This window comes from Erinaceus europaeus, chromosome 12 (assembly GCF_950295315.1).
Source record: "Erinaceus europaeus chromosome 12, mEriEur2.1, whole genome shotgun sequence".
Lineage (NCBI taxonomy): Eukaryota > Metazoa > Chordata > Mammalia > Eulipotyphla > Erinaceidae > Erinaceus > Erinaceus europaeus.
This window is the reverse complement of record NC_080173.1, coordinates 52,273,420-52,344,271: the sequence shown is the minus strand read 5'-3', so window position 1 is coordinate 52,344,271 and position 70,852 is coordinate 52,273,420. Positions and strand designations below refer to the sequence as shown.

The 70,852-nt window shown below is 46.6% G+C and overlaps 2 protein-coding genes across 4 annotated transcripts; one reads left to right on the top strand and one right to left on the bottom strand.

Annotated features, from left to right (window-relative positions):
* Window positions 1–38,719: 38,719 nt before the first annotated feature.
* CDK5RAP3 (CDK5 regulatory subunit associated protein 3) lies at window positions 38,720–52,644 on the bottom strand. 3 transcript variants are annotated; one of them, XM_007530000.3, is made up of 14 exons: window positions 52,539–52,644; window positions 52,294–52,339; window positions 49,889–50,020; window positions 46,980–47,080; window positions 46,572–46,620; window positions 45,114–45,292; window positions 44,776–44,912; window positions 44,418–44,559; window positions 43,902–44,012; window positions 43,121–43,199; window positions 42,030–42,118; window positions 39,944–40,149; window positions 39,144–39,315; window positions 38,720–39,061 (listed from the first exon to the last, which is right to left on the bottom strand). In XM_007530000.3, the coding sequence occupies exons 1-14, from the start codon at window positions 52,542–52,544 to the stop codon at window positions 38,996–38,998; spliced, it is 1,515 nt and encodes a 504-aa protein (XP_007530062.2). In that variant the 5' UTR covers window positions 52,545–52,644; the 3' UTR covers window positions 38,720–38,995. The 3 variants fall into 3 exon arrangements, with proteins under 3 accessions (XP_007530062.2, XP_060059618.1, XP_016046740.2); XM_060203635.1 differs by lacking the exon at window positions 52,539–52,644 and adding an exon at window positions 52,453–52,528; XM_016191254.2 differs by lacking the exon at window positions 52,539–52,644 and having other exon boundaries at window positions 52,294–52,530.
* Window positions 52,645–63,753: 11,109 nt separating this feature from the next.
* On the top strand, window positions 63,754–69,083 carry PRR15L (proline rich 15 like). The gene is made up of 2 exons (XM_016191258.2): window positions 63,754–63,960; window positions 67,900–69,083. Exon 2 carries the CDS (start codon window positions 67,927–67,929, stop codon window positions 68,227–68,229), a length of 303 nt encoding a protein of 100 aa, XP_016046744.1. The 5' UTR covers window positions 63,754–63,960; window positions 67,900–67,926; the 3' UTR covers window positions 68,230–69,083.
* Window positions 69,084–70,852: the final 1,769 nt, after the last annotated feature.

Here is a 70,852-nt window from a genome sequence, read left to right as displayed (position 1 = left end):
TCATTGACTTAATATTTGTTTTGATTATTACAAGATTTTAATTATTATTATTATTTTTTTAACACCAGAGCACTGTTCAGCTCTGGCTTATGGTGGTATAAGGGATTGAACCTGGGACTTTGGAGCCTCAAGCATGAGAGTCTGTTTGCATAACCATTATGCTATCTCCCCCACCCTTGAATATTAGAAGATTTCTGTGTAGTCTCATCTGTGTGTGTATAAAACTCACCAAAAACTTATCACCAAAATTCCTGCCATTATAGCAAGTAGTATCCTCCCCCTCCGCCCTTGCCGTCTCAAGAGCCACCATAGTTTTTCAGTCTGATTCAGTTTAGTTGTGTTTTAAACCGGAACACTTCTCAGCTCTAATTTATGGTTGTGTATGAGATTGAGCCTGGGACTTTGGAGCCTCAAGCATGAGAGTCTCTTTGCATAACCATTATGCTATCTACACCTGCCCTAGTCCTTAATTCTTATTTCACTTAACATACAGACCTTCAAGAACAGGTTAATATTTTGGGTGACATACTCAATATCTAAGAATGCAATAGGATGGAAATATTGGTCCAAATGGAACACAGTTAAAGGTGATACATACATGCAGGACTGGTGACCCAGCATAACTATTATATGCAAAAAGACTCTCATGCCTGAGACTCCAAGGTCCCAGGTTCAATCCCAAGCCCCATCATAAACCAGAACTGAGCAGTGCTCTGTTGTCTCTTTCATTCTTTCTCTCCCCCCTCACTAAAATAAAATAAAATAAAGTGATACATGCTCAGGGGGACGGGCGGTAGCACAGTGGGCTAAGTGCACATGGTGCAAAGCTCTAGGACACAGCATAAGTGGTTCGAGCCCCCAGTTCCCCACCTGCAAGGAAGTCACTTCACAGGTGGTGAAGCAGGTCTGCAGGTATCTTTCTCTCCCCCCTCTGTCTTCCCCTCCTCTCTCCATTTCTCTCTGTCCTATCCAACAACGACTACAGCAATAATAACAACAACAATAAACAACAAGGGCAAAAAAAGGGAAAAAATAGCCTCCAAGAGCAGTGGATTCATAGTGCAGGCACCGAGCCCCAGAGATAACCTTGGAGGCAAAAAAAAAAAGCTTCACCAATGTTAGTTAAATTGAACTAAGTTATTAATTTTTTTTTCCTCCAGGGTTATTGCTGGGCTCGGTGCCTGCACCATGAATCCACCGCTCCTGGAGGCCATTTTTCCCCCTTTTTGTTGCCCTAGTTGTTGCAGCCTCGTTGCGGTTATTATTGCCATTGTTGACGTTGCTTTGTTGTTGGATAGGACAGAGAGAAATGGAGAGAGGAGGGGAAGACAGAGAGAGAGGGGAGAGAAAGATAGACACCTGCAGACCTGCTTCACCGCCCATGAAGCGACTCCCCTGCAGGTGGGGAGCCCGGGGCTGGAACCGGGATCCTTATGCCGGTTCCTGCGCTTTGCGCCACGTGCGCTTAACCCACTGCGCCACCGCCCGACTCCCAGTTGTTAATTTTTTAAGTTGTTAATTTTATTGTTAGATATGTTTTATATTTGTCACAACAGAATTAACTTAGTGAGGGATGAAGAAGACATGGCTCAAGAGTGGTATGTACCAAAGCCAGTAATTTAGTTGACTGCAGTCCCAAAATACTGTTATGCTATCAAAGCTAATATGAGCTGTGCTGCCATAAATATATATATATATATATATATATATATATATATATATATATATATATATATATAGGTTCTGAGCTGCATTAATAAAAATACAGTCTCCAGAGCAAGGGAAGTGATAGCTTTTCTCTATTTTGTGTCCACTGGACTTAAACTAATTCAGTTTAACCCTGAGTGATACTTTAAAAAGAGAGGTACTGCTAATGAAAAGGGGTACAGAGAAAAAGAACACGGAGAGTCTGAATAAGAACATTTGCAGAGTGGTCTGGGAGATGGTGCAGTGGATAAAGCACTTGACTCTCAAGCATGAGGTCCTGAGTTCAAGCCCCGGCGGTACATGTACCAGAGTGATGTCTGGTTCTTTCTCTCCTCCTATCTTTCTCGTCAATAAATAAATAAAATCTTTAAAAAAAAAAAAAAAAGAAGAAGAACATTTGCAGAATAGCTGAAGGAATTAGGAATGTTTCAAATTTCAAGATTTCCTATTGACTGCTGTCTAGGCATTTGATTGACATTTGAAATGGGGAGGAAGATTTACTTATTCTCACTACTCCATCTGGTGACAATTGGACATAAAAATGAAATTGCAGGCGGGATTTAATACTAGAAACAATTTTTAGGGGCTGGCCACTGGTGTGCCTTTTTGAGAGCCCATGTTACAGTGGAGAGGAAGGAGGGAAGACAGAGAGGGGGAGAGAAAGACAGACATCTGTGGACTTGCTTCACCGCCTGTGAAGTGACTCCCCTGCAGGTGGGGAGTCCAGGACTCGAACCAGGATCCTTATACTGGTCCTTGACCTTTGCGCCATGTGCACTTAACTTGCCGTGCTACCGTTCAACCCCTATTTATTTATTTATTATTGGATAAACAGAGAGAAATTGAGAGGGAAGGGGGAGATAGAGAGGCAGAGGGACACCTGCAGCACTGCTTCACCACTCGTGAAGCTTTTCCCCTGCAAGTGGGGAGTAGGGGCTTGAATCCAAGTCACTGTAATGCATGCACTTAATCAGGTGGGTCACCACCTATCTCCAGCACCCCCACTTGCCTCTTTCAAGAACTTCCCATACCTACCTGAAGAATTAGAAATCCTTTGAGAAATTTTTTTTTTTTTTAAATCAGAGATCTGCTCAGCTCTGGTTTATGGTGGTGCTGGGGATAAAACCTGGGACTTTGGAGTCTCAGGCTTGAGAATCTCTTTGGATAATCTTTGTTTTCCACCCCTGCCCCTTTGAGAGATTTGTAATGTTGTCAATTCTAGGGGATACACTAATCTTCCTACCTAGGATGACTCATCCACATTCCACATTTGCTTTCAGAGCACAATGACTGCATTTGAGGAAAGTCATTGGGACTCCAGAAATTTTGCTTAAGATGGTAGAAAATGGAGGTGGAGGGGTGTTAGTGACCTATGTGAGTTCTAAACTCCACATGAAAACCCGAGAATGGACTGCAAATCTTCAAACTGAAGAGAGGTGGAAAACAGAGATGAGAAATGGGCTCCTCTTCTTTGCGGCAGTCTCCCTCAATTCTTTCCTGTTTTAATCACAGGAAGAATGATTAGTCAGCCGAGGAAGCACGGGAGAAGCAAGCAGATGAGTTTTATCTGGTTGTGGTCTGCCTGAGCTGCAGGCATGTGACTACATGGCTGACCTGGGGTCTTCATCATGTTCCCACCTGTCCACAAGACGGATCAGGCTGCACTTCTCTCCCACCTCCCTGAAACTCATCCCCGAGAGGCTGGCAGGATAATTAGAGCCTACTTGCTTCTCCCATATGCACCTTCTCTCCTACTCCTAGGTGCCTAGAAATCTTATTCTTTCTCAGAGAGCTGAGAAATTTCTTTAACACACTGGCAGACTAGCTTCAAGAAGGTTCTCTCTGGCAGAAATATTGAAGTTGGATTCTCAGAAAGTACCTTGGATTTTTACCCAGTGTTAACTGGGAATAAATTGCTTTGCCTTTCAAGTCAGTAACACAGAACCATTCCCTCACATCTTTGGGCCCTACCTGGTGTCCACAGAGGTGTCCCCTCACCACACAAGGGCCATCTCTCTCACCGTTGGGGGAAACAGATCTGTGTTTGAATCCTGGTTCTGTTGGTTGCAATTTCTGTGATGTTGGGCAAATTGCAAAGTCCAATAGAGTCCAAAAATTCATTAATTCTTTTTGTTAAATGGGAAAAATAATATCCACTTCAAGGAATTTATATTCAGGGACCATTTATATCATATATCCTTGAGTTGGGTGTAGTATCTAACTCAGTGCCTGAAAGACTGTTTCCAGTAAGCTATCTGAATACTTCTCCGAGACAGCTAACCTGAGGGTAGCCAAAGCTCCTGGACATTTAATGTCTTAAATTTTGATATGAAAGAGGCTATCAATAAACTAACTTCTTCTTCTAGCATTTGCCAATAAACTGATAAGCAGCAGTCATATGCTGAGCTTAAGCCCACTATCTTTAGATTCAATTACCACACCTGTTTTAAGTAGTTTTAATCATTTACTCCTTTGTGTGTTCTGCTCCCCAGACCTATCCCTTTACATCTGTAATTCCTGATGTTTTGTAAACCTTGTTTATAAAAGGACACTGAGCTTGAAGGCAGGGCCTTTTTGCTGGCCCGCACTCACTCATATGGTGCTACGGGCCAGTGAAGCTCAACCTTCAGGCTTTTGAACACAGAAATCTAGTCTCTCAGAGTAAGCTTTTGGTTATCCTGAATCTCCGGTCCTGACAACATGACATTTATGTAAAGACTTAACAATATACATAAAACACTTAGGCAGTGACTGGAAATGCATAGCCTCAAAGTATGGCAGCTATTATGTGAAAGCTCAGGTTCTTTGGTGCTAAATGGAAGAGACAAGAGGAAATGGGAAAGGCTAAGGAAACAAACCAGAAAGGTGACTCCAAGAAGAGATGTTGGGAGGAATGGATTAGGTTCAATGCAAAGAGGGATGATAGAGGAGAAAGAAACCTGGGAGAAGAAAAGGAAAAGGAGAAGGTCGGTCTGGATGGAAGAAGAGAGGATCGGAGAGGGATGGATGGACAAATAGCAGATGGGAAAGGAGGCCAGAGTGACAAAGATCAGCGGAACACTCCAGCTGGTGTGAGATAGACAAGAATGCTGCAGAAGACAGAAGGCGCAGCATAGAATGAAATGGGGGAGCAGAGGCCGGACAAACAGACTCAGAACAAGAGGGGGAAAGCATAAGACGGACAGACAGATGGCAGGGACAAGAGGGTGCCCTGGGTTGCCTGCATTCTGCTGTGTTTACCAGCTAATTGAGTTAAATTGTTGTCAGAGATGTAATTAAAGGGTAGAGAGAGCTCTCTGGCAGGCCCGAAACAGATGGAGGGGGCTTTAATTGGTAATTAAATTCTTCCCTGGCAGCTGAGGAAGGAGGTTGTGCTTCAGCCTCAGAAGGCCACGGGTGGCCTTCCCCCCACTCCTGGCCCCTCTCACGAGCCCTTTGGGGAGGGGGCTGGGATCTGCACACCAGCAGCCTGGCAGGCAGGGAAGCCTGGTAACTACAGGAGCATGCCAAAGCAACACTTCTTCCTGGCCTGGTCGGGCCTGGCTCAGCTCCCTAAGGTTAACCCAGCCAGAAGCTTGTTCCTTGCAGACCTCTGCCCTCCTGCCCTTCCAGTGACCAGTGAGTTCCTACAGCTTCACTCAGGATCCCAGGGAAGAATGATGGGCTCTGATTCCACATGCTGCTCAGCTTGGGGAGGGTTAGTTGTTTTAGGCAGGGACCCGAGCTGCCCCATCTGTTGGCACAGCTCCCAGGGGCCTCTCAGCATCTGCCCCCTTGCAACTGCCCTCCCTTTCAGGAGCCGTTCTGCAGAGGCTCCTCTGCCTGGTGCTGTGCTTACCTGGTTGCTCATCCTTATTCCACCCCCACCCACACTCCCCCCACACACACACACACACTCTGTCTCCCCAGTAGCAAGTCAGGCTGGAAGAGGATCAGCAGCTTTGATGGGCAGGCTGGTTAAATGTTTAAGATGCAGGCATCTTGACTAATCAGCTCTCAACTCCAACACTCAGTTTGACCTGCATTTCTTTGGAGAGGGAGCCTTGGCAGGACAGCCCCCACCCCTTAACCCTGAACTCATGCGATCTCAGTATGTCCCACTTCAGCAAAAGAGGTGAGGAAAACGAGAGCAAAGAGGAAGGCTGGGTAAAACCCGAGGCAGACCTGGTGAAGTTATTGTAAACCTCAGGGCAGACTGTGAGCCAGTTAATACAGCCTGGCTCTCACAAAAGCTGGCTCCATGTTGGAGGCATAAATAAAGAACCTGGGGGGTGGGGGTGGGGTCAGTCCCTCATTAGAGCTCTGCTGAGCAGACAAAAGTTCTTTGTCTTGCTCCAGGCTCCATGGAGCCCAGACACTCATGGAGAATTTTAGAGGGGTTTATAGGAAGAAGCATCAAAATGCCAGACAGGTTCAGGAGGCACAATGCCCAACTGGATGGATTATTATTGGCTTGCTGAAGTCCATATGTGTGTGTGTGTGTTTTGATTGCCACCAGGGTTATCACTGGAGGTTGGTGCCTGCATGATGAATCCATGCTTCTGGAGCCATTTTGCCTTTGCCTTTTCTTGCTCTCTCTCTATTTATTAGACCAGACACAGAAAATTGAGAAGGAAGAAGACATAGAGGGAGAGAGAAAGAGAACAGTCATGCTTCACTGTTCATAAACCTCCTCTGTAGGTGGGGATCCGAGGCTTGAACTGGGGTCCTTGCACTTAGTAAAATGTAAACTCAACCAGATGTGCCACCACCTGGGCTCCCCCCGCCCCTGTATTTTAAAAAATCTTTCCAGGTAGGAGTCAGAAGATAGCTTGTGCTACCCAGGTTTGAGCCTTGGTACTGAATCAGAGTGCCATGGCGCTGGGGCAAGCTCCTCCAGGGCCCCAATAAGAAGAATCACCCTGGGGGATGCGGGGGATGCAGAAGGAGAGAGATGGAGATGATGGAGATGGCGGGGATGCGGGTGATGCAGAAGGAGAAGATGGAGATGATGCAGATGGTGGGGATGCGGGTGATGCAGAAGGAGAGAGATGGAGATGATGCAGATGGCGGGGATGCGGGGGATGCAGAAGGAGAGAGATGGAGATGATGCAGATGGCGGGGATGTGGGTGATGCAGAAGGAGAGAGATGGAGATGATGGAGATGGCGGTGATGCAGAAGGAGAAGATGGAGATGATGCAGATGGCGGGGATGCGGGTGATGCAGAAGGAGAGAGATGGAGATGATGCAGATGGCGGGGATGTGGGTGATGCAGAAGGAGACAGATGGAGATGATGGAGATGGCGGGGATGCGGGTGATGCAGAAGGAGAGAGATGGAGATGATGCAGATGACGGGGATGCAGAAGGAGAAGATGGAGATGATGCAGATGGCGGGGATGCGGGTGATGCAGAAGGAGACAGATGGAGATGATGCAGATGGCGGGGATGCGGGTGATGCAGAAGGAGAGAGATGGAGATGATGGAGATGGCGGGGATGCGGGTGATGCAGAAGGAGAGAGATGGAGATGATGGAGATGGCGGGGATGCGGGTGATGCAGAAGGAGAGAGATGGAGATGATGCAGATGGCGGGGATGTGGGTGATGCAGAAGGAGACAGATGGAGATGATGGAGATGGCGGGGATGCGGGTGATGCAGAAGGAGAGAGATGGAGATGATGCAGATGGCGGGGATGCGGGGGATGCAGAAGGAGAGAGATGGAGATGATGGAGATGGCGGGGATGCAGAAGGAGAAGATGGAGATGATGCAGATGGCGGGGATGCGGGTGATGCAGAAGGAGAGAGATGGAGATGATGCAGATGGCGGGGATGCGGGTGATGCAGAAGGAGAGAGATGGAGATGATGGAGATGGCGGTGATGCAGAAGGAGAAGATGGAGATGATGCAGATGGCGGGGATGCGGGTGATGCAGAAGGAGACAGATGGAGATGATGCAGATGGCGGGGATGCCGGTGATGCAGAAGGAGAGAGATGGAGATGATGGAGATGGCGGGGATGCCGGGGATGCAGAAGGAGAGAGATGGAGATGATGCAGATGGCGGGGATGTGGGTGATGCAGAAGGAGACAGATGGAGATGATGGAGATGGCGGGGATGCGGGTGATGCAGAAGGAGAGAGATGGAGATGATGCAGATGGCGGGGATGCGGGTGATGCAGAAGGAGAGAGATGGAGATGATGCAGATGGCGGGGATGTGGGTGATGCAGAAGGAGAGAGATGGAGATGATGCAGATGGCGGGGATGCGAGTGATGCAGAAGGAGACAGATGGAGATGATGCAGATGGCGGGGATGCGGGTGATGCAGAAGGAGAAGATGGAGATGATGGAGATGGCGGGGATGTGGGTGATGCAGAAGGAGAAGATGGAGATGATGGAGATGGCGGGGATGTGGGTGATGCAGAAGGAGAGATGGAGATGATGGAGATGGCGGGGATGCGGGTGATGCAGAAGGAGAAGATGGAGATGATGCAGATGGCGGGGATGCGGGTGATGCAGAAGGAGAAGATGGAGATGATGCAGATGGCGGGGATGTGGGTGATGCAGAAGGAGAAGATGGAGATGATGCAGATGGCGGGGATGCGGGTGATGCAGAAGGAGAGATGGAGATGATGGAGGTGGCGGGGATGCGGGTGATGCAGAAGGAGAAGATGGAGATGATGGAGATGGCGGGGATGCGGGTGATGCAGAAGGAGAAGATGGAGATGATGCAGATGGCGGGGATGTGGGTGATGCAGAAGGAGAAGATGGAGATGATGGAGATGGCGGGGATGTGGGTGATGCAGAAGGAGAAGAAAAAAAAAGCACATAAATAAAGACATTTAAATATTAAAATCTTCCTGGAGTTGGGCAGTTCTTCTTCTAGCATTTGCCCTTCTTCCGTAGCCAGTCAACAGCGTCAGGTTGAAAGCTGTTGTTGGTGGCTTTGAAAGTGACTGGGATCCATGTGGATTCAGTCGGCTAGGAAGGATCGTCAGTTTCCCCAATGAATGGGTACTCACGGGATGCACCACGAGAAGGTCGATCCAATGCATCCCAGTCGGGCAGTAATGCAGCAGGTTAAGCACACATGGCACAAAGCTCAAGGATCGATGTAAGGATCCCGGTTGGAGCCCCCGGCTCCCCACCTGCAGGGGAATCGCTTCACAAGTGGTGAAGCAAGTCTGCAGGTGTCTGTCTTTCTCTCCCCCTCTCTGTCTTCCCCTCCTCTCTATTTGTCTCTGTCCTATCCGACAACAATGACAACATCAATAATAATAATGACTACAACAATAAAACAACAAGGGCAACAAAAGGGAATAAATAAATATTTTTTAAAAATTAAAATCTTCCTAGACTATCCTGGTGATTTGCAGATTTAGAAACCAGAGGATGGGGCCAGGTGGTGGCGCACCTGGTTGAGTGCACATGCTACAGTGTGCAAGGATCCAGGATCAAGCCCCTGGCCCCCACCTGCAAGATGAAAGCTTTGCAAATGGTGAAGCAGTGCTGCAGGTGTCTCTCTCTCTCTCTCTCTCTTTTTTTATCTTTATTTATTTGATAGACAGCCAGAAATTGAGAGGAAGGGAGAGACAGAGAAGGAGACAGAGAGATACCTACAGCACTGCTTCCCGCTTATGAAGCTTTCCCCCTGCAGATGGGGACCAGGGGCTCGAACCCTGGTCCTTGCACACTGTTGAGTGCACACATGTGCACTCAACCAGGTCTGCTACCACCCGGCCCCTCTCTCTCTCTATCTCCTCCTTCCCTCTTTATTTCTGGTTGTCTCTATCCAATAAATAAAGATAATAATAATAATAATAAAAAGAAACCAGAGGATTAAATGCTAAGCCATTTTTAGCTACAAATAGTTTCTTAAAAATTTCTCCCATCTCCTTTGCTCTCTTCTGCAAGAACAAATCAGTTTAATGGTTATGGTTATTGGTGACCACACTCTCTCATTTCCCCCTGCAAAAGACAAGTTATTAGAAAAACATTATGTATGTCTATGTCTGTGTCCGTGTCCGTCTATGTATATGACTATGTCTATATGTCTATGTCTATGTCTATGACTATGTCTATGTCTATGTCTATGACTATGTCTATGACTATGTCTATGACTATGTCTATGTCTATGACTATGTCTATGACTATGTCTATGACTATGTCTATGTCTATGTCTATGACTATGTCTATGTCTATGACTGTGTCTATGACTGTGTCTATGACTATGTCTATGTCTGTGTCTATGTCTGTGTCTATGACTGTGTCTATGACTGTGTCTATGTCTATGACTATGTCTATGACTATGTCTATGACTATGTCTATGACTATGTTTATGACTATGTCTATGTCTACGACTATGTTTATGTCTACGACTATGTCTACGTCTATGTCTACACACACATATTTACTTGAGAGAGGGAACAAAAGCACCAATCTGGCATATGCTGTGCTAGGACTGAACCCAGGACCTTATGTATACAAGAAGTTCTTTACTCTGCTCCTGAGACACTTCTGCAGCTGTAAAAAAAAAAAAAAAAAAAAAAAAGACCATTTTTAGTGAATATAACTTTACCCCTATTTTAGTAGCCCCATCCATGAAATAGTACTGAAATACACTAATTTTCAAGGTTGGGGACTTCTGGAGCTGGGCTAAGCCCTGCATTTGAATTCAGGTTGATGTTTTTCTCATCACTGGCTGATAAAGTCCACAGGGCTCCCTCACCCCCTCACCCTACATCCTATGGCTCTAATGTTCTCTGTACCTGAATGGACTCAAGTGTCACATCACTTCCCTTTACCCCGGAGGTTAGCAGGATAACTGTAGGGAGGTGAGGGTAGAAGAGGAAATAGATGGTATGTCCTGCCCTAAAACAATTTTTTATTAGGTCTCAGGAATATAATATAATGGTTATGCAAAAGACTTTTGTGCCTGACCTAGAAGGTCCCAGATTCAGCCCCCAGCACCACCATAAGTTAGAGCTGAGAAGTGCTAGGAAAATAAAGTAAATAAATAAATACCGAGGTTGGGGTGTAGATAGCATAATGGTTATGCATAAAGACTCTCATGCCTGAGGCTCTGAAGTCCCAGGTTCAGTCCCCTGCACCACCATAAACCAGAGCTGTGCAGTGCTCTGGTGTTTCTTTTTTTTTTTTTTTTCTTTTTTATTTAAGAAAGGATTAATTAACAAAACTATAGGGTAGGAGGGGTACAACTCCACACAATTCCCACCGCCCGATCTCCATATCCCACCCCCTCCCCCGATAGCTTGCTCTGGTGTTTCTCTCAGCATCTCTCTCAAAAATAAAATAAATAAAATACTTAAAAAAAAAAAAAAAAAAGAACAGGGAGTCCGCGGTAGCGCAGTGGGTTGGGCGCAGGTGGCGCAAAGCACAAGGACCGGCTGAAGGATCCCGGTTCGAGCCCCCGGCTCCCCACCTGCAGGGGAATCGCTTCACAAGCAGTGAAGCAGGTCTGCAGGTTTCTATCTTTCTCTCCTCCTCTTTGTCTTCCCCTCCTCTCTCAATTTCTCTCTGTCCTATCCAACAACAACGACATCAATCATAACTACAACAATAAAACAATGAGGGCAACAAAAGGGAATAAATAATAAATAAAAAATATTAAAAAAAACCACAACAACAAAAAAAGAACTATCCCTTTAATAAATAAATAAATACCGAAATCTCCTTATTTTTTCCATTACCCACTCCTGTATAGCCTTTGTGGCCTGTTACCATAGACACAGTATTCAGAGCTGGAAGTAACCTCAGCCTTCTTCTGGTATGACAGTTCTCAAGTCCTAAATTTGGGTGAAACTTTTGGTTGTGGGGGACTCCTAATTCAACCAAAACAATTCTACCTTTCTCTGTTTTCTGTAACATATTAGAGTTCTGGTCATTGGTTGCCGGGAGCCAAGGCCTTAGCTAAGACTCTCATATAGCCAGTGAGAGGACATTCTGATCATTGTTACAGGAGGTTAAAAAGATAACTTTTAAATTTATGCTCTTTAAAATTCAAACAGAACCTCTTAGAATTAGATATCATTCACTGAAGATGTGTCTAGATCTTGACTGTGATAAGTAAAAAAAAAAAAAAGTTTTTAAAATACTTTCTCAACTAAGGCAAAACTGGCTTGGGTTAGTAAAAGATAACACAATGGTTATGTTAATTATTTACATGCCAGAGGCTTTTGCCCTGATAAATGAGGTTTAATTTAAGTAATATATGTAATTTTTTTTTCCAAATAAAACTTATCAAATAAATATGGGGCAGCCTAATGTCGAGCTGTATAGATGTTTTAGCTAACCATTTTACATTTTATTCAAGAAGTATGCCCTGGTTTCCCTGAGAAAGAACTTTATATATTAAAACATAAGAGAGACTAGGTAAAAAGTTAAGAGAGTTTTATGTCTGATATAGACAAAAATGCTCTGGTTAAAACTTTTATTTTAAAACTTGGTAAGAGATTTTTTTATCTTACTCATGAGTTAGTTACTTGTGCTTTTACAGTGACTTACTCCTTTGGATAAAGTTGTTACTGAGATAACTTCCCTATTTAGAAAGACTACAAAAATCGTTATCAAATATTTGGCTTTTGAGAGTACAGATTCTACACGTCAAACTTTAATCAGTTCTTTTAGAGAGTAAAAAATTATCTGGCTTGTTTTAAGACACTGTCTGAGGTTTATTCTTGATAAATTAAGTTAATACATGGTGCTTCTGGTCTGATAGATTTGTTTTGACAAAACCTGATTTAACAAAATTATTATTTTGAACATTTAAGCTATAAGGTTTTATTTTAACCTTTTAAGTTGCCATATTAGAGTTCTAAAGAGCAAAATCTATTAAGAGTTTTATATCTACACTTACTCATGATAGCTTTGTGATGAGTAAAGATCTTAGTAAACTAAGTTATAATAGTGTGCTTAAACTGTCTAATCAGTTTAAAATAATGCAAAAAAAATGGTAAACATTTTATCCTGTCAACACATTAGGTATTGACTTTCTATAACATATTGGTATATTTTAATAAAGCGCCTTCTAAAATCATAAAAAAAAAAACTCAAGCCAATTCTAATCATTAGATCATCAATTAACTTGGTACAAGTTCTCTCCCTAAGTAAATAATTATATAGATACATCTGCATATGACTGCTCATATGGTAAGATTTAAAACTAAACATTTTTCTTTTTTTATTTATGGGTGTGTGATGACTCCTAAGTCACTCATATCCTAAAATTTTTTTCTCTCATTTTTTTACAAGCCTCTTAAATTTTAACGCTTGACCTGCCATAGTGAGGGCACTTTACTGGCTCCTGCATTGTTTAATTAAGATCCTACTATTCAGACTTTTAAGATTAATCCCCATTGATAAAAGCCAATGCTCTCTGGCAGATTGATGTAATTCACCTGCCCATGTTTAGTAAACAAAAACATTTTTTTTCTCAGTTGATACTTTTTCTAAATTTATGTGGGCTACAGCTCAAACAAGAAAAAGCTCAAAAACCTTAGGAGTCATATGCTCTGTTTTGCTTCAATAGACATCCAATCCATGTATTTTTGTTTCCTTTAGAACATTAAAAGCTCAATAAATAAATAAAAAAAGAAGGGGAATGCACCCCCCAATATTCAGTTGGCTAAAGTGTCAATGAAGTAACTATACTAAACCTTAATATTTACAAAAATTCAAATTGTCCATTTATTGTATCTCATTGACAAAGCCAACCACTCTCCCAGCCATAGAGACATATTTCTTCTTTTTCTTTTTTCAACACTGGATGTCCATGTTTTTTTTCCTATTATTATGGTGGATGACATTATTGCTCTTGCAAAATCCACACAGTCCCTGTTGGCAAGTCCTTACCACAAAGGATGCCATGGCAGTATATAGTCCAGCTAACCACACCAGCCTATCCAAGTCTTCTCTTTCTACTGACCTACCACTGCTGACTTCATCCTTACATGTTTATTGACTGCTCACTTTTCTCAAAATATTCCTCATGTTCAAGGAACCTTACCTAATGTGTATGCACCTCCTCTGTTTGTGTTTTGGTACAACACTACCCTATATTTTCATGTCAATTCTTCTCTAACTGGTCCTTGCCTCCTAGTTTTGCTTGTTCCACAGCTGACCCTCTATGAAGAAGAAAAATTTCATCAGTTGGCGCTGACGACCACCAGAGGACCAGACGTGCTGTGTTTCTTCCCCTGGACATCACATCCACTGACTGCTTCCCTTAGACTTGCTGCTGGCACGCTAGGACACTTTGATGACCCTTATGGGACCCTTGATTAGTTTTTTGTTAATGATTACCTTGGGACCTTTTATTTTTAATAAGATTATTGGCTTTATAAAACAACAAATTGACTCCTTGGCATCAAAACCCTTACAAATATATTACCACAGACTTGATTTGGCCGACAGAGGCTTGGCTGAACCTGAGGGTGACAGACCTCTTTTAGGAGCTGCATAAAACTCAGATTTATGCACGCCAGCCTTGGCATGGCGTGGGCACCGGTAAGGGGTGCAGGGCTGAGCACTGCAGGGGGAGGACCCTATAGTCCGCCTCTGAGTCCCCCATGAAGCAAACCTGATTTGCATGGAGGTTGGTGTTGGTTATCAGAGCTCTTCGCCGTGAGTTTTCCTCACCTTAGAAATAGTGGCTCTCCCTCCCCTCCCCAAAAGACACCAAGAGCCGTATAAGATGCGGGAAGATCAGTTCTATATTTACCCCGCGGGAGAAATCAGGTCTATACTTCACCCCTCTGATTAATGCCCACTTATCTCTTGATAAGATTCCTAGCTTTTACCCTCATTTGCCCACCTCACTTAAATTGTAAAAAGGGAGGACATGCCGGGAGCCAAGGCCTTAGTTAAGACTCTCATATAGCCGGTGAGAGGACATTCCGATCATTGGAACTGAGATTACCATCTAGCTGTTTGGAAAGTCGCTCACCCACCTCCCTCCCCCACTACCTTAGCAGAACTTCCTCCTTGTTTATGCATAAATTGTGGCTGTAAAATAAAATTTTCAGAGCTTGATCAGACCTCCTGTCTTGCTCTCGTTCTTCGTGTCTCTTGTCCCCTCCATTCTCTTGCCCCCTACCCTAGGTTTCCGTTGATAACCCCGCAGGCTGGGGCAACTGGTGGTAGTAAAAGTTTAACAGCTGACTCAGAGGGTGGTGGTGGAAGAGTTCTGATTTGTAACATTAGTCAATTTTGTGGTGTGAATTCTCCCACCAAAGTTCATTTTAAGCTGCTAACTGGAAGTCATCCAACACAAAGTTGGGAAATGCACATAACAAGCTCTGGGAAGCTCTTGGGAGAGAGTGTAAGTCTATAATGTCAGCATTAGTTATTTTTTGTGGGATCTAGGGGCTTGTGTATGCATGATTGTCAGCTCCCAAGCCAACTTTTATTTTCATTCAGACAGAGTTAATCAGAGAGAGGGAGAGACACTACTACAATGGAGCTTCCCTTGGTGCCGTAATACCTCTAAGTGTTGCTGGAGCCTGAACCTGGGTCACATGAATGTAAAGGCACACAGCCTACTCAGTGACCTAGCTCTCTGCCCCTAGCTCTGTGTGCTTTTAAAATATTTATTTATTTATTTATTTATTTTTTTTTTTTTTTTTTCTCCTCCAGGGTTATTGCTGGGCTCGGTGCCTGCACCATGAATCCACCGCTCCTGGAGGCCATTTTTCCTCCTTTTTGTTGCCCTTGTTGTAGCTTCGTTGTGGTTATTATTATTACCCTTGTTGACACAATTCGTTGTTGGATAGGACAGAGAGAAATGGAGAGAGGAGGGGAAGACAGAGAAGGGGAGAGAAAGATAGACACCTGCAGACCTGCTTCACCGCCTGTGAAGCGACTCCCCTGCAGGTGGGGAGCCGGGGGCTCGAACCGGGATCCTTACGCCGGTCCCTGCGCTTTGCGCCACATGCGCTTAACCCACTGCGCCACCGCCCGACCCCCTATTTATTTATTTTTTATAAGGGAGAGAAAGGGGCAGAGCATACTGATACAGATTGAACTCCGGCCTCCCACATGCAAGTCCTGTCCTCTACTTCCTAGGTGGACTGTTTTTTTTCCAGCTACAAAGTGAGAGGCAGAAAAGGAAACACACAGAGAGAGAAGGAGCAACACCACAGCACAGCTCTACCCCTTGTGAAGCTTCCCTTTTGCACAATACTACCATGTAGTGACAGGGGCTGGAACCCTGGCTATCACATATGGTACAGTGTAAGTGTATGCTCTACCAGGTAGCTGTTTTCTGGTAACCTAATTCTTCCCCACTTCCTCTTCCTCCTTCTTTCAATCTCTGAGACTTCATTGCTCTGGACTGACTTTTTCATCTAGAGAGACTGAGTCAGAGAGACAGAGAAGGCGAGACACCATAGCAAAGAAGCTTTTCCTAGAGCAGTGGGGGCCAGGGGCTTGAACCTGGGTCATGCACATGACATGGACAACCCCTTCTCAGGTGAGCTATTTTGCTGGTCCTTGTACTTCTTTTTAAAAGAAGTGTGAAGACCATTGTCCTACACTACCTTTAATTTTTTTGTTAGATTTTATTTATTTGTAGGATAGAGACAAATTGAGATGGCAGGAGGAGATAGAAAAGGTGAGAGAAATACCTGTAGCACTACTTCAGCTCTCAGAAGCTTCTCCCTTGCATGTGGAGACAGAGGGCTTGAACCTAGGTCCTTGTGTATGGTGATGTTTGTGTCACCACCCAGCCACCCAGCACTAGCTTTTAAAAAATATTTATTTATTTATTACCTTTTGTTGCTCTTGTTGTTTTATTGTTGTAGTTATTGATGTCATCGTTGTTGGATAGGTCAGAGAGAAATGGAGAGAGGAGGGGAAGACAGAGAGGAGGAGAGAAAGACAGACACCTGCAGACCTGCTTCGCCGCTTGTGAAGCGACTCCCCTGCAGGTGGGGAGCAGGGGGTGGAGGGGGGATCCTTATTCCAGTCCTTGGGGTCCTTCTGCTTTGCACCACCTGCACTTAACCCGCTGCGCTATCGCCTGACTCCCCCAGCACTAGGTTTTAAAGATGAGGCAGCTGAGACACAGACAGAGTAAGAGTTGCTGATGGTTACAATACAAACTGGAACCAACCTCCTGATCTCATACTACAAATTCTGCTCAGCCTGTGTTTGGCAACTGGCAGGAAACCAGAAGTCACCACAGGCAGTACTGACACAGTAGCTCTGAGACATGAACTGGCAGTGAACACTGTCAAACGAAGTGGACATAGTCTTGCAGCCAACCTTCACTAGAACCCATTTGGTGCTTCTTATTACCCTTCATGGTAACAAACAACAAACAAACTTTTGAATCAAAAGAGCCTTGTTTTCCACTTCACTCCTACCTTGCAGCTAGGATGAGCGCCCCCACCTCCCTTCCCCAAGTCTACCCTCTCCCTGCTCTCCCCCACCTCCAAACCTCCTGATGGCCCTTGGGGGAATGCTTTGTGTGTTGTTGGGGGTGGAGAGAAGAACTAGGAAAGAAAAACCCTTTCAGACAAGTCTAGGAATGATTATTTTAGCAGCTGGTATGCTTTCTTCCTGGGTAAGAAGCAAAGGGGTGTGGTGAGTGTTAGTAGGTAAAGAAAGGACCTTGGTCTCTGAAAGCTCTAGATTTAATATATATATATATATATATATATATATATATATATATATATAATTTTTTAATTTATGAGAGAGAGAGACAAAGAGGAGAAAAGCGGTGAGGGGGAACCAGAGCATGACTCTGGCACATGTGATGCCAGGGATGGAACTCCAGACCTCATGTTTAAGAGTCTAACGCTTTTTTTTTTTTTTTTTAATTTTTCTTTTTTTTTTTTTAATATTTATTTTATTTATTTATTTATTCCCTTTTTGTTGCCCTTGTTGTTTTATTGTTGTAATTATTATTGTTGTTGTCCTTGTTGGATAGGACAGAGAGAAATGGAGAGAGGAGGGGAGACAGAGAGGAGGAGAGAAAGATAGACACCTGCAGACCTGCTTCAACCGCCTGTGAAGCGACTCCCGTGCAGGTGGGGAGCCGGGGTTCGAACCGGGATCCTTATGCCGATCCTTGTGCTTTGCGCCACCTGCGCTTAACCCGCTGCGCTACAGCCCGACTCCCGAGTCTAACGCTTTCACCACTGTGTAACCACCAGCATTGTGAGCTGCTTGCCCTGGATTCGCACTGGCTCTTCCTCTCTGTAGATACTAATTTCCCCATCAGCACATTGAAAGGTTAATATTTATGCTATTCATCTCCCTCTTCTCCTCTCCTCTCCTCTCCTCTCCTCTCCTCTCCTCTCTATCCTCTATCTTTCTTTCTTTTTTTTTATATACAGACAAGCAGAGAGTGTGAAACACACATGTACAAGAGACCACAGCACTGAAGAAGCTTCCTTCAATGCAGTGAGGGCCAGGCTTGAACCTGGGTCTTGCACATGGCAAAGCAGTGCACACTGTCCAAGTGATTTACTTTGCTGACCCCAGAACCTCTTTCTTTTAAAATCCCATGAATCATTAAAGGGGAGACCTGGCACCCGGAACAGGGACACCAGCCCGACAGAGACCTGTAAGAGATCACCCCATATCATTTCTTCCCTACTCCCCACCTCTACAACCCACTCTTAGCCTATTTCAAAAGGATCATTTTCAATTAAAAAAAAAAAAAAGAAAGGAAAGAAAAGGATCCTTTACTTGCTGAAGATACTCCCTACTGTATAGACTACACCCCTACACCCCACAAAGGCTCCCTCTCTCCAATTACTCTGCACAGGGATAGGAGACTTGAAGTCTCCCAGGACTGCCTTGGGGCTCCCCCAGCCAGCAGCTGATCTTCTGTCTCCCAGGGAGTCTTTGTGTCTGTGAGAGCTGGGGGTCATAGTTCCAAGGAGAAGGAATGAAGGGGGGGGCATCTTTTTACCCAGACTCTCCCCTTTCCATTCTGGTTTGCCAGTGAAGGGAGGGCAGTCAGGGGAAGGAGAGGAGGAATCCTATGGCCCTCAAGCTTGTCCCACAACTTCCCACTCTACTGTCTTCCCTCCACAGAAGGATAATGGGTCTCAGTCAACAAGGACCATTACTGCCAACCTGGTCCTTCTGCCGCCTGATAGAGCCCAGCCCTCCCCCGCCAGATCTCATTAAGGGGTCGCAGCTTATGCTTCCCAGCCGCCCCCCATCCATCTTTGGCCACGGATGACAGACTGGGCCTGGGGGCTGATGTCCGGCAGGTGACAGGGTTAATGGCAGAAGAGGGCAGAGGGCAGAGGCTAGCCAACTCACAGTGGTGGGAGGGCAGCCTGGGGGAGGCCCTGGGTTCATTTCAGTTGGGCAGCCCTTCAAATTATGGCACCTGGGGGAGGGACGAGTCTCAGGCCATCCATCCCCAGGGAAGCAAGGTGGCGCATCCATCGGCCATGTTGGGAGCAGATGGTGGGAGGAGTGAGAGTTAGCTAGGGAAGAAGAGGAATGAAGAAGCTTAGCAGGGAGGAAAGGGCTGAAGAGAAGTGGGGGGGAATCCCTATAGAAGTGAGTTCAGTGGAGAAAAAAAATAAAAAGGCTCTTGAACCGGTGGGCATTGACAACAGGACTGAGATTACCTGAAGGGGAGAGGGTGGCTCTGTGGAGAAATCCAGATATATTTTCAGACAGAGGGCAACACATATAGTTGTATGGTTAATAAAGAAGGGGGTCACAAAAGAAACAAAGATTGTACCCCAAGACACCCTTTCACTAAGTGACACTTAATTTTTCTCCAACTTTAAAGTAACAGGAAAATGAAAGAATAAATGTGTGAAAGTTCATGTTATTTTAAGTTCCAATATTTTATTTGTACATAATAACAAAATGTGGGGGCCAGGCAGTGGCGCACCTGATTAAGCGCACACATTACAGTGCGCAAGGATCTGGGTTCAAGCCCCTAGTCCCCATCTGCAGAGGGGAAAACTTCACGAGTGGTGAAGCAGGGCTGCAGGGGTCTCTCTTCCACTCTATTTCCTCCTTCCCTCACAATTTCTCTCTGTCTCTATTCAAAATAAATAAATAAAGGTTAAAAAAATTAAAAAAAAAAATAACAAAATGTGTTTTTCCTTAACTTTTTTGAAAAATGACATTTAGGTCCCTGGTTTCTCTTTGGCAAGAAACACAAGTTTTGCAGATGTAGAAAATATAATTTCCACCACTTCCAGTGGACTCTCTTTCCTTTAGACAGAGGGTGAGGGACAAAGATGGAGAGACATACAAAAATAAGGAAAGATATCACAGCAATGCTGTGAAACTTCCTCTTTGTATGGTGCTTCCATGTGATGGCTAGAGGCTTGAACCTGGGTCCTTGAGCATGGTAACTTATCCTTCCAATGGGATGACCTCACTTATAGGCAGAAGTTAAAAAACAAGATCAGAAGAGAAAACACAAGTAGAACCTGAACTGGAGTTGGTGTATTGCACCAAAGTAAAAGACTCTGGGGTGGGTGACGGGGAGAGTACAGGTCCAAAAAGGATGACAGAGGACCTAGTGGGGGTTGTATTGTTATGTGGAAAACTGAGAAATGTTATGCGTGCACAAACTATTGTATTCACTGTCGACTGTAAAACATTAATCTCCAATAAAGACATTTAAAAAAAATTATCTATTTGAATGTGAAAAGAAAAAAACTTATCCTTCCAGCCCCCTCCCTCCCCTGTGGGTGTTCTAAAGATGGCTGCCTGTGATCCATTCTTCTTTCCCTATTAGAGTGGTCAGCACCAGGGTTAGGTGCAAGGTCCCAGACACAAACTATGTGGGTTTACATCTGGTTAGGCTCCTTACTGTGTGGGTCTGGAGAAGTTACTTAGCCTCTGTGAGCTTGATTGTCTCCAACTGTGCAATGCAGATCTAGTAAGCAGCCAGCTTCCTGAGGATGAGAGGACAGGATGTATGGAAAACAGCACCCAGTCCACCTGTGGGTCTTGGAATAAGTATTAGATACTATTGGAAACAGTAGTATTGTTTTCCTGCTTGCTATAACTTCTGCTGTTTCTCCCACCCTTCTCCCCCACCTCCAGCTTTTCCCAGGCCTTCTGCTGGAGACCTCCCTGGTTTGACCTCCTACATGCCCAGGATCACCTCCTGGCCTCCTCTACTCACTCCCAGAAGAATGTAGCTTTGGGAGCAACTGGCCCCTCACCACTCCCAGAGGGGAGGCCCCACAGTGTCCAGGGTTGGTCCCTCAGGGCCTTTGAAGCCTGGGAGGGGAGTGGTTGCCCTGTGCCCCTGACCTGTGGCTTGAGGGCCAGGCTTAGCCCCCCACCTCCTGCTGTGTGAGGATGACTGGGGAACAATGAGTATTGGAGTGCTAGACAGCTGGCAGTCAGACAAGGAGGTGGGGTGGGGACAGGCGCATGCCCTCCCCAAAGCAAGCAAAAGGCTTCCTTAAAAGAACTGGTAGTGACTGAGAGACCGCTGTAGGGACCCCAATATCAAGGGTATCCTATGGGGAGTGAGAGAGGGTTGTTGTAACGTCACATCTTGGACAGAAGTTGCCCAGAGTCTTCCCAGATGGGGTACTAGCAGCCCCTTCTCAGTTTCAGAGGACCCTCCCCCTCCAAGTGCTCCTCGTTTACGGGATGGGCAAAGGAGTCAACTAGAGCTGCTTGGGCCTCCTTCCCCAGCCTGAATGGAGTGTCTCCCCCCCACACCCCAGCCCCCAGGGCACTGATTGCCTCCATTAGGTCCTCAATCTTGCGAGGATAATGCATGGCCCAGGCTGGGCTGGGGGGGGGCCTGAAGGCAGGGGAGCCGGGAGGCAGGGCCTGAGCGGAATGCCAAGCAGTGGGCTTTGGCTGTCCCTCATGGTCAAACCTAGGCTCAGCCTGGAGAGGCATGGGCATCTGTCCCCACCCTCCACAGCCCTGGGCCACCTCTGTGTCGTCCTCCCCCCCACCAGATCTACCAACTCCCTACTTCTGCTGCATTCAGGGGCAGTGGGGGGCTTCACCTGGAGGGGGGTGGGAATCTTACTTCCCCAGCTTTCAGCTCTCTTTGTAGTGTCAGGGTCCTGGGCAGCAAGGAAGAGCAGCATCCATCCCATTCAACTAGCCCAGAACCCTGCTCAGTTCAGAGTTTCTGAGGATGACCTAACAAGGCTCAGCTAAAAACACCCTTACTGGGGAGTTGGGCAGTAGCGCAGCGCAGCGCAGTGGGTTAAGCGCACATTCCTCGAAGCGCAAGGACTGGCGTAAGGATCCCGGTTCAAGCCCCCAGCCCCCAGCTCCCTACCTTCAGGGGAGTTGCTTCACAGGTGGTGAAGCAGGTCTGCAGGTATATATATATATATATATATATATATATATATATATATATATATACTGTAAAAAACACCCTTACTGAGAGTAGGGGTTTCAAGTATGAGAATATTCTCCCCTATCATTGTCCATCCAAAGCTGTCCATTATGATCTACTGGCCATGTTGTGAGGTTAGTACTGCTGTGATGTGGCCTGCTCACTGCTCAGCACAGCCCCTGTGGGGACTTCACTGCCCTTTACAGTTTAGGCTTCTGGTCCCAGTTCCTCCCACTCCAACCTTGTCTTTCGCCTTCCGCTGAGAAGGCCCTTTCTACTACCCTGGGTTGTCGACCTTTCACCCTTTCATCCCTCTGGGTGTATCGGACTCCATCTACCTTACCTAGTAGGAAAGTGGGTGCCACTGTCTCTGGAAGATAGTTAAGGACTTAAGTGCTGGATTCAGACAAATCCAGGCTGTAAACCAGCACTCCTGCCTGCCAGTTGGGTGAGCTTGGAAATGCTTCTGAGTTTCTACCTGAATTTCCCTATAAATGGGGTTAAGCTACTACTACCACCTATGTTGAGCAAATCAAATGTCATTATATATAGTGACCCACTGGGAGAAAGCAAATAAAGAGAATGTATTTGGGGGCTGGGTGGTGGTGCACCTGGTTGAGCACATGTGTTACAATGCACAAGGACTTTGGTTCGAGCCCCTGGTCCCCACCTGCCAAGGAAAAGCTTTGTAAGTGGTAAAGCAGTGTTGCAGGCCTCTCTCTCTCTCTCTCTCTCCCTCCCTCTCTTTTTCTCCCTTGTCTCTTGATTTCTGGCTGTCTCTATCCAATAAATAAAGATAATTTTAAAACGAAATTTAAAAAAAGAGAGTGAGTGTATTTTTAAAAGCATTCACCAGTGTCTGGCACATTTAAATCCTTAAAAATGGCAAAGAGGGGGGTCGGGCGGTGGCGCAGTGGGTTAAGCGCACGTGATGCAAAGCGCAGGGACCGGCATAAGGATCCCGGTTCGAGCCCCCGGCCCACCACCTGCAGGGGAGTCGCTTCACGGGCGGTGAAGCAGGTCTGCAGGTGTCTATCTTTCTCTCCCCCTCTCTCTCTGTCTTCCCCTCCTCTCTCCATTTCTCTCTGTCCTATCCAACAACAAAGCAATGTCAACAATGGCAATAATAACCGCAACGAGGCTGCAACAACTAGGGCAACAAAATGGGGGAAAAAATGGCCTCCAGGAGCGGTGGATTCATGGTGCAGGCACCGAGCCCAGCAATAACCCTGGAGGAGGAAAAAAAAAAAAATGGCAAAGAGGTGGGCTTGGAGACAGCGTAATGGTTATGCAAAAAGACTTTCATGCCTGAGGCTCCAAGGTCTCCGGTTCAGTCCCCAACCCCACCATAAGCCAGAGCTGAGCAGTGCTCTGGTCTCTCTTTCCTCTCTCTGTATCTCTCATTAAAATAAATAAAATGTCGGGAGTCGGGCTGTAGCGCAGCGGGTTAAGCGCAGGTGGCGCAAAGCACAAGGACCGGCATAAGGATCCCGGTTCGAACCCCGGCTCCCCACCTGCAGGGGAGTCGCTTCACAGGCGGTGAAGCAGATCTGCAGGTGTCTATCTTTCTCTCCTCCTCCCTGTCTTCCCCTCCTCTCTCCATTTCTCTCTGTCCTATCCAACAACGACTACAACAATAAAACAACAAGGGCAACAAAAGGGAATAAATAAAATAAATATTTAAAATATATATATTAAAAAAATTTTAAAAAATAGATAAAATGTTTTTAAAAAAATGGCAAAGAGAAAAAGAATTTTGCTGGGGCCAGGAAATCCCAGGTTCAGTCCACTGAATCTTCATAAATCAGAGCTGAGCAGTGCTCTGGTCTCTCTCTCTCTTTCAATCTCTCAGTAAAAAACAAAAAGTAGGTATCAAACATGCCTACTTCCAAGCATATTCCACTTAAAGATCATTTAAGCAGAAAAAGAAGTTTTAAATTTTATATTTTACAGAACTAGAAAATGAAGCTGTGGGGGTCGGGCGGTAGCACAGCAGGTGAAGAGCACATGGCGCAAAGCACATGGATAGAGTAAGGATCCCGGTTGGAGGCCCCAGCTCCCCACCTGCAAGGGGGTCGCTTCACAAGCGGTGAAACAGGTCTGCAGGTGTCTGTCTTTCTTCCCCCTTCTTTGTCTTCCCCTCTTCTCTCATTTTCTCTCTGTCCTATCCAACAACAACGACACCAATAACAACAAATAAGGGCAACAAAAGGGAAAAAATAGCTGCCAGGAGCAGTGGATTCATAATGCAGGCACTGAGCCCCAGCGATAATCCTGGAGGAGTGGATTCATAATGCAGGCACTGAGCCCAGCAATAATCCTGGAGGCAAAATAAATAAATAACAATAAAAAGAAAATGGAGTCCCCAAAGGCAAGAGGTAGTGCAAGTATTTAGAACTGGTAGACTCGAAGTCCAGTGCTCCCTCCACAACACATGGGTCAGGCACCTGTCTCTGCAGGATCTTTCTTACCTCAGGTTCACCTGCCACTGCCACCACCACCACCACCCCCCGCCAGTCCTCATACACCCAGCATTGGAGGGTGGGAGTAGATAGCAGGCCCTCATTCCAGCCTCAGAATTCTCTCTGCATGTGAAAATCGGATTTTCCTTTCCTGTCAGGACCCTGAGTGGTGGAAATGTTTGCAATCCTGGGAGCAGCGATGAGAATCCCAGGCCCATAACTCATCAGTGATCAGATGTTGGGGAGATGCTGGGACAGTTATATTAATAACTGTGCCATTAAAAACTAGCCAGTGATAGTCTCATAAAACATGTATTGGTTGGGGTGGTTGAGTTTATTTATTTATTTATTCTCCCCTTCAGGAGCAAACAGGGCTACAGAGGGAGAACATTAAATTATCTTTTGAAATGATTCTGGTAATAAGTTCGGCAGGTTAGGAGAGCTGTCAGCAGCTCCCGCCAGGCCTTCTTTGACCTCTCTGAACCCCTATCTTTTACTTGGCCTTGCTTTATAAAGGGCCAATTACTCCCTTCTGGGTTAGCTGTGCCCCTTGTTTAGAACTGCTGTATACATGGGCAAAATGTGAATTTTTCATCAGCCATGCAAGTAAAAGTGATCATATATTATTCTTTGTCAGAAAGCAGAACATGTCATGTGACACAGGAAAAGAGAGAGCCCTTGTAGGGACAAAGGCTTTGCATATTTGAGATAAACACTGTTCTGAAACATCAGGCCCACCGAGACCCAATTATAATATCAGCAATAATTATAACTAACATTTATATAGCATGGACAACAGGCTAGGTGCTCTTTTGAACACTTCACATGTGGATAACACATTTGCTCTCCATAATAATTCTATGCAGGGGTTCTATTATTTTCTTAATTATTAATTTTTACTGCTACCAGAGTTATCACTCAGACTTGGTACCTGCACTAGGAATCCACTGCTCTTAGTGACCTATTTTTTTATTTGTTAGGACAGAGAGAAATTAAGAGAGGTGGGAGTGATAGAGGAAAAAGAAACAGAGGCACCTGCAGCACTGCTTCACCATTTTGAAGTTTCCCCCTGCAGGTGAGGATCAGGGGCTTGAACCCAGGTCCTTGTGTATAATAACTTGTGTGCTCAACCAGGACATTACTACTACTACCACTACCACTACCACTACTTCCTTTCTGTACTTGAGGGAAGTGTGGTCCCAAAGCTGTAGGCAGAGGAACTGGGACTGAGTCCCAGCCATTCTAACATCCTAGCCTGTGTTCTCAACTATCAGGCTTCAGGAAGGTGCCTTTTCCATCACTAAGTCTTTGCGATTGGGGGGGAGGTGCCTTGGCCTAAGCTAAGAAGGTGGTTTCTAAGCCTGAGATCCCATCCAGCCGCATTCAGTTGCAGCTATGGTATCCCCAGTGCATTCGCCCACCCAGGCTCCAGGCTTTCTGCTAAGAAACATGTCCTGTGTATGATCTTGCTTGTTGAATAACTCCAGTCCTCATAGGAGCACATGAAGGCCCTAACGTGTCTACAGAGCAGACTGTAGCAAACAAGTCCCAGGGGCTGAACGGGGACTGACCTCTACAGGCAACCACTGTCCTATTTTACAGTTTCTTCCATTTCCCATGCCCAGATTTTATGATTCGAATACTCTAGTCTGGGGTTTAACTAAGTGCCACTTCCAGGACATTAACCCATTTCTAAACCACTCAGATTCCCAAGGTTGGGGTCCTAAACCAGGCTTCCCGCCTGTGACAGGCAGAGACAGAAAGGAACAGGGAGTCTTTTAATTTTACATTAAAAGAGGACCCCCCCTCCCCCTGCTCCAGCTACCTTCCAATTACATCAGAGACCCCAGAGAGGGCTTGACCCCAGTCCTCGGGGGAAGGTCAGCTGGGGTGACCCTGCCTGTGCGCAGGATCCCGTGAGAGAGGCCCAGCTGCAGGCCCCGCAGGGCTGGAAGCGCACCCGGAAACGGGCTGCGGGTCACTGAGGGCAGCCAGGGCTGAGGGAGGGGCTGGCCAGGCCTTTGTGAGCTGAGAGGCAGGGGGAGATTAGTTCCACAGGCAGCCCCTGTGTCTCCAGAGAAAGGGGCTATTATGGAGCGATTCAAAACACAGGCCACAGCCCACCCCACCTCCCCTTTTATCGCCATGGAGATGAGGCTGTGGGGGAGGACGGTGAAGCAGAAAAAAATAATAATAAAAGGAGGTGGGGAGGGGAAGAGATACCGTGCGGTAGGTGGAAACAGGAAGGAAAGAGATGGCAGGAGCTGGTGGGAGAAGTCAGCATGCAGGAGAGGGGAGAAGAGGAGGCAGAACACTAACCCTCTCTGAGTCTTCCCCACATCCTGCTGCTGGGGTCACAGATTCTGCCTGGGGGCTACCAGGACATTGAATGATTTGCCACTACCCTGCAGCTGGCCCGGTGACCTCTGAGGGTGAGGGGTCCAACCATCTGGGATTAAATTGCAAGATGGCCTCATGGAAGGCAGCTGGTGAGCAGCTGTTAGGCCTTGTTCAGCTTGGGAACATACCAAGTGCCCCAAATCATTGACTCTAAAAGCCGTCTGACCCACTCTCCCAACTTCTACCAGAGATAGAGCTAGTGTCTGTGCGCAGTGTCAGGGACTTCATCACCTATGCCCTGGTGTCAGAAACGGCTCTCTTACATTAGGTTGAAATCCTTTCCCTTTTAATTCCACACAGGGCCTCCCTAGTTCTGCCCTCTGGGGTTACACAATGGAATATGGTAGGCATTTAATAAATGTAGTAGAAGGAAAGAATAAGAATCCTTTTAAAAATTAATTATTTTATTTGTTTATTTATTTGAGAAATATCAGAGCACTGATCACCTCTAGCTTACAGTGGTGCTGGTAATTAAACCTGGGGCCTCAGAACCTCAGACATGAAAGCCTGCTGACCAGGTGAAAAGCCAGGTGAAAAGCCAGGTCAGTATGGTTCATTCTTGATGTGAAATATTTGTGTGTGGGGAGGAACGCAGTAAAACCCTTGAAAACTTTTTTTTTATGATTTTATGTTTTATTTTAATAAGAAGGAGATACAGAGGGAACACTGGCAGTGGCACACCTGACTAAGCGCACACATAGCAGTGATCAAGGTTGCATGTTCCAGCCTCTGATCCCCCACCTGCAGGGGGAAAGCTTCACAAGAGGTGGAGCAGGGCTGCAGGTGTCTCTGTCTCCCTCCCCCTCTGACAACCTCTCCCCTCTTAATTCCTCTGTCTCTATCCAATGATAAATAAAAATATTTTTTAAAAGTTAAAAAAAATATTTCTAAAAAAGGAAGAGAGAAAGCACAAGGACCAGCGTGAAGGATCCCGGTTGGAGCCCCAGGCTCCCCACCTGCAGGGGAGTCGCTTCACAGACGGTGAAGCAGGTCTGCAGGTGTCTATCTTTCTCTCCCCCTTTCTGTCTCCCCCTCCTCTCTCCACTTCTCTCTGTCCTATCCAACAATGACAACATCAATAACAACAACAATAATAACTACAAAAAAAAAAAAAAAGAGCAACAAAAGGGGAAATAAATAAATATTTTAAAAAAAGGAAGAAAAAGATACAGAGAAACACTACAGCAGTGCTCAGCTCTGGTTTATGGTGGTATGGGGGATTGAATCTGGGACTTTGGAGCTTCAGGCATCAGAGAAGGTAACTTGGCTAGAGGAAACACAGTCCATAGTCCAAAAAATATCCAGGGTGCCAGTGAGATAGCTCACTTAGGAGGATGCCTGCTTTGCCATGTGCCATGTGAGTGATCCAGGCTTGAGCCCTAGACACTACACGGGAGTACCAGGATACATGGGGAGGGGGTGCGGGGGAACAGTTACTTTGGTACTGTGGTGTGTCTTTCTCTTTCTTTCTGTAAGTTTCTGTCTCTCCTTCTCTCTGAAACAGTTGGCATGGAGTGGTGGAATTCCTGCAACAGGCATTTAAATTATCCAAATACATGAAATACTGGAGTGGGAAATTATTCTGGCCAGTGAACAGTGAAAAGACAACAGGCATATTGAGATGCTAGGGCCCTGGGTGCTGTACGGATGTCGACACAGAAGGTCATGGGCAGGGTCTACAGTGTGTTTCAGTCAACTAGTCATTTGGTGACCATCCAACCTAAGAGACAGAGATGGGACCTGAGTTAGAGTTTGACAGGGGACTGTGACTGGTCTCTGGCCTCATCACCCCTGCTGCAAGCTGGAGAAAGACTATCCCAAATAGAATGCTCTTGAAAAGAAGGACCAGGTCCTGGCAAGCCTTTTATTCTTACCAGAGGTATGGAGAGGAAGGGCCCTTCCTCTTTGAGACCTAGGGGTTCCTAGGCAAAAGTTTTGTGATTTTCTAATGGGCAAAGACTCAAGAATTCAGGGCTGACTGGAGTTTTCCAATTAGCAAGACCAGCTTGCCTACTGGGGAGCCTAGGTGGAAAGCCTCAGGACAGATTCCAGGTCCCTAGAGGAATTTTCTTACCAGGTTGGTGAAATAGCCCACTTGTATAGTGTACTGCTTAGCCATGTATACAACCCTGATTTAACCCCACATTGAAGAGAGCTTTGGTCTCTCTCTCTCTCCTCTGCCTCTATCTTTAAAAAGGTGAAAAAAATTAAAAGGGTTCTTCTAAGCACAGTGGGTCAGTCACTACAGATCATGGGGCAGGGAGGGTGGAAAAGGAATAAAAAAAAAAATCAACCCCAACAAGGAGGAAGAACTTGGGTTTTTCTTTACCTTTTTGCTGAGGGCCCACTGCACCACCTGGGGAGGCCTAGGAAGCAGGCTTTGCAGGCAGACATTCAGAGCAGGTGTGGTTTAGGTTGTGCCTGGCACCAGGGGCAAGTTAAAACTTTGTTGTACTGACAAAAGCCCCATATTGTGCTCAAGGACAGTTGTTTCAAAATGCCAGACTGCAGCAGATGTTGAAGGCAGCCCTGTTCTTGCTTCAGAGAGAAAAAGTAGTTGCGTCCATGCTCTGTACAACAGTGCCAAAGCTGGGGCTGTCCAGAAAGGCAGGCATACCTGCTGTTGTCTCTCTTCCTATTCAGCACTGGGGCTCCTGCCCAAATGCTCATGTCCAGATTGTATTTATGACTGTTTTAAGAAGGAGTGACAGAGCCTTTTAATATCCCTGACAGCTTGGGATGTTTTAATAGATGGTGGAGCAGGGCTGCGGGAGTTAAGAAAAGAGAGCTGAGTTGCTGAGCGAGCTGTCAGACCTGGTTTCTATGACAGACCTACTGATCTGCTCGACGACAAAATAAAATACGGGTCCGTGTCCCTCCTTAGACACATCAGGTTGACAGACAGTCTGTCGCCATAGTATGTCATCTTTCACCTCCTAATCACTCAGGCATAGAGGGCCCGCATCCTTACAGGACTTCCGTACACCTCACCTCCCAAGCATTTCAGACCTTCATTTCACTGTGGTCTCTGATTTTCTGGATTCCAAACAGATCTCTCCTACTTAGTCCTTCCTGTTCCATGTGTTGTTAGAGGTCTTACAGGACAGCTTGATAATCTGTGAAAACAGATGGAATGGGTGGTGGGGGTGCCACTGAATTGTACACTCTGAAAGGGTGAAAATGGTAAACTTTGTTGAGTGTAGTCGTGTGTGTATGTGTGTGTGTGTGTGTGTGTGTGTGAATTAATGCTCATATGTTAATCTTTGAAACCTGTAGCAAAACTAATTCTGGGGTCCCCAATTTCCCCCTCAAAAAACATCCAGCCACCACTTCCTACTGCTTTGCCTTTTTCCCCACCCTTTCCTGGGCTAATAGGCCTCAAGGTCTGTATTGAAGTAGAAGAGCTATAGGTTCCTTATACACACTTTCTCAGCTCCAGGTTTGTAGGCTGGTCTCATCAGGAACTCTGTGTGTGGCCATGAACTCAAGTTGGGGCCTAAGGAACTCTGTCACTTATTTACAATGGAAGAAAAGAGGGCAGGGGGCCAGGTGGTGGCATACCAAGTAGAGTGCACATCGCTTAGGTTCAAGCCCCTGGTCCCCACCTGCAGGGGGGAAGCTTTATGAGTGAGGAAAGGCTACAGTTCTTTCTCTATCCCTGCCCCCCATTTCCCTCTCAATTTCTCTCTGTCTCTATCCAGAAAGAAAGGCATCAAATTCAGAGGCCACCCACCTTGTTCTTTCTCAAATGACTGAAAGAAACCCAAGAGAACCTGAAGTCCATCCTTGCCTCTAGCTAATGTTACTGTGCTAGTCAACCTCCCCTTATTTGGGGCTCCTCTCCAGTTCACCCCCCAAATTCTTTGGGTCCTAGTCACCTTGTTCTATCTGAATTAAGAGAGCTACAGACTTCCTCCACCCTTACTGGCCCAGGGCTCTGCGTTCGAGTCTTCTGCCAGGAGAGAGTTAAGGGCTTGGGTTTAATTTGCCCGTTAATCACAGTTAAAAGAAGTAATGAGCGTCTCCCCAAAGCCTGGGTGTTTCTCTGCAGATTAAGCAGCAATTTGCATAGCCCCTTATTCATTCCCACCTTCCTCTGTGGGGAGGCTTGTCCTTTCAGACACAGCCAAGCGCAGCCAGCGGCTGGAGCGCTTTGACAAATGGCTTTGCTGTGCATGGTTTGGGCAGAGGGAAGGAGGGGAAGGATGGGAGGGAGAGGGCAACTCCCGACAGTAATGGATAGCTGGGGCGTTAAATAGTGCAGAACTTTTTATTAGACACACAGGAGAAGTTTAAATATTCAAACTGGTTTTCTTTGGAGCCTGGGGAATGAGAAGATGGTGGCAGGCGGGATGAGGGAGTTTACTCAGGGCTGGCATACTCAGAGACCCTACTTACTCATCACCTGAGAGGAAGGGCATCTGAAGGTCACAGGCAGCTGCGGTCAGCTGGCACCCCAGGCTCCCCAACCCTAGAGTAGGCCTGACACTCTCCTGCTGGGCTTGGGATCTATCGGGTCAGGCAGGACGCCAGACTGGAAGCAGCTCCTCCAGGCTTGATTACTTACACAGGGCGTAGAACAGCATGTTCAGAGTCCAGCATATGGGCAGCACTGAAAGCGTGGGGGCTGATCCCAGCTTTGCTAGAAAGCTGGGTCTATGGAGAAAGTATACCTCTAAGAGGATGCTGTGACAGCTTTCTCCTTTTCCTCTAGGAAAGTCCTCAACCAAACATAAAGGAAGCGAAACCAGAACCAGAAGATTCACACCAAGCTGCTGGTAGAAGGGATCTTAATTTAACCATTAAAAACAACAAACAGAATGAAATAGTGGGAGTTGTATTGTTAAATGGGAATCTGGGGAATGTTAGGCATGTAAAAAAAAAAAAAAAGAAGTAGAAACGCAAAGCAGAAATTGACTGAGTTTGCAGTATGGCACCAAAGTAAGAAAGCAGAAGTACACTAGAGTTTGCAGTGAGTACCTCCCTAACACTTCCTCTCCACTTTTCCAAGCTTTGGGTCCATGATTGCTCAACAATTTGTTTGGCTTTGTATGTTAACTCTCTTTTCAGTCACCAGGTTCCAGGTGTCATCAGGATGCCGGCCAGACTTCCCTAGATTGAAGACCCCACCAATGTGTCCTGGAGCTCAGCTTCCCCAGAGACCCACCCTACTAGGGAAAGAGAGAGGCAGACTGGGAGTATGGACTGACCAGTCAACGCCCATGTTCAGCGGGGAAGCAATTACAGAAGCCAGACCTTCCACCTTCTGCAACCCACAATGACCCTGGGTCCATGCTCCCAGAGGGATAGAGAATGGGAAAGCTACTGGGGAGGGGGTTGGATATGGAGATAGGGCAGTGGGAATTGTGTGGAGTTGTACCCCTCCTACCCTATGGTTTTGTTAATTAATCCTTTCTTAAAAAAAAAGAAAAAAGAAAAAAAAATAATTAAAAAAAAAGAAAAAACAACAACAAACAAACAAACAAACAATGCAAAAGGACCTGGATTCCAGCTCCTGGTCCCCACCTGTAGTGGGAAAGCTTTGCAAGTGGGAAAGCAGGGCTGCAGGTGTCTCTCTGTCATCTCCCAATTCCTTCTCGATTTCTGGCTGTCTTTATCAAATAAACAAATATGATTTAAAAAATTTTAAGGCAGTTATTTCTTGCTGAGAGAGGGAACCAACACATCACTCTGGCACATACAGTGCTGGGGATCAAACTCAGGACCTTATGCTTAAGAGCCCAATACTTTATCTACTATACTATCTCCTGCTTCACTTTAAAAATCTACTTAAACCTAATTATCTGTGGTCCGGGAGGTGGCGCTGTGACTAAGGCAATAGACTCTCAAACATGAGGTCCAGAGTTTGATCCCCGGCAGCACATGTACCAGAGTGATGGCTGGTTCTTTCTCTCCTCCTATCTTTCTCATGAATAAATAAATTCTTTAAAAAAATAATAAACCTAATTATCTTCCCAAACATCTAGGTCGTGGGATGCTTTGGGACTCACTAGGGCTTGGTAGACATAGAGATTTGAATACCAAAGGCTGGGCTGCTACATTAAAAATTCAGGGAGCTAAAGGGGAATCAATTTCTTAAAAAAAATAAAAGAAAGGAAGTAGAGAAAGAATTTATTTATTGCCTCCAGAGTTACCACTGAGACCATTTTTTTCCCACTTTATTTGATAGGATAGAGAGAAACTGAGAGGGGAAGGTAAGGTAGAGGGAGAGACAGAGACACCTGCATACCTGCTTTACCACTTGTGAAGTGACCCCTGACCCCCCTCCCCCGCAGGTAAGGAACTGGGGGCTTGAACCAGGATTTTTGCACAGGTCCTTATGCTTCCTACTATGTGTGCTTAACCCAGTGCACCACCACCCAGCCCCCAGGAATTTATTTTTTAATGAGAGAGAACCAGAGTAGCGTTCTGGCATATTGCCAGGGATCAAAGTCAGGCCTGCATACAGGCAAGTTCAATACTCTACCCAGTGTGCAGCCTCCTGGGTCACAGCATCAGTTTCTAAATAAGAGAATGACTGAGGGGAAAGCCCAGAACACATGGTAAAGGTGAATAGGAGGGGAGCCAGCAGACTGGGAGCATGTGAGGGATCAGAGATAGGAAATATCAGAGAAAGATGAAGCATAGGAAGGAGGTGATAATGAATTTGGTTTGGAATATCTGGGACATATGGGCCCAGAACCTGAACAAATGTCTGTCTGTCTCTCTATTTATTGAGTAGACAACCAGAAATCAAGAGGGAGAGGGAGAGAGAGAGACAGACAGACACCTGCAGCCCTGCTTCACCACTCATGAAGCTTCACCCCTGCCCCCTTGCAGGTGGGGACTGGGGGCTCGAACCTGGGTCCTTGCACACTGTGTAGGCACTTAACCAGGTGCGCCACCAGCTGGCCCCAACCTGAACAGATTTCTAATGCTGGCCCAGAATATTTCCAGTCCCTCACATAGCTGGCATTTTGAGTACTACTGTGTTAACTCTGTTTGGGAGCTGTCCTTACCCCTTGCAGCCACCAACCCTGAGGTCAATAGTGTCTTTGCCTTCATTTTATAGGGTGAAGGGAATGAAGCACAGAGAGGGCCAGGGACTCATCCAAATCCACACAGGCATCCAGAATTTGACCAGGCAAGTGCAGATCTAAGGTACTAACCGTGGCAACATTGCTTTGCTTGCCGCCTTGCTAATCTATTACTGTCATTAGTTTATATATGTGTGTGAGAGTGGAGAGAAAAGGAGAAATGGGAGTCAGGCGGTAGTGCAGTGGATTAAGCGCAGGTGGCGCAAAGCACAAGGATCAGCGAAAGGATCCCTGTTCGAGCCCTGGCTCCCCACCTGCAGGGGAGTCGCTTCACAGGCGGTGAAGCAGGTCTGCAGGTGTCTATCTTTCTCTCCTCCTCTCTGTCTTCCCCTCCTCTCTCCATTTCTCTCTGTCCTATCCAACAACGACAACAACAATAATAACTACAACAATAAAACAACAAGGGCAACAAAAGGGAATAAATATGTTTTAAAAAATTATAAAAAAAGAAAAGGAGGAGAAACGTGTGGCACTAGAAGAGATAGGGTGGAAAGATGGCTCAAGCTTCAGCAACATATAAAAGGTGGTGTGGTGTTCTGGTCTCTCTTGCAATAAAAATTAAAGAACAAATAGCTAACAGCACAGGAAGGTGTAGATGAAAAGACAGAGAAGAGCTGTAGGGCCTGTGTTTCTAGGGAGAAACAATATAAGCAACATCTGGAGAGTTAGTGAGGGGCAAGAAAGGGAAAAGCACACGCTAGTGAGTGAGCAGGATTCCAGGGCCCCAGCCCCAATCAACTGGTCTGGAAGGCTTGGGATGTGCTTCTTTGGTCTTCAGCTCTAGGCCAGTTCTCTAGAGCACCTGACTCATTTAGCTGGGTAACATTTTTTGTTATTAGTGATGCAGATAATTGTCAGTCCCACACAGGCAACTGGAACTTAGTTCTAGTTATGTAGGGCCCTAAATTCCCTGGAGACCCTGAGTGGGTTACCAGAACCCATGTGGACAATCACCAGCACTTTTCTCAGGTTCACCATCATCCAGGCTGCAGTGTGTAAGGACCCTACCTGGTTGACTGTAAAGGCAGCGACACCTTGAGAGACTTAAGAGTTTGTACAGGAAGAAATGTTGACCACTAGGGGCTTACAGATGGTTCACCCCATGAACTGCACACATCACAAAGCTCAGGGGCCCAGATTTGAGTACCAGGCCACCACATAGGCTTGTAGGTGGGAAACTTTATGAGTGGTAAAATGGTGTTGTGGTATCTCTTCTGTCTCCCCTTGTCTTTTTTTTTTGATTGGGGAATTAATGTTTTACATTCAACAGTAAGTACAATAGTTTGTACATGCATAACATTCCCCAGTTTCCCACTAGGAACCTCTGAATAGGAACCCCCACTAGGTCCTCTGAATCCTTCTTGGGTCTTTTTGTCTTTCATTCTGTATTAAAAAGAGAAAAATATAGCCAAGGGGAGAAGTGGTGTCGTGCAAGCATTAAGCCCTAGAGGGGAAAGCCTTTACTTGAATAGAGAGATAACAGGGAGTGGATTGTGGACAGAAATTGAATTTAGGTGGGGAAAGGGGGTATTTAGGAAGGGGACTGGCTTTGCTATATAGCTAGGACCTCAAATTCTCTCTATAAAGTTAAACATTAAAGTTAGCATACAACTATCAGTAGAATGTCTTCATGGTAGTAAGTTTATATAAAGCCAAGAATGCTGAGGGTGTAATCTTGACCTCCTCTACCCCAACATTATTTATATATTTTTTTGCCTCCAGGGTTATTGCTGGGATTTGGTGCCTGCACTACAAATGCACTGCTCCTGGAGGCCATTTTCCCCACTTTGTTGCCTTGTTATTATTGCCATTGCTGTTGTTGTTGGACAGGACAGAGAGAAATCGAGAGAGGAGGGAAAGATAGAGGGGAAGAGAGAAGATAGACACCTGGAGAACTGCTTCACTGCCCATGAAGCGACCACCCGCCCCGTAGGTGGGGAGCTGGAGGCTTGAACCAGGATCCTTACGCCAGTCCTTGTACTTCGTGTGCACCATGTGCGCTTAATTTGATGTGCTACCACCCGACCCCCAACATTATGATTTTTTTCAACAATGGAAACATGATTACTCAGAATTTAGTCTTAAATCTTTTGCTCTGGTTTATGGTGGTACAGTGGATTGAAACTGGGACTTCAGAGTCTCAGGCATGAGAGTCTCTCTTTTTAAAGTATTTTATTTTATTTTTGAGAGAGATGCAGAGAGAGAAAGACACAGAGAGAAACACCAGAGCACTGCTCAGCTCTGGCTTATGGTGGTGCGGGGGATTGAACCTGGGACTTTGTGGAGCCTCAGGCATGAGAGTCTCTTTGCATAACCATTATGCTATCTACTCCCATCCCAGAATTTAATCTTCAAGCACCACCTGGAGCCCCTCACCTAGCCCTTTCAAGAAAGCACATCAGATCAGGATGAAGAGACTTCACCATTTCTTCACAAAACCAGAAATAAAAGTTTGCATTTGTCCTGTGCCAGGCATTTCTCTAAAAGTCCTATGTATATAGTCATTTAATTCTCACAGCCGCATTGGAAAACAAGCAGGAACCTCAGTGAATGCTCAGGGAAATTAAAGAGCAGATATGAAATACATAGATGTCCACTATGGGGTCAAACATCCAGGCCAGACCCTTAGTGTCTTTTTTTTTTAATTACTTTTACTTGTTTACTGGATAGAGACAACCAGAAGTCAAGAGGAAGGGGGAGACAGAGCAAGAAAGAGACAGAGACACCTGCAGCACTGCTTCACCACTTGCAAAGCTTTCCCTCTGCAGATGGGGACCAGGGGCTTGAACCTGAGTCCTTGAGCATTGTAACATGTGCGCTCACCCAGGTGCGCCACCATTCAGTCCCCACCCTTAGTGTCTTGAGGACGGGGTTAAGCAGGACGCAGGAGCCAAAGCACAGGACACTAAAGGAACATAGATTCATAAACATAAAGGGTCATAGATTCCAGGGGACAAGCCCAGAGTTACATGGCTAAGGGCCTTTAGGAAGCCATTATCAGCAGCCTAGAGATCAGGGTAAGCCTTTGTTTTACCAGATAAGGAGTGGAATGAAGAGAAGAGTTCTCTTAAACACACCTCTTTCCAAGGTGACCAGTATCTACTGAGGAGGGCTTACTATCACAAACCACTTTCCTTCCTGTGAGGCCAAACCTCAGCATACCGACTTCCTCCACCAGCACCTAGGAGGCAGGTAGGGTGCTCTTCTGCAAAGGCAGGAACAACAGCTTTTGAGGCCTGAACCCAACCTGGTCACATGATTCACGGGCCTTCTCCCCAAAGGTCTGTGCATGTAAGCAAGAGTGTGTGTAACAGCTGGTTATTGGCCAAGGGGCAGCAGAGTGGGCAGTGAGCATGCCTTGGTGAGCTTATGGCTACTCCAAGAGGCAGGCCAGAAGGCCAGTGGAGTCAGCAGCTGAACAGGTGGGGCAGGAAGAAGCTGCTTTTCTCTTTTCTCGGAGGGAACAGGACCAAGTGTGACAGCCGATGTCCTAGACCAAGAGCCCAGCTGGAGGCTGAGGGCAGACGCACCACTCAAGCCCCTTATGCCCTTCTACTTGAAGGACAGGTTTACCACAACATTCCACACCAGTAGCTTCCCTTTTTCAATTTCTAGACTTATTTCACCCAAAAAGAGGTGATCAGGCAAAGATTGGGGGGAAGCGATGGGTTGACATTAATTGATAGGAGCGGCTTCAAACAGTTCATGCTGCCTTATCTCTCTCTCCTTTGGAGAGCGTGTGTCCGCCAGAGTCCGCGGGGTCGGTGATTAATAGGGGCCATCACTCACTGTCCAGGACGGCTGAAAGGCAGCAGGGAGGGGGCGGCCCTCCCCAGAACTGAGATAACAAGCAGCAGGAATAATGAGTGGTGTCACTCCACTTTTCATTTTGATGGAAAGTCATTACGGGAGTCAACGCCAGCGACAAAGAGCCATGAATCAACTGCTCTGCTATGAAATTAAAATCGAATTGCCGGCCACCCCCAGCCCCTACCGTTCCTGGGAAATGGGGATGGGGAGGTGGCTTGGAAGAAAGGTGCCATCCTGGGGTGGGCTTTACCCAATCACAGAGCAGGCGGTTACTGGTGGGAAGTGGACAGGCAGCTAGTGAAGGTGACAACTCCTGTCTCCACCTTGTTTATCAGACCCTTCCTTTCCCAAACTGAATTTCCCTCTGGCTAGGAGGTATGCTGTGATTAAACGGAAAGTGCAGATTTTCTGGCTCCAGCAAGGAGCCCCTTGGGCCTCTGGCTTGAGTGGGGCAGCCTGTTTCTGACTACGGAGCAAAAAAACGGTCCAGCTGATTTCATTACTACAGAGCCCCTTACTAAACTATTTGCAGATACTAATCTGGGGTCCTGCCTGTCACCAGAAGAAAAGAGGGAAAAGTCCCTGACCCAGGACTCCATGGGAACATGGCCTCGGGAGTTCAGGAACCCAAGAGTCAGTCATGGGGATAGGTACACAGCCTCAACGCCAGGATCACAGATGTAGCAACTGTCAATAGTAAAGTGAGAGGGGCTGGGTGGTGGCACACCTGATGGAGCGCACATGTTACAATGTGCAAGGATCCAGGTTCAAGCCCCCAGTCCCCAACTATAGGGGGAAAGTTTTGTAAGTGATGAAGCGGTGTTGCAGGTGTCTCTCTGTCTCTCTCCCTATCATCCCTTCCCTCTTGATTTCTGGCTGTCTCTACCCAATAAATAAGTAAATAAAGGTTTAAAAAAAAAAAAAGGAAAGTGAAAGTCTCCTCTTTTATTAACTCCAACTAGATAATGAAGAGCAGAAGGTATGGCTTCAAGGTGACAGGTCACAGGGACCATCAGGACAGCTTCTTGCAGAGAACACAGTCAAAACCAGTTACCATCTGGGTGGGGGCTGGTTCCTTCACGTGGCTTTCTACCCACTAGCCACTAGCCAGCCTGGTCTCTTGGTAGAAAGGCCTCCATAACATCAGTCCTGATTGCTCCCCCTCCACTGTGAAGGCCCAGATGGACAGGAAGAAAGAGGAGGGTGTCACAGAGAGGTCCCCATCAGGTTCACAGGGCGCCCGCTGTACCTCTTGGAAATGTCAGCTTCAATCTGAAAGAAACAGGGAAAGTGAGTGGGAGGTAGAGAGGAGAAGGGGCTGTGTCCCCTAGTCAGTTCTGCCTTCCTGTCTCACCAGCTTCTGCAGCTCCTTGGTTTTCTCTAGCAGCAGGTCGAGCTTAGGCTCCAGGGCCGCCTGCTCCTGCAGGGCTTCCTGTTGCTTCTGCACCATCACTTCCTTCTTCAAGGCCAGCAGCTGGGACTGCTTCAGTTTTTGCTGCAGGAATTCAGTCACTCGGTCCACGTACCTGCGTAGGCACTCAGGTGAATGGGGCAGCTATGCAACCTGAGCATTCTCATGTGGCTGCTGGGGAAGCTGAGACTCAGGAAACCAAATCCCTAAGCAGTCTACTGGGATCCACATCCTTGTAACTCTGAGTTTCTCTGTCCCACCTAAGAAGCAATTTCTTCCCACAAACATTAAAACACCCCATCTTGGGAGTCGGGTGGTAGCACAGCGGGTTAAGCATAGGTGGGGAAAAGTGCAAGGACCAGCATAAGGATCCTGGTTCGAGCCCCCGGCTCCCCACCTGCAGTGGAGTTGCTTCACTGGTGGTGAAGCAGATCTGTGGGTGTCTATCTTTCTCTCCCCCTACTCTCTTCATTTCTCTCTGTCCTATCCAACAACGACAAGTAAGTACAACAATTAAACAACAAGGGCAACAAAAGGGAATAAATAAATAAATATTTAAAAAAAAACACCCCATCTTGTCCCAAAGAAAGCCCCTGTCCCACAATGGTAACAGTGCTGATAAGGGAATAGGGATGAGATCTTATGGCCATGGAGAAAAGGAATACAGGAGTCAGCGATGTTCAAGATAGGAGAGCCCTGCTTCATGCCCCCAAGACAACCCAATGTCAAGAGGAAAGTCAAACCTTGGTGAGGCCAGGATCATAAACAGGTGTTGCATACGCAGACTGGTAAGCCTGCCAATCAGGTCCTGTAGCACTGACACCATAGTAACCATCTTTTCCTTGGTCTGGCCCTGCAGGATGGCTGGAGCCATCTGGAACTGGCTCACTGACAGGATGTCGGCCTCTTCACCCATCTCCACTGCTCTCTGGGACAAGAAGGTCTCCAGCTGGGAATGGAAGAGGATTTAGTTCAAATCAAGAAAATAACCTGGGAGTTGGGCGGTAGCGCAGTGGGTTAAGCGCAGGTGATGCAAAGAGCAAGGACCGGCGTAAGGATCCCGGTTCGAGCCCCCGGCTCCCCACCTGCAGGGGAGTCACTTCACAGGCAGTGAAGCAGGTCTGCAGGTGGCTATCTTTCTCTATCCCTCTCTCTCTCTCCATTTCTCTCTGTCCTATCCAACAACGACAACATCAATGACAACAATAATAAATACAACAATAAAGCAACAAGGGCAACAAAAGGGAATAAATAAGAAAAATATCTTTAAAAAAAAGAAAATAACTTATAAGCAAAGCTCACACGTTGCTCTAAATGCAAGAATGAGATGTGAACATTTAGATTCAGACGAGGAGAATTTATTTTCTTTTAACACTTTTTGTTGCTAAAGAGTTGTAGGTTGGTGAGATGGCTCACCTGGAAGGGGAGCCTGCTTTGCCAAATGTGTAGCCCAGGTTTAAGCCCCTGGCACACCACATTCCAATACCACAGCACTGGGTATTCCTTCCGCTCTCTTTCTATCTGAAAAGTCATCCAGGAGTAGTGAAGCCCCCCTGAGAACAACCAAAAAAACCAACAACAGCAATAAACCTAAAACTGAAACACAGCTATAACTGAGAGCTAGAGGCAGCCTCTGCTGTCTGTCACTCTTTGACAGCACAGAGTCAAAGGGCGCTCCCTGCCAAGTGAGGACACTTTTCTCCCACAGAAGGAATGAAATTCAGGGACCAGAAATCCCTGTTTGCAGAGCCCCAGAACAAGGAGAGGAAAGGGAAAGTCTGAGAACCAGTATATATCTGGTCACTCTTATTCAACCACAGGAAATTCACCTCTTTTGTCCCGTTTTCGTTGAGGCTAGGAGGGGCTTCTCTGGGCAGAAAGAGGATGCAGCTGATAAGGACTGAGAACTTTCATGAGGCCCTCCCCAGCCACCGGCAGAAGAGAGCAGACCAGAAATTAACCTGGACTAGACCCTCTCTTCCCAGTTCCACAACAAAGGTCCAAAACCACTGGGTCCTTACACCTTCGCTACAGGGATGGTACAGAAACACAAACGTGATCACATCACTCCCAGCCTCCAGCAATTTCCCCTTCACTCAGGGTAGACTAAGGTTAGGCTCTCTTCATCGCTCTGAGTTCTTTTACTTTCCCTCAGTTCCTTTGCTCAGTCATCAGATGTGCAGGCCACACTCCCACGGTCGTGCCTCTGTAGTTGCTTCCTCTATTCAGAAAGTCCCTCTACCACAAACTGTACTGGTTTCTTCGCATACACAAAGGTCTGGACTAACCAGCCATCTTTGTAATGAGGCCTTTCCTGACAATCCTTGTTTCCTTCTGTTTTTCTTTTTCTTTCTGACACTTATGTTAATGCCTAACCTACGGCATATATAATACACATACAGACATACGTATGATATATACACACATATGCCAGAATATTGCTGACTCTGGCTTATAGTGTATGGGAGACTCGACTTGGGACTTCAGAGCCTCTGGCATGAAAGTCTTTTTGCATAACCATTATGCTTTCTCCTGCCCCTTATGCCATGTTTTATTTACCTAGTGCTGTGTCTGCCTTTACCACTAGAATTATCAGCTCCAGGGGGGTCTCTGTCTTGTTCCCTGCTCCATTTCTGCTATGTCAGTCAGTGACAGGGGCCAGGGAGGTGGGGAGGCACATGATAAACTCTTGTGGTAGAAATGGGAGGACCTTCCTTATGTGTGAGAGTTCAACTCCAAAACAAAGCAAACATCAGCGCCCTTCGCACAAACAAGAAGAGTCAGGTCAGGCATTTGGAGGCCTGTCCTGGTGTCAAAAGATGAACGTACCTCCATGAGCTCATCAATGAACTGATTCCGGGTTTCAGGGTATTCAAGAAGTGTCAGGGCGTCTGGGCCCCTAGCGACACCTTCTGGAGCTGTGAGAGAGGGAGAGGGAGGGGGAGGGGGAGGGAGAGGGAAAGGGAGAGGGAGAGGGAGAGAGAGAAAAGGGAGCTGAGGACTGGAAAAGGAGGACACCCTGGAGTCTGAGAAACCCTGATGCTAATTCACTTTGCTAAAACCACTTTCTGTCTAGATTCAGTTGGAAAGGGTTATCATTTTCCATATGTCCCAGTCTTGATCTAGTACTAATGCCAACTCTCAGTCTATGAGCAGGACTACAGAGCTCGGTTGCTGTAAGCTAAAAGACCTCTGCTGACTGTGCCACCAGGTGAAGTTTCATCCTGCACTGCCCTCTAGTGGCTCTGATCACTACTACAACCCCTGCTGGTGGGGAGGGACTTCAGAGCCCAAGCGTTCTCCCTCCTAGAAGCCCCTAAGTCAGAACAGTAAACTTATATTTGGTACCCTAAGAGTGAATTTTGAATTTTCTCTTTTCTTTTTCCTTTCTTTCCTTTTCTTTCTCTCTCTCTCTCTCTTTTTTTTTTTTTACCAGAGTTCTGCTCAGCTCTGGTTTATGGGGGTGCAGGGAATTGAACCTGGGACTTTGGAGCCTCAGGCACAAGAGTCTAGATAGCATAACCATTATGCTATCTACCCCCACTCTAATTTTGAGTTTCTAGAACTAGTTTTTTTTTTTTTCTTAACAAATGTCTTTGTATTTATTATTACTATTTTACTAGAGCCCTGCTCAGCCCTGGTTTACAGTGGTAAGGGGGATTGAACCTGGGACTTTTGGTACCTCAGACATAAGAGTCTCTGTATAATCATTATGCTACCTCCCCTACCTTGTCTTACTAGTTTTAAGAATTCTCTGTCCTGTTCCCCAGAACTTATCAGGATTTCAGGAGTCACTTAAGTGAGTGAGAAGCCCAATTTGGCCATACATAGTTTTTTTTTTTATTTTTGTTTGTTTGTTTGTTTGTTTCTAGAGACTTGGGCCCCACTTCTGCCAGGGCTGCAGGGAATGAGATACGTACCCTGGGTTCCAGCTTCCAGCACTGTGATCTGCAAGGCAGCAGCATTGTCTCCCCAGTCGATCTCATCACTCACAGCTTCCTGGGTAGAAAGTAAAGTGGTAATGGGAGAACCTTCCAGCAAAGGGAGGCAGAATCAACCAAAACCCCTGAGAAGTTCAACGGCTATACATTCCAGCGATGTAAAGGACTTCCGGCCCCAATATGGTAGCAAAGACTGCCACCATCACCCTTAGCTTGGAGAGATACTACCTAGCAACTCCCCCCACCCACTGCCAACACCCTGCCAAGAGAAAGAGTCAAAACTCTAATGTACCACTTTGGAAACCCTGCCTCCCCATGGACTGCACCTAGTTTGACAACTATGAGCTTTAAGTGCCGCCTTGGAAAACAGGCATTTTTCTTTTTCTTTTCGACAGGGTTATTGCTGGGGCTCGGTGCCTGCACTAGGAATCCACTGCTCCTAGAGGCCATTTCCCCATTTTGTTGCCCTTGTTAATATTATTGTTGTCATTGCTGTTGTTGTTGGATAGGACAGAGAGAAATGGAGAGAGATGAGGAGTACAGAGAGGGGGAGAGAAAGATAGACATCTGCAGACCTACTTCATTGCTCATGAAGTGACCCCTTGCAGGTGGGGAGCCGGGGGCTCGAACCGGGATCCTTACACTGGTCCCTGTGCTTTGCTCTATGTGCACTTAACCCGCTGCGCTACTGCCCGGCCCCCTTAAAAGACATTTTTTCTTAAAGAACGTCCTCAGAAGATATATCAGAGAGTGTCTTAACCTTTGAGTCTGATTCCAGTGAAATGCCCCAGTCAATTTCAGCCGGCTGGGCAGAGAGGCCAGAGTCTACCCCTTCAGAAGCCACCTTTACTCCAAAGTCACCCCAGTCAATCTAGAAGGGAGGGAAAAATGTTAGCATACAGAAGGTGGGTGAAGAAGGAAGTGGCTTATTCCACTTAGTTGCTCCTAGTAAGGAGCACTAGCACAATACTTAAAGGCAATGGCCAGCCTCGCAGTTCCCCCAAGGAGCCATCTTCAGCTTGTGGGACTGAAAGGTTCCTCGTTCAAAGCCAATCAGTTTACTGAGCCTTTCCAGTCTTACTTATACTCTGGTCTCAAAAAGGTCAGGAAAATAAAAGACTAGGCTTTCTGGGCCCTTCTATCTGCAGTCTCTCTCACATGAAAAAGAATTTCCCTTTCTTCTGCCAGACCTCAATTCAGGTCATGGGGGGTTGGGTTGTGGGCCCAGGAGAGGGAAAAAAACAGTACCCTCAGCTCAGAAGAGGTCTTGTCTTACCGCGCCTTCTTCCACTTCTTCTGAAAGTTCGAGCTGCTGTCGCTCCACCACAGACGGCTCTGTGCCTGTCCTCCACTCATACACGGTAGAGTTCCCCCGCTTCTGCACATATCGCAGCATTGGCAACACCTGCTCTACAGGGCTGCAACAGAGCACAGAATTGACTCTCCTTCCCAATCATTGCTGTCATCTCTGGGTTTTGGCCTGAGCCAGAAGCTCAAACAAGCAAGGATCTCAGGGGTCCAAGTGTGTAAAATAAAACCCAAATGTCATGTGGGGAAATTTTTAATAGAGAAGAGAAAGCAGTCAGGGAAAATAGATTAACCAATTCTTTTGCTAGAGGGAAATAGGCTCTTACCTTTCACACACAAACTCCACACAGGCCTGGTACAGTTCAATGGCTTCCCCCAGGGACCGAGCCCCTTCCCCAATCTCAGCCAGGTGACTAGGCAGGTCCTTCACCAGGGCGAGCAGTTCTCTTTGGACATTGTCTCCCTGGACAGGATTGAAGCAGCAAACTAAGAAGTGTTGGGAAGCAGAGTCCAACAGGTTAAGGAATACACCTGAGGACAGGTGAAAAGCCTCTTGACCTAAGTAAGTGTTGTCCTCTCCAAGCAGAAAAAGAAGTGTTTTCCAGAGACAAATCACTTGGGTCCAGGAAAACAGCAAGAACCCCAGGAGACCACCCCAGCTCACCATGATGCCATACTGCTTGCAGGAGTGGTAGAACTGCTCCCGCAGCTCGGCAGCCCCCGCCTGGCCCTCCTCCTCCTTGCGGCTGTATTCCTGCTGTAGCTGCTGGCACTTGGCAATCTGCTTCTTTAGCGAGGGGATCTCATAGTTGACATTCCGAACCAGGAGGCTGGAGAGTTCCACTGAGAAAAGCCCATAAGATTCAGCCTGGATATCATGTGAGGCAAGCACACCCCAGGACACACACAAATATACCCTAGCTGATGGTTAAGAGCATGGGACTGGCCTCCAGGCTCCTCCCCTTCCTAGCTATGGAACTTAAGACAAGTCACTTCACCTCTCCCATCAAACCCCACCTGTCAAACAGGGATGATACAGAACATGAGGATTGAAAGAGAATCGATATAAAACACCAAGTCTATCCTTTGATTTCAGTAGATACGTGGTAAATACCAGCTATTATTTATAGGACTAGCAAAGACAACCCAAACCACTGTGAGCTTTCTCAGTTCCCCAATACAGCTTATAAGACAACCCACTTCTCGGGGGTCGGGCGGTGGCGTTCCAAGTTAAGTGCACATGGTGCAAAGCACAGGACTGGCGTAAGGGTCCTGGGTTTGAGCCCCTGGCTCTCCACCTACAGGGGGAGTTACTTCACAAGCAGTGGAGCAGGTGTCTATCTTTCTCTCCCCCTCTCTGTCTTCCCCTCATCTCTCGATTTCTTTCTGTCCTATCCAGCAACAATAACAACGATAAACAACAAGGGCAACAAAAGGGGAAAAAAATGGCCTCCAAGGAGCAGTGGATTCGTAGTGCAGGCACCGAGCCCCAGGATAACTCTGGAGGCAAAAAAAAAAAAAAAAAAAGATAGGGAGTCGGGTAGTAGCACAGTGGGTTAAGCGCATGTGGCGTGAAGTGCAAGGACTGGCCTGAGGACCCCAGTTCAAGTCCCTGACTCCCCACCTGCAAGGGAGTCGCTTCACAGGCGGTGAAGCAGGTCTGCAGGTGTCTATCTTTCTCTCCCCCTCTCTGTCTTCCCCTCCTCTCTCCATTTCTCTCTGTCCTATCCAACAATGACGACATCAATAATAACAACAACTACAACAACAATAAAAAAAACAATGGCAACAAAAGGGAAAGTAAATAAATATTAAAAAATAAAATAAATAAAGATAACCCACTTCTCTTCTGCCTAATGTAAAATGGGGGGCTTATGGAGGGGATGAGGCCCCCACACCTCCACCTTATCAAATGGCAGAAGTCCCCCCAGTCATCAGGCCAGCAAGTGCCTAGCTGTCTTCCTTCCAATATTCCTTGTGGAGTTTATTACCCACTTCCCAAACATCAATACTTAAGCCTCTTCTCCAACCCCAACAGACTGGGCTCACTAGTCTAGTGTCTCAGATCTCTGAGAGCAGGCTTTTCCCAAGGACACCAGGATTCCTAGTTGGGCTACTTTACCCAAGTAAGTGTTGTCCTTCTCATACAGGGTTATAATCTCCTGCCAATCCTGGAAAGAAACAGAAACAGGAAGTAAGCCAAAAAAGCACTTGACAGCTGCATCCCAACTCAATTCCTGAACAGGGAAAGCTCTCTCCCATCAAATATAAACTCCTTGTCCTTATCATGCTGAATGGACCATTAATTTTATAAGTGTGGTGCCAGTGAGTCACTTCTCAGGTAGTGGATCTGAAAATGTAAACCCAGGAGTAAGATCTAATTTTGGCATAAGCCACAGGAAAGGAGAGAATGAACTTTCTGAACTCAACGTATCCTATGTAAGCATCTCCATAGGCTCTTCAGCTAGACCAGGCAGGCTCTGATCCCTTGGGCTGAACGCCTCCCACTGTTACCCTTGCTCACACTTGCCTTCATTCGCTGTGAAGAGTAACGGCCAAAAATATTTTTTGTGGAGGCTTCAGTGCCTTTGAGAAGACCCACAATTCTTAGGCAGTGGAAATAGTGAATGTCTGAAAAGCAAGGAAGCACAAAGACTGAGAACTATGGTATCTTCCCCAGTGTTGTCGTGTTATTTTGGCATGCAGCCCTCTTCTCTTCACCAGTTTGTGTTGAGAGGAACCAGTGTCTACACCCTGAACAAAAATCTCTTTCTCAACAGTCAAAGCATCTCTGACAAAATGTTCCACGCCACACAAAAGGATCTGAAATAAGTTTGGAGGGGTTTTTTCAAATTGGGGTGTGTGTGTCTGTGTGTGTGTGTGTCTTGAACCATCCTTTCTTTTATGTTTTCTCCCTTATTTCTTTTCTTTCTTTTTAAAAATATTTTACTGGGAGTCGGGCTGTAGCTCAGCGGGTTAAGTGCAGGTGGCACAAAGCCCAAGGACTGGCATAAGGAGCCCTGGCTCCCCACCTGCAGGGGAGTCGCTTCACAGGCGGTGAAGCAGGTCTGCAGGTGTCTATCTTTCTCTCCTCCTCTCTGTCTTCCCCTCCTCTCTCCATTTCTCTCTGTCCTATCCAACAACAACGACATCAATAACTACAACAAGAAAACAACAAGGGCAACAAAAGGGAATAAATAAATATGAAATAAAAAATTTAAAAAAAAATATTTTATTTACTGTGGTCTGGGAGGTGGTGCTGTGATAAAACTTTGGACTTTCAAGCATGAGGTCCCGAGTTCGATCCCCGGCAGCACATGTGCCACAGTGATGTCTGGTTCTTTCTCTCTCCACCTATCTTTCTCATAAATTAATAAAATCTTTTAAAAAATTACTTATTAATGAAAAGGATGGGAGGGGGGAGGGAGGGAAGGAGGGGGGAGAAGAGAGAGAGAGAGAGAGAGGGCATGAATATACCAGACATCACTCTGGCACATGTGCTGCCAGGGATCGAACTTAGGACCTCATGCTTGAAAGCCCAATGCTTTTATCCACTGTACTACCTCCTGGACCACCTTCTCCCTATTTCTTATTTTGGATGAGGTCTTCTGGACCCAAGCTTATACCCAGCCCCTCTTTTTTTTTTTTTTTTTTTTTGAATTTTTAAAAATATTTATTTATTTCCTTTTGTTGCCCTTGTTGTTTTATTGTTGTTGTAGTTATTATTGTTGTTATTGATGTCGTTGTTGTTGGATAGGACAGAGAGAAATGGAGAGGAGAAGACAGAGAGGAGGAGAGAAAGACACCTACAGACCTGCTTCACAGCCTGTGAAGCGACTCCCCTGCAGGTGGGAAGCCGGGGGCTCAAAACAGGATCCTCACACGGGTCCTTGCGCTTCACGCCACCTGCGCTTAACCCGCTGCGCCACCGCCCGACCCCCTTGTTTTGTTCTTTTAACTCCTAGCATTGGCAGGCCAGACCAAATGATTTTCTCCCCCAACTGCTCAACTTTGGTTTATGGTGGTGCTGGGGGGTGAACCCAGGAACTCAAGAGGCTCAGGCATGAAATTCATTTGCATGACCATTATATTGTCTCTTATTGTCTCTCCAGCCCCTCCACAGCTCTTAAATGGATTGTGCATAAAATCTGAAGAAGTTGACACTCCAACCCTGTTCCCAGTCTCCTTAGTCAAGATCATTACTTATTGTAATTCCTGCCAAAAACACACTGCTGTATTAATCTCTAATCCTAGGGGGGACAAAAAGCAGTAAAGAGGCATTCCATGTAGAAAGTGGAGTTGAGAGACCAAGAAAGGACATATAAATGCTTACCTACAACACCATAAACTTAAGCAGGTGCCAGAAACTTATGCCACACACTGTTAATGGGAGGACAAAGGCTAACTCCGTGTTTACTGCTTTGTGTGCAATCTTCTGTTTATGGGGAGGAAAGAGAAAGGATAGGGCAGGAAAACTATCTGTTCTCTCACTGATAACTTCTCTTCCCTGAACTGCAAGAACCTGAGGCTCCCTGGGTTCTGGTAACCCTATCACTAAGAAATTGTATTTGCCATGAGGCAGACAGGCAGGTGGACACACACAGACCATGGCACTGCTCAGCTCTGGCTTATGGAGGTGCCAGGAATTGAACCTGTAACCCCTAGGTCCTCGGGCACACAAGCCCCATGATCTAACTGGCTGAACTATATCCCCAGGCCAGGAAATGTTTATTTCATGGTTGATTTTGCTGTGCTGGTTACTTTTTTTTTTTTTTCTTCCCCATTTGCTATCATTTTGTTACACACATACTGACCCTTTCCCACACTTTTTTTTTAAAAAAAATATTTATTTTCTTTTGTTGCCTTTTTTATTGTTGTTGTAGTTATTATTGTTGTTGTTATTGATGTCATTGTTATTGGATGGGACAGAGAGAAATGGAGAGAGAAGGGAAAGACAGAGAGGGGAGAAAGATAGACACCTGCAGACCTGCTTCATCGTTTGTGGGGAGCCGGGGGCTTGAACCGGGATCCTTACGCGAGTCCTTGCACTTCACACCATGTGCGTTTAACCCACTGCACTACCGCCCACCTCTTTTTTTTTTAAATTTATTTATTCATAAAAAAGATAGGAGGAGAGAGAGAGAGAGAGAGAGAGAAAGAACTAGATATCACTCTGGTACATGTGCTGCCAGGGACTGAACTCTGGACCTCATGTTTGAGAGTCCAATGCTTTATCCACTGCACCACCTCCTGGACCATCCCACACTCTTTACTTTAGGAAAATACAGTGAGCAAAAAACCTAGTGGTACTAAAAATAATTAAAGACCCTTCTTTCTCTGGGTATCAGTCAGGGGCTAAATGACAGAAGGGCAGCTCAGCTGATATATATATCTCTCCAGAAATAGAGGGTGCCAGTGAAGTAGCTCCAAAGCACTCACAGGATCCAGAGAGCAGCTGGGCGATCTCTTCGCTCTCTGGCATGTCCTGGATGGCGGCATTGATCTTCTCCCGGATCGTCAACACCAGACTCTGCCATTTCAGGTTACAGTGTCTTCTGTCCACCAACCAGTCTGCATGAGAAACACTCAAGTCATAGTGTTCCCATCCACACAGCTAGTGCTGTGCTGCTGATTCACAGGGAACACATTACGGCTTCAGCCAAAAGTGACATTCCTATCGACTGGCTAATATGTGGGAGTCACAGGAAGATGGGAATAAAGATGCTTGGGCTAAACAGACGCCTACAACCTGACTTCATCCACAGTGAGACTGTCATAGAATGACTTTCAATACAGGGATAAAGGAAGACTTTAAATTGGTCCTAACATCAAAGTGCCACTTTTGACCAGTCGAAATTCTCCATAATATTTTTGGTTTCTTGGGTAATTATATCTTTCTTACTGACAGAGGATGCTGCTGCACTTCCACTTCCTCAGGGCTGGGATTAACCATGACAATGGAAAATACAAGTCGGTTATGCCAAGTACCGGATGAATGAACAACTGCAAAGCCCCCTAATACCTACAGCGCCCTAAGGACTAGATATCAAAGATTTTTTTTTTACCAAAGAAAATACCCTCACTTATGGATATCGATGCAATGACCTCTTGGAGTCTAGGTCTAGATTTGTTTTTAGTAGAATGTGGGTAGATGAATAACCTCGTCCTCTCAGTGGGACTTAAAAGCCAGCTTTTATGGTCACACATGGTCCTATGTTCTATCAAATTTCTTAAGCAATTCTTTCAACCTTTCTGTGCCTCGATTTTCCCACCTATAAAGTGGGGATAAGAAGATACTGAATATAAGCAGGAAGGCAGGGTAAATGCAGAGCACTGTGCCTAGAATATGGCAACAACTCAATTAATTCCAGTGAACTTTATTGTACGGCAAGTGCTAAAACCACTGGCTTTAAAGTAAACCTTCAGTGAATGGTTAATGTTTTATTATTTCTTTTCATAACCAGAATCAAGCTCATGAATCAAAAGTGCCCGTGTACTGAAGAGCTGGTAGACACTGCACAGGACTGATTAAATGACCCATCGTGGTAAATTCAGAACCTAGCCTTTATTAGTAAATCTGCTACCAGTCCCATACTACTTGCCAGTTATATTACTCCCTTTGCCATATTTCTCTAAAATTTCAGTAAAGAAAACCCTGTAGCATGTACAAACTATTTTACTTACTGTTGAATGTAAAACATTAATTCCCCAATAAAAAAAAAAAAAAGAAAAAAGAAGAAAAAAAAAAGTGGGTGGGTGGGGAGAATTCAGGTCCAAGGATTCAGAGGACCTAGTGGGGGTTGTATTGTTATATGGGAAACTGGGGAATGTTATGCATGTACAAACTATTGTACTTACTGTTGAATGTAAAACATTAATTCCCCAATTAAAAAAAAAAAAGAAAGAAAACCCTGTAAATGTCACAGAACTTCTGTAAATGTTATAGGATTTTTCTTTGTGGGACAGGGATAGATAGCATAATAGTTATGCAAAGACTCTCATGCCTGAGGCTCCAAGGTCCCAGGTTCAATCCCCTGTACCACCAGAAGCCAGAGCTAAGCAGTGCTCTGGCTAAAAAAAAAAGACATTTTCTTTCTGTTAGCAAAGTGCTTACGTAGTCAAAACAAAATTGACATCCAATCAAGGAATCCAGTGAGCATTTATAAACCCTGAAAAGGGCCTGGTGGTGGTGCACCTGGCTGGGTGCACAAGGACATGGGGTCAAGCCACTGCATGTCTCCACCTGGAGGGGGATAAGCTTCATGAGTGGTGAAGGAGTTCTGCGGGTACTTTTCCCTCTCATCCCTCTTAATTTCTGTCTCAATCAACCAATAATTTAAAGAATAAATATTTTAAAAATCTGGAACTTTCCCTGAAGGAGTCAGAAAGAAGAGGCCCTTCCTTGGCTCTGAACTGCGGTGAGGGCTGGCATGCATCCCTGACCACTGGTCCAATTAGTCCAAGTCCCTCTTCTTCTTTAAATCAGTGGGAGGCAGCATAATGCAAAATCCATGGGCACTGGAGCCAGACAGACATGTGATCCCATTTCAGATCTGCTGCTTGGAAGTCCACCGCCCCTGAGGTTAGCTACTATCTTCTCTGTGTCTGATCTGACAGGATTTGGCAACATGAGTTGTGATAATAATGTTAAATGTTAGAAAACGCGGGTCAGGTATAGACTTCATGTATCATTTCTCCTAGCGAGGCAGGGCCGGTAGCACATGGGGGCAACAAGGAAGGCCTCAATCTGGACCTCGGGGCACCGGGGCGTCTAGCAGTGGGTGACTGGGGGGCAGACAACCGGGACTCCCCCGACAGCTGGGGGCGGGGGCGCCCCGTCCTACCGAGCAGCTTGCTGGTCTGGATGTCGATGGGCACGTGCTGATGGTCCTGGCGGGAAACACGACGGGAGCGGGGCATGAGCACAGGGAGATGTCAGCGGCCCAACCGCCACCCCGCGGGGCCTGAGCCACGGGCCGGGGCGGGCCACGCCCGGGGGAGACCTGGGGAAAACCGTCAGAGCCTGGCCGGATGAATCCAAGCCAGGGTTTCCGGGGAGCCCCCCACATCCCCAGCTCCTGTCCCCCACCTGCATCTTTCCTTCACTTCCGGTTCCGGCAGCCAGTCCTAGCCCTCTTCGCCTGCCACCAATCGAGCGCGGCCTTAGCGGAGCGTCATCTAACGCACAAACAGACGTGCTGAGGCCACGTCGTTGCCTTCCTCAGAGCCAATCAGAGCGCGCGCTCCAAAGCCCCACCCTCTCGGAGGCTGGGAATGGCTGAGCCGGGGAAGGGCGGGAGAACAGGAGATAGCCAATGGGAGACGCGAGGCGGGTTTAGGACAGCAAAGTGCCGGGCGCCTGGGTTAGGCTGCGGCTGAGGCGCTATTACAGCAGGCGGCGCCCGAGAGCCGGCATGCTCCCTACCGGCCTAGCGATTTAGAGCGTCTGGAACGGGCCGCTAGTGCAGAGCCAGGCCACCTGCAGGTTCAAAGAGTATCTTTTTTCCTCCTCGCCTCTCAAGGTCTATCCTGGTTTCTGATCACTCCTTGCTTCCGATTGAGTTTATCCAAAGGCTATGTGTTGAGCACTTGCTACCTGTTGAGTGACAGGGGCAGGGAAGGGGGAGGCAGGAGAACCAAGGAAGGACTCCTAAGATAACACTGGTCTTAAAGTAGGAGCTGGAGAAGAGGGTTGATAAGAGGAGACTGTGTAAGCAAAGCATTGGCTGCAGGAGACAAGAGGCCTCCCAGCTAAATGAAAACTATGAAGAGTTTCTAGTGGGGGAGATAACATAATAGTTACACAAACAGACTCTCATGCCTGAGGATCCAAAGTCCCAGGTTCAACCTCCTACACCACCGGAAGTCAGATCTGAGCAGTGCTCTGAAGAAAAAAAAGAAGAAGAAAAAAGGAAGGAAGGAAGGAAGGAAGAAAGAAAAGAATTTCAAGAGGGCACTGCATACATCTCACACTCATGAAGTAGGTCCTGTAGGTAGGGTAGCCTTTGCAGTAATGGGTTTGAGGCAGAGAGTGGCCAAGATGAGCCTGTGAAGGTGGAAGATTCTTGTAGGGAATCTCACTAAGGAATGTGAACTTCACCCTAGCAGACAGGAGGAAGGGGGCTGAGGCAGAGAGGACTCTGTACAAACTGATTGTCATGGGAGATAAGACTGGAGACAGGGGAGTCGGGTGGTAGCGCTTGTGCAAAGCTCAAGTTCCAGCCCCGGGCTCCCCCCCACCTGCAGGGGAGTCGCTTCACAGATGGTGAAGCAGGTCTGCAGGTGTCTCTCTTTCTCTCCCCCTCTCTGTCTTGCCCTCCTCTCTCCATTTCTCTCTGTCCTATCCAGCAACGTTGACATCAGTAACAACAATAAATACAACAACAATAAAACAACAAGGGCAATAAAAGGGAATAAATAAATTTTTTAATGTTTTATTATCTTTATTTATTTATTGGGTAGAGACTGTTAGAAATCAAGAGGGAAGGGAGGGAGCGAAAGGGTGAGAGACAGACACCTGAAGCACTGCTTCACCACTTGTGAAGCTTTCCCCCCTGCAGGTGGGGACTGGGGGCTCGAATCTGTGTCCTTGTGCATTGTAATGTGTGTGCTCAACCAGGTGCACCACCACCTGGCCCCCTAAATAAATATTTTTTTTAAAAAAAGACTGGAGATAGGAAGACTGTCAGAGGTTATCATGTAGAGATCAGGATTTGACTTGGAACAGGTGTGTAAAGAGGAGATGAAGAGGATTGAAGTGATGTTTTGGAAGAAAATGGACAGGAGGGGAGCAAGCAAGCAATGATGCCGCCTGGGTGGTTGAACGGGGTGTGAAGGCTACATACAGGAGAATGCTGAGCAAGTGTTGGGGAGGAGGGGCATCTCAACTTTGAACTCGTAGGGTTGACAATGTTAGGAGACCCCCATGTGGAAGATGTGGTAGAAGAAAGAGGGGTTTATAGCTTTGGAGTTTCAGGGGAGCCATGGTGGGATATGGCTTTGGAGAGCCACGGGTTGACAGATCTGTGGTCAGTGGTGGCTTCAGTAGAGGGAGGGTATGAAGTGGGCAGAGTAGGGAGAAAGGATGGTGAAGGACAGACCTAGGAATCTCACTGAGTGGGGTGTGCCGTTCTGCATCTCTCCCTCTTCCAGATTGTTAGACTCCAGTAGATTCTGTCTAGTTTATTTTATTTTATTTTATTATTTTTTTTTATTTTATTTTTTTAATATTTTTTTATTTATTCCTTTTTGTTGCCCTTGCTGTTTTATTGTTGTAGGTATTATTGTTGTTGTTATTGATGTCATTGTTGTTGGATAGGACAGAGAGAAATGGAGAGAGGAGGGGAAGACAGAGGGAGGAGAGGAAGATAGACACCTGCAGACCTGCTTCACCACCTGTGAAATGATCCCCCTTCAGGTGGGGAGCCGGGGCTTAAACTGGGATCCTTATGCTGGTGCTTGCGCTTTGCGCCACCTGCGCTTAACCCACTGCACTCCTTTTTTTTTTTTTTTTTTTTTTTTTTTACCAGAGCACTGTTCAGTTCTAGCTTATGGTGGTGCAGGAGATTGAACCTGGGACCCTGGAGCCTCAGGCATGAGAGTCTGTTTGCATAGCCATTATGCTATCTACTCTCCACCCTATTGAGTTCTTTCTTTTTTTTTAATTTTTTTTTTTTTTATTAAAGTAGGAACAGAGCAGATGAGATTAGGGTTCTTAGGGTGGAAGAAAGTTAGGAAGTCCATTTTAGGCATGTTTCTTTCTTTTTTATTTTATTTTTTTAATATTTATTTATTCCCTTTTGTTGCCCTTGTTGTTCTGTTGTTGTAGTTATTATTGTTGTTGTCGTTGTTGGATAGGACAGAGAGAAATTTAGAGAGGAGGGGAAGACAGGGAGAGAGAAAGACAGACACTTGCAGACCTGCTTCACCACCTGTGAAGCGACTCCCTTGCAGGTGGGGAGCCGGGGGCTCGAACCAGAATCCTTATGCCGGCGCTTGTGCTTTGTGCCATGTGCGCTTAACCCACTGAGCTACTGCCGGACTCCCTAAATTTTTTTTAATATTTATTTATTTATTCCCTTTAGTTGGCCTTATTGTTTTATTGTTGTAGTTATCATTGATGTCGTTGTTATTGGATAGGACAGAGAGAAATGGAGCAAGGAGGGGAAGACAGAGAGGGAGAGAAAGACAGACACCTGCAGACCTGCCTCACCACCTGTGAAGCAACTCCCCTGCAGGTGGGGAGCTGAGGGCTCAAACTGGAATCCTTACACCGGTCCTTGCGCTTTGTGCCAACTGCGCTTAACCCGCTGCACTACCGCCTGACTCCCCGAGTTCTTTCTAAATGACCCCCCACTCTGCCCCAGCATACCCCTGGGGATTCCATCAATATTTTCTTTAATCAAGCAATGTGGTGTGATACAGCAATGAGAAGACCTGAATTCCTGTTGAGTAAGATCTCAGACCATTTTCATAAATTCACTGCCAACCACAATTCCCTCAAAATGCAGATAGCACTGTCTCTCCTGTCTACTGCCAGGGTATTTCTGTTTACAGGCTTAGACAAATTAACAGACTGAATGTACACAACTCTGAACAGTTAAACATGCTTTAATATCTTATGCATTATAAACCACATGGACACATGTGCAAGAAACATTAATCACCATCATTATTATTATTTTTTTTTCGCCCACCCCCACCCCCATCACCACCATCATTATTATTACAGAATGAGCTGAAAGACTTCCCTGCAAACAGCCTGTAGGCCACAACTAAGGACTTCTTCAGGGGCTCTCTCATGGGAACTTGGCTCCTATCTCAGAGTGCTGACTCAGACTTGAGGAATTGCTGGGCTCCCCTATGATTAAACAAACACTGACTGGCCTCCAACTCTGTGTTCCTGGCTCCTAAGGACATCCCAAGAAGCATGGCTCTGCCCCACCCTCATCGTGTATCTCCCCTCCTTGAGCCAACAAGCAGGGCAGAACAGGGCAGGGTAAGTTTAGGAGGCCCAGCCCTGGCGTTTTGGTGGAGGCAGAGACCCCTGGCAGGGCACCCCCACCCACAGTGCAGTGACTCATGTAGAAGGGAAGAATATTTGACAACAGCTCTGCCTAGCAACTGGCCCCAGGGTGGATAATCTGGGCAATATAGGTGTGTGGGCTTTGGGGTTTGGGTGGCATTATATACAATCTCTACTTTATTTTGTCATCAGAGTTATTTCTGTACGATGCCAGCACTATGAATCCATCAGTCCTGACCACATTTTTTATCCTTTTCTTTTTTCTTTCTATTTTATTTGATAGTACAGGGACAGATTGCTATTTTATTTGATAGGACAGAGGAGGGGCAAACAGAAAGGGAGAGGGAAAGATAGACACCTGTATCCTCCCTACAGTTGGGGAGCAGGGGCTCAAACTCGGGTCCTTGTACATGGTAATGTGTTCACTCAATCGAATGTGCCACCCCCCCCCCCCGTTTCTATTTTCCCAGAGCCATAGAGAACCATAGAAATAAGCATATAAGCATATAAATCTAGCATCTGGGGCATCAAGGGGACTTCGGTCCTTGGGGCACCCAACATGCAGAAAGTGGCAGGGAGGGGGGTAGGGCATAGCAACACTATGCCAGCTTTGGACAGGGAAGCACAGAGCCCCAGGGTGCTAGGTGTGCAGCCTGCCTTGCCACCTTTTGTTATGTTTTCAGCTCACTTATTAAATGAGAACGACATGTTGCATGCCAATGTAGATCTAAATGTTTTACAAGCCTTATCTAATTGGATCTGGCCAACAACATTATATAATGTCAGTATTATTATTAGTCAGATGTTAAAGGCAAGGGAGCCAGAGCTTAGGTAGCTAAGTACCTTGTCCAGAATCACACAGCTGGTAGTTGGTGTAGCTGGCATTCAAACCCAGCCCTGTCTGGGCCACCAGCCTGAACTTTTGCTCTCTGTGAGATATGACTTTTCTTCTGTAGCCCTGCCTGCCTCATTCCTTCAGATCTCTATATTCCTATCTTTGCCTGATTATGACTTCCTCCCAATTTATTGTGCCAAGAACTTAAAACCCTACCCCTATACCTGCCCTTTTCCAAAGTTCTTACCCCAGAATGCTCATTCCTTATCTTTCTGCAGTATCCATAAAGGGAAGGCTTACCCATGACGTTCCAGCAATCCATTTCTTATATCCTTCATATATTTGTTACTTTATAGCTCATGTTTTCTGTATAGGTGCTCACAGCCACAGTGACTGGTGTATGTGTGTGTGCATGTGTGTCTTGTATCTGCCCGCTGGATCTCTGGAAGTCTCTGGAAATGCAGCCTGATCTAGGCCTCTTCTGTTAGAAGTGTAATCTCTGTGTTGTTCCTCTTGGTCTGTCTCCCCAGTTAGTCTTCCCATAAGGGGCAGGGCACAGGAAGACTTGTTCATCACTGTAACCCTCAGAACTTGGCATTGAAGGGGAGGGGTGCTTACTGGGTACTTGTAAATAAAAGACTACATGAAGATGCAGCATGTGCTGGGAGGCATTTAGTGGTGAGTGGGGACTGCAATCACTTGGTTTGGTGTGAAGTAGGTGTATTCTCTAGCTCCTCTTCTCAGCTCTGCCCTCCCTCTATAGCTCATAACTAGGAGTTAACCCCTTGAACCTCCTGGAAAGAAAGGAAAGAAATCTGGGGAGTAGAAGTTAGGGCTGGTTGACTTAATAAGTTAAACACAGGCCGGTGAAGGCCTACATAGGGCTAGTGGGTTAAGTCATCTGCAGAGACACTAATTATACCCTAAATCCTGACCACTTATGCCTTCTCCACACCTTCACTTTTGTTAGTTTTCTGAGGCTATTGAGGAGAAGGGTTAAAAGTCCACTGGAGGGAGTCTGGCGGTAGCGCAGCAGGTTAAGCACATGTGGCACAAAGCACAAGGGCTGGCAAAAGGATCCCGGTTTGAGCCCTTGGCTCCCCACCTGCAGGGGAGTCGCTTCACAGGCGATGAAGCAGGTCTGCAGGTATCTGTCTTTCTCTCCCCCTCTGTTTTCCCCTCCTCTCTCCATTTCTCTCTGTCTTGTACAACAATGACAACATCAACAACAACAACAATAATAACTACAACAACAATGAAAAAGAACAAGAGCAACAAAAGGGAAAATAAATATTTTTTTTTAATTAAAAAATAAAGTCCACTGGATGACCTCAAGGATTGGGAAACCAAGGTGTCACCTCCTGAAGATGCCACTGCACCTGATTACTTCATCATCTATATCGGGCCAAGTAGAGGGAATCTGCCCTTCCTAGTAAGTCCATGATAAAACTACCCAGTAGTCAGCCTCCTTCCCTATGCAGTTCAGTTTTAAGTACCCTTTATTTGCATGCTGCTGGGGACCTTAACATAAACACACAGTCCTGGCCCTCAAAGAAAGAGCTAATGTGATGTGTGAGGATCCCACCACACTCCAAGTCCCATGGTAGCAAATACAGAGCTGAGCCCCATGTTCATATATAGAAGGTGCTTTAAAAATCATCTATGCAGGTGGTGGGGGAGGTGGGGAGTGGGCAGGGCAATAAAAAATAATCATCTATGCCACCCAAATAAGAGGCGTGCTCTGAGGGCTAACAGAGAGGCAGGAGTATCTGACTCAACCTTGGGGTAAAGGCATAGTATGGGGACAAAAAATGATAGGGGTGGTTTCGTAAAATAAGTTAACACTTAAGTGGCCTAGGAGGTGACACAGTGGACAGAGTGCTAGTCTTAAAGGCATGAGGTCCTGAGTTTGATCCCTGGCATCGCATATGTCGGAATGATGCTCTGGTTCCCAGTTTTTCTCCCTCTCTTTCCTTTCTCTCACATTAGCAAATAAATACATCTTTAAAAAAGAAAACATTTTAGCACACCTGTTAACAATGCACAAGGACCCAGGTTCAAGCCCCTGGTCCCCACTTGCAGAAGAAAAGCTTCACAAGTGGTGAAGCAGTGCTGCAGGTGTCTCTCTACCACCCCCTTCCCTCTCAATTTCTGACTGTCTCTATCAAATAAATAAATAAAGATAATTAAAACATTTAAAATTATAAAGAAAAAATTTGAGCTGAGTCTTTCAGGATGAGAACAACTTGTGGTAGAAGGGAAAGGAGAAAGGATGGTAGCAGAAGTGATGAGTATCATCCTAAGAAGAAATGCTAAGTACAGAGCACATAAGCAGGACACATGCTTTGCCATAAGTGTTATCCATCTTTAAGTCCCAGAACCACATGGGAGAGGTTCTGTTGAGATCCTTCTCTCTGTTTAGATAACTGAATTAAAAAAAAAAAAAAAGCTGCCTGGAAGCTCAGAATGGTACAGTGCATAAAGCATTAGACCCTCAAGCCTGAGGTCCAGAGTGAGTTAAAAAAGGGGGGCGGGGCAGCTCTTAAGAGAGGTTGGAGCAGAAGGACAGGCATAAGGATCCCCCCAGCTCCCCACCTGCAGGGGTGGGTGGTGAAGCAGGTCTGCAGGTGTCTTTCTCTCCCCCTCTGTCTTCCCCTCCTCTCTCCATTTCTCTCTGTTCTATCCAACAACGACGACATCAATAACCACAACAATAACTACAACAATAAAACAAGGGCAACAAAAGGGAATAAATAAATAAATATTAAAAATGTTTAGAAAAAAAAGAGAGGTTGGATGGTGGTAGGCCTGATTGAGCATATATGTTACAGTGCACAAGATCCCAGATTCTAGCCCCTAGTCTCTGTCTGCATGGGGAAAGATTTCCCAGTGGTGAAGCAGGGCTGCAGGTGTCTCTCTTTCTCTTCTGTCTTCCCCTGCCCTCTTGGTTTCTGGCTGTCTCTATCCAATAAAGATAATAAATTTTTTAAATATATCTTTTAAAAAGGTTGATCCTTGGTATTACATGTTCTAGAGTGATGCTCTGATGTCCTTTCTCTCTCTTTCCATAATATATATATGTATGTATGTATATATATATATATATACATATATATATATACGTATGTATATATATATATATACATACGTATATATAGTTATATATAGTTATATATGCAGCCAGGTTTGCAGGTGTCTCTTTCTCCCTCTCTATCTCCCTTCCTCAATTTCTCTCTGCGCTGTCAAATAAAATAAAAAAAGAAAAGTAAAAGAAATAAAAAGGAAAAAATGGCCATTGGGAGCAATAGATTCATAATGCCAGCACCAAGCCAGAGATAACCCTGATGACAATGAATGAATGAATGAATGAATGAATGGATGAATAATGAGCTATTTGGACCTTGTGGGGGTGCATATGCATAGGAGTTTGTCTTGGGCTGCCCAGTGGGTGGGGAAGTTGTTCCTGGCTAAAAACACAGCACAATCCTAATGTTACTCTGCTAGGAGGCCTCTGTGCTTAAAAAGTGAGGAAGAAGGGAGTTGGGTGGTAGTACAGCAGGTTAAGCACTGGCGCAAAGCATAAGGACCGTCATAAAGATCCCGGTTCGAGCCCTTGGCTCCCTACCTGCAGGGGGTTCGCTTCACAGGTGGTGAAGCAGGTCTGCGTCTTTCTCTCCCCCTCTGTCTTCCCCGCCTCTCTCTATTTCTCTCTGTCCTATCCAACAACAGCGGCATCAATAATAACTACAAAAATAAAATAACAAAGGCAACAAAAGGGAATAAATAAATAAATTTTTTTTTTAAAAAGTGAGGAAGAGCAAGAACCTCATGGGCACATGCTAGAGAGCTGGGAGAGAGGAGGCTGCAGAAGTCCTCTTCTAGGAGGCCACGCTGAATGGGCTGCACTATGGACCATAGGGAGCTTTTGCAGGACTGTCTGCCGGTGACCTAAGGGCACCACGGTTGGTTGTCTAGAATGAAGGCGAGGACCTGGGAGGTGTAGGCATTACATGCACGGAGCCCTGGCTTTGATCTCTGGCACTACATATGACAGAGCAGTATTCTGGACTCTGGAACGAAAATGACAATAACAAGGAAGGAGGGAACACAAATTCAAGAGACTAGAGTAGAAAATATATAGAGAGAATATATATATATAACTATAATAGAAAGAGAGCTAGGGGCCAGGCGGTGGTACACCTGGTTGAGTGCAAGGACCCAGGTTCAAGACCCTTGTTCCCACCTGCAGGGGGAAAGCTTTGTGAATGGTATAGCAGGGCTGCAGGCATCTCACTGTCTCTCTCCCTCTCTTCCACTCCCTTCCGTCTCCATTTCTGGCTATCTCTAACCAATAAATAAATAAAGATAATATTTAAAATTTTTTAACATTTATTTATTCCCTTTTGTTGCCCTTGTTGTTTTATTGTTGTAGTTATTGATGTTGTCATTGTTGGATAGGACAGAGAGAAATGGAGAGAGGAGGGGAAGACAGAGAGGGGGAGAGAAAGATAGACACCTGTAGACCTGCTTCATCGCTTGTGAAGTGACTCCCCTGCAGGTGGGGAGCCGGGGGCTCAAACCAGGATCCTTACACAGGTCCTTGTGCTTCGTACCACGTGTGCTTAACCCGCTGCACTACTGCCTGACTCCCAAAGATAATAAATTAAAAAAAAAAAACTAAGAGAGTACTAAATTGTGAAGTTAAGGTAACCAGGCAAAGCACAGATCAAGCAGACCCAATAAAAGAAAAAGAAAGAAAGAAAGAAAGAAAGAAAACTAAAGATAGTGGGTTGTGTTTGAGAGTTAGATAGTTAGGATTTAAAACATGGGTGACTGGGGTGGTGCTGCAGAAGTCAAGCAATGAGCTTATAGATGTGGGGACCCCAAGTTTGAGTCCCATCACTGCTTATGGCAGAGAGATGCTCTGGTTTTCTATCTATCTCTCTACAATAGACAGAGATATAATTCATGAGGCCCATGGTAAGGAGGAAATTTCTGCCTTTCCTCTACCCAGGGCCTTGCTCTGAGTCTGGGTGTACACACTCAGTCCAGGGGAGAAGGCAGCGGAATAGGAGGCTGTGTAGGGACACTGGAAATGCAACAGATGTCTACCACTCTCTGATGACTCTTCTGGAAGGGGAGAGAATGCAAAGCCCAACAGGTTACCTTCTCCAAGGCATGGTGCCTCAGGTAAGAGCAGTCCCCAACAGAACCCTGCACACCATTTTGGCCAGTGGAGGTTTTAAGGACGAGGGGTGGTTGCCTATCAGTGAGGATACCATCCCAGGTATACACTCTGCCTCTGCTCCCCACATCCTGCCTTCTTGCTATTCCCTTAGTTCCCACCTAGCCAGGGACCTCTACCCCTCTCTTTCCCTGAGAGCTTGCCCCAAGTTTTGGTCACTTTAATACCAAGGAAGGCCCTCCCAGTGCATATCTGGAAGTCTGGGAGAAGTTGACTAAGTAGAGGTACTTGGGGGGTGAGGAGGCTGTTGCAGTCTCTTTGAAGGTCTGACAAAAGTGTGATCCCATGTGCAGAAGATCCATGCTTCTCTGCCCACACATATGGAATTTTGTCTTTGATTTCTCAGGCTCTGCAGTATATTTCCTTTCTTTTTTTTTAAACAGAGCACTGCTCAGCTTTGGATGGTGGTGGTGCTGGGGATTGAACCTGGGACTTTGGAGCCTCAGGCATGAGAGTCTCTTTGCATAACCATTATGCTATCTACCCCTGCCCTGCAGTGCATTTCTAAGGGGGGGAGGGATGACAGGGTGAAGGGGAGAGGATGTTCAAAGTTGCAGTGGGTCTCAAGAGCCTGGTCTGAGGAGGGACCTGTGTCCCCTTCCCTCAGAGAAATCTCTAGGAGGATCCCTGCAGGTCAGAGGGGACCACAGCCCCCCCCACCCAGCACCACCCTGAGCAGCACTGAGGCTTCAGGGTGGAGCAAGCAGGCAGCCTGGGAACCGGTCTGCCAACCAGTCTAACCAGGGACTGGTTTCGACTCTGGAGTTCAAAGGAGCTGGGGTGCACCAGTCCTGCCTAGCCAACGGGAGCAGCGGCCCTTAACCCTTTCTTTGTTGTGCCCGGTTGTGCCTAGGGCAATGTCCAGGCCATGTTCCCTGCTGGAAAGGGGTGTGAGGCCCTTCAAGGAATGAAATGGGTGGGAGTGACCTTGGTTATAAGTGGAGCTGCCACCAAGCACCCTAGAGTGGGGAAACTGAGGAAACAAGCTCCCAAGTCCCCCCTGCCCCAGACTTCCTTGGCACATCCTTCTCCTGGCTAGTCAGTCCCTGGAGGACCCTGGCTTCTGGGTGGGTGCAGGGGCAATGGGATTGGATTTCTGGGCTGATGAATATTCATCAACCTAAGCCAGCCTCTGCTTCTGTTTACTTAGCCGGGAGGGGCTGGGTTTCAGGTTCACCTTGACTCCTGGAGCCATAGAGGAGCAGGTACCCGCTCCTGCACCTGTTTCTCTTGCACCTGCTGTGCAGCTGCTCCTCCCCGGCTCGGCTCTCCTGGCTTGAGCCTGGCCTGGCACGACACCCTGGAGGCACCCCCAGCGCCCCCAACTCTCCCTCTGGGGCAGCTCCTACACTCAGCTCCTTCTCTAAGGAAGGTCTGCCTCCTACCCAGAGCAGCCAGGATTACAGGTACCAGCAGTGGGTGGCTGGGTGGGGAAATCAAGGCACTAAGAGCAGACAAGGCACCCAGACTGGCTCCTTGGCTGGCAAACCCAGCTGGGGGGGGGGGCGGGTAGAGAAACCAAGTATGCCAGCACCCATCTCTCCCTAGGTGGGCAGGCAGGATTCATCCCACTGGCTTCTTGGAATTAATCCAGTCCTCCAGCAGAGCTCCTTCTGGGAAAGTTTCACTCTAGCGCAGCTCTCTATTAACTCCCACTGCACAGGAGCCTACCTTTCCCTGCCTGGAGGTTATTTCTAGCTGTCTAGTGGGGATCTCCCTCCTCCTATCTAATGGTTCCTGGTCCCATTCAGAGTAGAGAAGTGTCATTAGAGATCCTGCAGAGCGATGGTGGATAGGGTTGGGGGTTCTGAGTTTCCTCTTAGGACATAGCTGCTCTACTCCCCCAGTCATTCCCCCCCCCCGCCCCCGCCCCCGCCTCTCCTCCTGTCAATGGTTAACTTGTCCCAGCTCAGAAGGGGCCCTATCCAAAGAGGACAAGGCCCTTAGAGCAGCTCACACAACGCCATAGGGTGAGAGTGGGGGTTGGGAGCCTTCTCAGAGCGTTTGTATGCATACCAAGGTTCTGGCTGCTGTTGGGACAGGAAGGCCGCCTGTCCCATGAGGTCCTTTGTGGGCACCAAGGCTGTGCAAACAGCGGAGGTGTAGCTGGCATTCCCAGGGGCTGGTTTTTATCATCCTGTGGATTCCAGGGCCCTAGGGCAAGGAATCAGCCCAAAGCTCAACCAGTTTAGGACCTGAACAAGCTGACTACAGGGTCCACAAGTTGTCACCAAATGCTGGGGCCACTGGTGATTCCAAGGACATCCTGCACCCCAGCCCATCTGGCCTTCTGTGGTTATGTGAGGGCTTATCACTGTAGCTATCTTGCTCTTAGAAACTTTAGATAGTTGGAAATTTTGGATAGCATATCACATTATGTTTTTAAAGCAAATCCGATTTTATGGTATCTTGGGGCAGCACACTAGAAGAATCTTACAAATGGGCTATTGTACAAAACACAGAATAGTCTTTGACTATTTGCAAATTAAGATTTCAACTGCCAGGCTTACCTGAAGTGGTAAACACACAACTATTTACTGCTGCTTGTGTTTCCTCTTTGATAGAAGGTGATAGAAGGGCCAGCAACATTTAGCAAAGAGCATCCTGGAGAGGCCGGAGTTCAAGGCCAGCAGATAAGGTCTCCTTGGCCTTGGTGCCATGGTGGAGATCTGAGGGCTACTGGGAGCTCTCTTCATGGTTTGCAAATAAGTTCTTTGTGATAAATCACTTCTGTTACTTCAAGGAGAGGTAAACTTCACAGAAGCCAACTTGAACTATGTCTGAGAATGGGTATATTTTAATTGGCCCAGGCAGAAATCACTGCCTCTCATGGAGCCAGGGAGTCTGGTGGTTACTATTGGTGTGGGGTTGGATCCTCCACTCTCAAAGTTCCTGGACAGCCCCTAGTATGTGATGATTGGGCCCTAGGTTGTGTTACAGACTAGGAAGTGACTGGGACATCCACAGGCTGAGCAACCACCCTGTCCCTCTTTCCCTAACTGACTTCCAGAAATCCATGCAGGAACACTGAGTTCTGTGCAAGGCTGTGCTAAGCCCAGGTGGGGCATGTTGCCAAAGCAAACCTCTCAGGCTGTCCCCTTGGTGCGCTCACCTCTCCAAGGCACCCTGAAAATATTTGTCTGGCCACTTTCTCCTCTTCTTCATTTTCTTTTTTTTTTTTTTTTTAATATTTATTTATTCTCTTTTGTTGCCCTTGTTGTTTTATTGTTGTAGTTATTATTGTTGTTGTCGTTGTTGGACAGGACAGAGAGAAATGGAGAGAGAAGGGGAAGACAGAGAGGAGGAGAGAACGATAGACACCTGCAGACCTGCTTCACTGCCTGTGAAGCGACTCCCCTGCAGGTGGGGAGCTGGGGGCTCGAACCGGGATCCTTAACGCTGGTCCTTGTGCCACGTGCACTTAACCCACTGCGCTACTGCCCGACTCCCCTTTTCTTCATTTTCTAAATGGGAGCTACACAAGATCTACCCTTGGCTCCCCTGGCTTCTTGAGTCCAGTTAGAGAGGCAGCACTGGCGATATGGGGCCTGAGCACTGGACAGAAAGGCGGAAGGGTTTGTGTGTACAGTATTTAGTGTGTGCTCTGGGCCCAGGGTGGTTACATGGAGGAACAGGGAATAATAGCATCAAGGAGCCAATGGATGCAGGCACTCAACATATTCTAGGGCTAGGCCAGCAACCTGCATTCATGTTTCCTAAATTTGACATACTTTTCCCACTAAAAGCAAATCCATGCTCATCATGGAAAGCCTGGAGATCAGAAAAATAGAGGGGAGTAAACATTCCCCATTTTTGCTACACTGAAAGAAAAACTATTATTAATTATCTGTCGTGCTTTTTGTGAGTCTTTGAGTCTTAAGAAAATGTAGTAAAGACCATCTGTTTCTCAATGGAGGTGATGTTTTCCTGTGCTCAGGCTAGCTGCCCATATGGCTTTCTGGGATCACCTGGATATTGTCCCCCCGACCCCTCCCCAGGATTTCCCATAACACAGGAATCCTTAGAAACAGATCCTTAACCACACCAGACCCAGAGATGTCCTGCTTTCTCATCACTTAGCCTGCTTCTTAATTCCTCCAGCCTGCCATCTCCTCTTCCACCCTCACGCTCTAGCTAGCAGCCATGTGCTGGTGATTTCCTCTCCTAGAATCTCCCTTAGCTTAGATAGCAGCTTTGTGGAAACCAGTAAAAACCCAATCACATGGTGTCCATGCCAGGGCACACGGATTTCCAGTGGAGAAGCCTGATGTTCAGCACCCACAGCCACCTTGGTTGGCTCTGCTAGTGAAGGGCACAATCTGGGATCACAGTGTCTCACTGTATATCTAGGTCCCATCAAACCTTATTCCAAAATTTCCTTTAAATTTTTAAATTTCCTTTAAACTCCTGTCCTCATGAAAGGTGGATGAGGGAAAAGAATCACCTCTGTTATTCTTGCTGTTATTAAGTGTTCTACTTTTTTAAAAAAGATTTTTTAATTTTATTTATTTATTTTGGATAGAGACAGAGAGAAATTAAGAGGGAAGGAAGACACATACACACACACACACAGAAAGAGAGAGAGAGAGAGAGAGAGCTACTTCACCACTTGTAAAAACTTCCCCTCTGCAGATGGGGATCAGGGGTTTGAACTGTAGTCCTTGCAGATTGTAACATATACACACAACCAGCTGTGCTACCACCTGGCCCCTTGAAAGTTCCACTTTATAAAATCAGCCTGTTTCTGTGTGCAGGAGTTAGCATTTGAGCTAACTGTTAGGGCTGAAAGGGACAACAAGGACACTAAAATCCGGAGAAATAACTTGCCAGCATTTACAAAGCCAGAACTGCCCAGGACTCTCCACTCCTAGTATGAGGTTCCTTCCTCAACCTCCTTTAGTCTAGTTGGTCACTACCAGGAAATCCTTATTACTCTAAACATCACAAACACTCTCTTGTAATGAATTCCCATGCACAAGGAGTTTCTAGCTGTGTGATGCCATTGACTGTCTGCCCAGTCTTAGCTCCACTTCTAAGGGGGATGTAGGGGGGGTTTGGGGGGAAGATTCAAAGCATGCACTGTGATGCCTGCAGTCTGCAGTCTGAAGGGCCAAGAATCTCAGAGTTGCTAGGTTTTTTGGTGTAGTTGTCTCTTGTCCACCCAAGTTTACTTGGCTGCCCCCTGCCCGCCAGACATTGGGTAACTTTCCCACAACTGTCATTCTGTCAGGCCTGCTTATTAAGATAGCTCATGATTAGGAGTCAAGAGAGGGTTGCCCCGAAGCACCCCTACTTCTCTTCACTGACCCCTTCCTCCATTTTTCTCTCTGACCTCACCCCTGCAGAAAGCCCCACCCTCAGCAAGGCACGCCATGACAGAAGTTGGTTGGTGGAAGCTGACCTTTCTCCGGAAAAAGAAATCTACTCCCAAGGTGTTGTATGAGATCCCTGACACCTATGCCCAAACAGAGGGCTGCGCAGAGCCCCCTCGGCCAGACAGTGGGAGCCCCAACAGTGACTTTGACACCCGCCTTGAGAAGATCGTGGACAAGAGCACAAAAGGCAAGCATGTCAAAGTCTCCAACTCGGGTCGTTTCAAGGAGAAGAAAAAAGTGCGGGCCACCCTGGCAGAGAACCCCAACCTCTTTGAGGACAGGGAGGGTAAAGGACAGTGAAGGGGGGCAAGAAGGAGGTTAGGACCTCCCCGCTCCCTGCCATCAGCTGGATCTGATAGGAGCTTGCTACCCTGGCCTCTGGGGCCACAGCTAAAACACAGGGGCTGTGGATGCCTGCTGGACGCCTGCTGGCAGGAAATGTCTGTGTTTAGGTTTGTATTTATGCACCTCAGCTGTCTGGAAGGCCTGGGGGAGCCCAGGTTCCTCTACCTCCCACACCATATACAAAAGTACTCCAGCTGACAAATGAAAAGTCCCACCTTGCAAGGACAGCCCTCTCTGAAGTAGTGACAGTGCCAGCCAGAAGGTGGGCTTGGCAAGTGTGGAGCTGAGCAGACTTCACCTCCTCACAGGGCACAGGGTCAGGGGTGAGTGTGAATTGCTGTTCCCTCAACTTTCTCTACCGGCAACTATTTCTTGGACCTATTCTGAGAGGACATTTTCCAGAAGCCATGTGATGAGGGAGGCGACTTCCTGGAGCTGGAGGCAGAGACACTGAACTTGAGTTCACCTTCTAACAGGAGTAGGAAACTTCTGGAAACTTAACTCCCAGGTGCCCAAGGGGAGGAGGATCCTGGTGCTCCCTGGGGGACTGCAGAAGAACCCCCCTAGGTTCCTGTATATACCCTCAAAGGGAAGTCATGCTGGCCCAGTGACATAAACCAGGAAGGGGTTAGGAAATCTCTGTTTAGGGGCAAAGAACAGTCTTCTGTTCTCTTCTCTCCTCCCTCCACTAGTATTTAAGATGGATCAGCCCCAGATATGAGTCCTGGAGCCTCGAATTTTCCTTTAAAAAATAATAACTGTAGGTTTCTCTTTTTGTAATAAACGACACTGCAAAAGCAGAGAGCTTATTAGTGCTCTTGTCTAATACTTATTGAGCTGTTTTTCATGCTTTAACCTGCCGTTGAGTAAGTAGAGCAAAGCTTTTGCTCAGGAAGGGTCCCCAGGTGTGAATCTGTGGGGCCTGGGTCAGTAACCCTGTGGAGTCTGAGTCAGTAACTCCCCACACCCTCACGCCACCCTCATTGGGGTGGTGGGGCACAGAGGCTGACTGTGAAGGAACTGGTCACACCTCAGTGATAAGCTCCTCTGGTCAACAGAGAGAAGCCACTGGGAACTCCAGGATAGTGGAGCAGACATTTGGTGACTGACTCCAGTGTCACAGTAGTTTGGTGTTGGGTCGGGATTTTCCTTCTGGTTCTAGCAGTAGGGTACTTTCAGGTAGTACAGCACTTAAGGGAGGATTAAAAAAGAAAATACTTTCCCTGGGTCAGTAAAATAGTTGACTTGCATGATGCACTGCTTTGCCACGTATGCGACCCAGATTCACACTCACCCCCACTGTATTGAAGGGAGCTCTGGTGCTGTGGTCTCTCTCTCTTTCTCTTGCTCCCTTTTCCCCAATATATTATTTATTTTATTTTAATGAGAGAGAAACAGACAGACAGACACATCAGAACACTGCTCAACTCTGGCGTTTGATGGTGCTGGGGATAGAAAGAATCTGAAATCTCAGAGCCTCAGGTATGAGAGCCTTTTTGCATAACCATTATGATGTCTCCCCAGCCCTGTCTTTGTATCTCTATCTGAAAAAGTCATCGCAGAGCAGTGAAACCTTAGTAATGAAAAAACAAAACAAGCAAGCAAGCAAACAAATAAAAACCCCAAGCTTTTCTTTGCCTCAGTTTGCTCTTCAGTAAAGATAATCCCCTTTTCAGGGAGTGATTAGTACAGCACTAAATGGCTTGCGAGCGATTCAATGGCAGATGTTTGGCTGATATTGGCCTGCTTCCCCCTCTCCTTAACTGAAGCTCCACCATAGCCCAATTCTGTTTGAGAAAGAAGAGAAAGCCCACTTCCTATGTTGTAATGTCCAGTTCTTCCTCAGGCCCCAAGAGCAGGGAATTGGAGATGAGCCAAGTCTCTGGAGCATATGGTTGGGAATGGTAAAGACCTCAGTGGTGACTAAACAATGTGGCCCTGCACTTCCAGGTCAGCCCTTATGCCAGGGACACCCCACCCCAGGGAGCATTGCTTGGGAAATTCATTACCAAAACAAATAGACCTGTACAAGGGGGCCTTTGTTAGGTATCCTCGGTTAGGACTTACTCTGAGAATGACAGGAACACAAGAGGGAGAAGGTGGGCTCAGGTGCACCCTCCCCAACACCTGTTGCCCTATCTTTCCAACCTCATGGAACTTTCTAGGGTCCCACCAGTTATGCAATGACCCATAGTCCAGCCCCACGCAGGATAATAACTGACATTTATAGAGTGCTTAAAGTGGGCCAAGGCCTATGTATGGTAAGCGCTCCACAAGGTTCCTCACTCACCTCCTGGGATGGGTGCTACCATATCCCTATTTTCCAGGTAAGTTAACTGAGGCTCAGAGGTTAAGTCACTCATCCAAGGTGCGGCACTGGCAGTAGCAGAAGTGAGACTAAAGGCAGAACTGGACTGTGCCCCACAGGCCATTTTACAGAGTGAAGATAAATAAATAAGACTGTGGTTACAGGTTTGCTAAACTTTTTTCTTTTTATATACTGTATTTGATATAACAGAGAACTTGAGAGGGGAGGGAATAGAGATGGAGAGTCACCTACAGTACTGCTTCACCACTC

Excerpts from the sequence above, each read along its gene's own strand:
- CDK5RAP3 (XM_060203635.1), bottom strand. The coding sequence starts at position 52,518 with ATGTGGGGGGCTCCCCGGAAACCCTGGCTTGGATTCATCCGGCCAGGC. Across the intron at positions 46,621-46,979 it reads ACTCTTCACAGCGAATGAAG|GATTGGCAGGAGATTATAAC; the intron begins GCAAGTGTGAGC and ends GTTTCTTTCCAG. Across the intron at positions 42,119-43,120 it reads GCTGGAAGCTGGAACCCAGG|CTCCAGAAGGTGTCGCTAGG; the intron begins GTACGTATCTCA and ends CCTCTCTCACAG.
- PRR15L (XM_016191258.2), top strand. The coding sequence starts at position 67,927 with ATGACAGAAGTTGGTTGGTGGAAGCTGACCTTTCTCCGGAAAAAGAAA.